This window comes from Anoplopoma fimbria, chromosome 24, assembly GCF_027596085.1.
Source record: "Anoplopoma fimbria isolate UVic2021 breed Golden Eagle Sablefish chromosome 24, Afim_UVic_2022, whole genome shotgun sequence".
Lineage (NCBI taxonomy): Eukaryota > Metazoa > Chordata > Actinopteri > Perciformes > Anoplopomatidae > Anoplopoma > Anoplopoma fimbria.
The window spans coordinates 24,286,559-24,356,474 of NC_072472.1; the positions used below are offsets into that span (position 1 = coordinate 24,286,559).

Consider the following 69,916-nt stretch of genomic DNA (forward strand, 5'->3'; position numbering starts at 1 on the left):
TTGAAATGATCTAGCTAACCTAATGTAAGAAAATTTAAGTTGCCTTCTCATGCATACCTGGATCTGTTGCGGAGGCTTTAAAAAAATGTAATTGGCAGATTTCAATGACAAATACATGTCCCTTGATGTAGACATACACTTATAATAGAATGTAGTGTAGAATAATAGAAAGTCTGAAGTGTCATTTAACTCTTCTGTACCCAAAGCAGTGGTGCTACCATAGAGTGTACGCAACGTCTCGGACATCACTTGTAACACAGAGGCAGCTATTATAAATCTATAACTGTTAGACTATGATTTTGACGATTAATCAATTAGTTGATTTAATCGACAGATCTGATCAATTTTCTCCATAAAGAATCACACAAAAGCAGCACTTTGAATCGTATTTTTACGAGAGATGTTCTTGGAAAAAATGACTAAATTTACAAAAACAATCTTAGTGGACTAAGAGGGGGCAGCCCTGTGGTAGATCAACACTTCATGTACATGCTGCCTTGACGGCTGAAAACATGAACATTTTTAGGTCAGTTCTATTGGAGGTCCCAGAGAACACCTGTCAAAATCATTGTAGCTCATCAATGCAAGACAACTGGGATCCTCATGGAAGTATGTTTCACAGACACTTTTTTGAGACACTTTCTGATCCAATGAAGTGGGCAGTGAAAGTGGAATTATGAGTTGGATTTCCAGCAACTGTTACAGTAAATATGGGGAGTAGAGAATGAAATCCTCCATCTTTAGCTCCATTATGTGCATATGTTGTGGTCCAGCCAGAGGCCCCTCTGGTCCTCATTAGGAGGCAGCAGCTGGATGCTGACTGGGACATTCAGAGATGGAGAGGTTAATCTGATGATCCTCAATATGGATACTTAGGCAAAATCATATTTTATGACCAAGCTTTGACGCCAACTAACAGAGGCGTCATCTCTAAGATGCCTCAAGAGATATTAGGGTTGTGGAAGGACCAGCCCTCTCTGGGTTGCTCATATGCAAACAAGCAAACGTGTTCATCTTGTCTAATCAGAAATACAGCAACAATGTTAAATAACATTATGTGATTGTTAAAACTTTGATCAGTGGTTGCAGTTCTTGTCTGTCAGTCATGTTGGGGGACGGACTATTAAAAGGTGGTGCTGCCCATCCCCCAAAATAACTACATCTACTTTTAATACGCTTTTTGACACCGCACTGTAAGTTGTGTTATATTTTATATTACATGACTATTATTAATTATTGTTAATATTACATTACCAAAGTGATATATAGGACAATTTAAAAGCATCGCTTCAAATTTTTTACAGCACATTACAAAATAAATGCTTTTCTCAAAGCCACTGCTAGTGTTCAGGCAGAGGCACATCCACCACCAGTTGAATGTTCTTGCTGCTCCACAAGAATTAAAACTGAACAATTATTGTATATTAAATGACAAAATGCATTTGTATGATATCTTATTTATTTTATTTTCTAAAATGTATTGTTTCCATTAGTTTTGTGATGATTTAATCCCAAAATTGGTAATATTAGAATCGGAAGTTGTAGAAGTAGTACTGTCATGGTAAGTACAACAACAAGTATATTTTGCTATTCTCAAGAGCATTTTGTTATAATTTTGTTGGGGGCTGTAAGGATCACGTCAGTGTTTGCTATCTAGTGTCTACTTTGAGCATTACAGTCAACACAAACATCCAAATACGAACCGGTTAGATGAAACAAAAAAAATTCTAAGAGAGAATTGCTGTTCACGTATGACTATAGCCCTTCAGAGTGAGTTTCATCATGTGAGCTGTGTGATCTATTTGGAAAATGATAGGTGAAGGCCTGCGAATAAAGCAAGCAAATACTCGACTTACACTTTATGTATCCTTTGTCCAGAGAGGGCAATGCTCTCATGATATTCCACAAAAATCAGATGAAAACAGATGTACAAATCTGATTCATACATCTGAAGCTATTCAACCCAAAATCCAGACTACACAAGTCTCACCAGATTTCAACTCAACAAAGCCAATGACAAAATATCATCAACCATCTTTATTTTGGTTATTTTCATGTTCTGCAGAGAAAGGATGCAAGGGATTCATATTTTCCATCTCAAAGATGTCCAATGTCCAACTGATAGTTTTAACAACAGAGGCCAAAGATGTGTAAACTGAGAAGACCCCTGGACCTCACTCATTTCTTGTTTTAAAACATAAAGAGACTTGTCATAATTTGCCACTAGAAATGCATCATTCCTACATTAATTATTTGACATTGGTATATCTATTTGCCTGTTTGGTGATAGTCCAGATGGAGGCTAATCAGAGAGCAATGCTACCTAAAAAAGTAAAAGATTTGCAAACATATATCTTCAGTTAAAAATAGAGTAAATATTAGACATGGGGGAATTGAAAATAGTAGATTATTATTATTATTATTAGATAATTTCAAGAGAACATTGTAAGATACATTCAATACGATTTTATTGATTTTTTGATGATTGGTGCTATAAATCTGAATAAATATTAAAATTGATATATCAATATATCCAGAAGATGGCAGTCATGCATCATCCCGGATGCCGGTTGCTGTAAAATACCAAAGAAGAAGAAGAAATAGAAGCAGCAGCAAAAGAAGACGACGAAGAAGAAGAATGACGAGAATACTAAACGGAAAATAGAGGGGACGAAGTACAGTTTGGTGAACGTTAAATCAACGCTGTTACCTCCAAATATTACCATAGATCATTGCTGCATTATATTTGCTAAGCTATGACAGAGCCGCAGTCAGCGTTGTTACTCAGGAGACAGCTTGCAGGTAATTAAACCCAAGTGTTCACTGATGCGATGGCACTTGAGCTACACTGCCGCTAGCTGTGATTCAGTGAGTCTTCTTCAATCTTCCCCAACAACCCTTCTGGCCCATGACAAATAAACCAGGTTGAGGTTATAGCAGTGGCACACTCCTCTGTTGACAATAAACAGTGTGTCGGGACACTGTGTTCACTTGGAAGCCGCTGTCAGAAGCTACGAGCAGTTAGCCTAATGCTAGCCGTTAGCTGGCTCCACCGACTCGATGTGTTTACATACATTTTATGCGACATAACAAGTGGTGTTTAGCATTTTTAGACATTATGTGATCAACTTGACGTACATTTATTTATTTATGCATACATCTAAGTAATGTTTTATTAGTTGACCCAATTTCCCTTGCTAACCATATTGAATTATTTACATATTGAGCCCCGCTACGTCTGTATGCTAGAGTTAGCCGCTGTCACTGTTGTTAGCTTCAACACGCCAAGCTAACACGCTAACGGGAATCTCGCGTTATCTCGCGTTATTCGAATATTAGCATCTTTACAAAGGCAGTGTTGAACACACGTTGAATGTTTTTGCTTCGTAGCATGTTAATGTTACGTGTAAGGTTTTTATTGAGATTGTGTTTTCCATAAGCAACCTTTTAGGGACATAATGTGCTATTATAGTAATGTAGTTGTTCCAGGTACAGAGAGCACCTGAAGCAATAGTGATTGGTAATTGACCCGGACTTGAATATTTCGAGTGGGAATTGTTTGATGTGAGCTAACCTAGCTAGCCTAATGTAAGGCATTTAAAGTTTCCTTCTTATACATACCTAGTTTTGTTGTAGAGTTTGTTATTGCCCTTTGTTTCAGACATACACTCATAATAGAATCTGAGGTCTGAAGTGTCATTGAAACTCACTTCAGTCTGTACCCAACGCTATGGTGCTATGCAAAGTACCAGGCCTGTTGTAAATGAACAAGCAGAAATGTCGAATACTGGTAGTTATTGTGCCATCATCCATGAGCAATCATAGAGCACATACTGTACCTGTTCCAAGACTTGCCAATGAACAAGTATTAAAACATATCTATAAGTGATTAATCTTCTTCTCAATCTGGATGTGCATCAAAAAACTGAGATAGACGGTTCTACAGTTTTTGGAGAATTCCTAAATCCCGATAATGTATCATTTTCCAAAGTTTCAAATGAAATCAGACTCTTGACCGCTGAGCTATGGCTGTTATTGCTGCTGCAGTGCCAACTATTCTTTCAATCCCCCCAAAGCAGGATCATTTTGAGTTGGTAATGCATGTGGTCTACATTTGATCACAGTTGCTCACGATGTTCAAGGATCATGAGAAATAGGGATTTTTCTCAAAATTACTAGCTTTTATGGGGTCATCGAAAAATGCCAAATTTGATGAAGATTGGGTGAAATGTGAGGAGCGGTGGTGCCTTAAGTGGCAGGAAATCTGTGTTGGGGAATATGGTGAGGGCATTTATTGCATGTGTGTTGGTAAAATTCCTCTATTCCCTAGCTTTCTTGACATCTTTTTATGCAGCACTGATTCATTTTTGTGTTTGGTTACAAAGAATGTTTTTCGCTTATCATTTCTGAGCATTTCCCCCTGACCTATTGTGTGATATTCAACTAAATTTAGTAGAAGTATTTACATGGTAACTATCGGAGGAAAATCATGACATCTTTGGTAGAGGTGCCCAACCCTCAGGTTGTCAAACTCAAAATCAATATAAGTGGTTATAGTTTTTGAGTATGTTATTATTCTATAATTAATAATGCAAGTTGAAAGGATGTGTAAAGTTAGGAGTTGCAAAGTGCTGTATATATCTGGAGAAATGCGTGTGAACCTGTGAGTGAGTATGAGTTGGCTGTGGACCGTTAGGGTTGTGTGTGCTTTCAGCAACATGCTGCTTCTTATTGTACCCCCAGGCAGGCCTCCTAAGACAAGGGGTATGTTGTTTCCTCAGCAGTCTTCAGAAAAGCACAACATCGGTCAACCAACATACTGTAGGTACTATGATACAAGCAAATGGTCGTCTGACTGGGGCATTTGTTTGTATATCTAGAGCTGAACAAAAACCCAGTGGAGGGATTCTCAGCAGGCCTGATCGAGGATAGTGATCTCTACAGATGGGAAGTCCTCATCATCGGTCCTCCAGATACACTGTAGTAAGTCCACCATTTCCTTAATGTGGGATGTAGTTGAAGAGATGTGTTATTACGTTGTGCTAATGTTGTGTAACAACTCTTATTGCTTCTTTTGCTTTGGATGCTTTGAAACGTGAGCAAAATTCACCCATTATGTTGTTTTTTTCTCTTCAATCTTTTTTTGTTCACAGTGAAGGTGGTGTGTTTAAAGCTCATCTGACATTTCCCAAAGACTACCCTCTCAGGCCACCTAAAATGAAATTTATCACAGATATTTGGCACCCTAATGGTAGGTACAGATGTCGTACACTGAATGATATTTGCTTTTGTTCGTAGCAAGACCCGTACGCAGTTCCATTTTAGAGGTGTTTAAGATTATCCCTTTTGTGATATGCCTTAATACCAAGGAATCTACACTCAATTCATTAAATAGAATATAGAATATCAATTTAAAGCTAATCCCATGTTCATTAATTCAATTTCCCTTTTTTAAATGAAAGAAACATTCAGAGCAATACATTCCCCAGAAAGTTCAGTAAGAGTCTAGCGGAGTTAACTTCAAACAGTTATAACAGACTATTGAATAAGGTTTGAATTTTTTAATTTAAGTACTGCTGACAAATGCAGTTTTGTGTAACAATAATAAACTGTAATGCACCATGGTCAGTCATGTTGAATAAAACTTAGTAGTGTTAGGTTTTATATAAATGATATGTCAGTCACTTTTCTTTATAACATGTTAATGTGTTATAGATTATGTGTTATAGAATGTTAACAATCAAATAATTTGTTCCATTTTTAATGTAGTATAAAATCAAAATGGTATGCAGTTTTTTTTAAGTAGTAGGGATTTGTTTTTTAGCTATATAAAGTTGGTCAATTTTTTCAGCGCTTTCTGTGAATAAAAGCATCAAGCAACAACATTGTGCGGAACGTACATATTCAAAACGTAGCCTCTAGTGTACAACATCGAGGCTCCATAGTCCGAAACAAGACAAAAAACTTTATTACTCCTTTCAACCTTGACAAAGGCAGCGCAGAATAGATCCACTTCTTCTGTTTTTATAGACATATACACTGCGTGATGTTTACAAGGGGAAAATTCACTGAGTATTTCGCTAAAAGGATACTCAATAAGATAGCATTCACAAGTATAGGCTTTACAACAGTTTAACTCATTAAGACTGCCAGACGCTGCTCTGGGTCAATAATATCCCAGTAATGGCCCTCTGCTATCTATTTTAATCATTTATTGAAACAGTGATGCAACTGTCACAAATTTGCTTCGCTCCCAGTATGAATTGCTTTGCTCTGAAATATATTTGCTAGCGACTACTTTGCATTTTGGTGTCTTTTATTCGTCACGCCCCCGGTGTGTAAAGGCCTGCAGACTGGGGAGGAATTAGTGCTGATGTGCATTGCTGCTAGACGTAAACACACTGTAGACTCAAGGCTGAAACTGCTGCCACAGATGCCTCTGTTAATATTGATTCAAAAGGGAGGCAGATATTTGTCATAGGCACCGTATATAAACAATATCATTAATCGGGTTGTTAGCTGATGGGCTAAATATTGTATGTTAATGAGTATTAAAAAAATAAACATAATTATACCATGGGAGCAGAAATAGCATTTCCTCCTTCATAAATTGTATTCTGCATGTTTTCTATTTCCAGTTGACAAGAATGGAGATGTCTGTATTTCTATTTTGCACGAGCCTGGGGAGGACAAGTATGGCTATGAGAAACCAGAGGAGCGCTGGCTGCCTATCCACACAGTGGAAACCATCATGATTAGTGTTATCTCTATGCTGGCAGACCCAAATGGTGACTCACCAGCCAATGTGGATGCTGCAGTAAGTTTACTCATTGGATATGATATCTGAAAAAAATTAATGTGCTTTTCTATTCAAAATAAAATAAACAAAATACACATAATTAATTAATAAATTATGATTTTGTATAATTATAGCAAATATAAAAAAATAATGGAGATATGCAGTAAAGACATATCAAAGTGAAGCTACTGAATTGCCCTTTACCTTTTTATCCCCTCTGCAGAAAGAGTGGAGGGAGGACAGACACGGCGCATTCAAAAGGAAAGTTGCCCGTTGTGTACGAAAAAGCCAAGAGACTGCGTTTGAGTGATATTTAGCAAGGATCTAGCTTCATGTTTTCAGGGTAGGTATTCTCAACCTTTTCTAAAACCTTTTGTTCACAAATTACAACTGACTGGCTGTTCTCAAGTGGCTTCCTGTTGCATGATGCATCAGGTAAATTAAAGTAAAACTTTCAAGTAGTTCAAACATAAACACCACTTACTTGCCATGCCAGGTTTCTTAGATACACCAAGCTAAAACTTATACAGTTTAATAGAAACTGTCCTAAATGAACTCCCACCTTTGCGGTGGCTCTAATGTTCAGTTTTAGTTTCAACTGTTTTAGGGAGGTGTTGAGTGAACTTGATCGTCATGTTGGAGGCCGTAGTTTGTGGTGCTGTTGAATTATAAAGCATTATACAGAGAGGATGGCTCTGCTGTTCAGCCTACCCTCAAATAATAGAAAACATTTCTGTATAACTCAGTATAGTTAAACAACACCAGAAACTGCAGGCTCCAAAGAAATGCTACATTTGGATCAATCCCTCTCTGAAAAACTGAACATTGTAACCTTCATAAAGGTAGGATTTATTGCAGGACTGTTGTATTACAATGCGTTAGCTTTAGCAAGGTGTGCCTAATAATTAACAAGAAATTAATTGTTCTAGTATCATGAATTGTTTCACTTAAAGATTTATTTCCAGTGCTTTAAGCATTCTGGCTCTCCAGTGCCATAAACTAACATTGACATTAACTATTACATAACATCGTTTTAATGTTTTTACATAATCAGCTTCACAGTTACAAGCCACAGCTTGTTACCACCCTTTTGCCGCTCCCGTCTCCTAGCAACCAGCTGCGGTTGTCTTAAAAGAGTGTAAAAGAGGTAAAGCTAAGTTAAAAGATTAAAATGGACGAGCTGCTATAAATAGCGCAGCGGCTCTCGGTAGCGTCAGCTGGTTAGTTAATAGCGTTTCGTAAATTAACCGATCATTTTAACATGTGTGATCTGAGTGTGATCTGATCAGGTCCCTTGTTTTTAGTTTTAACACTTGTATCTGTAGATATTCACGTGAGTTAAAACCCAATAATTACATTTTAAATGTGAATTCTCCCGTTGCTGGTCCACTAGTCGCCATGTCATTAAAAAAATAAAAAAACATCACCGGCACGCAATGAATCTTGGGATATGTTGGGCCGTTAAGGATCCATCAGTTGTATCCTCCGAATCTGGGAAAAGTAGGCTGCATTTGTCGGCCGCATTAGAAGGAGTCTTTGAAATGGGACAGCCTCGTCACGGCCGCTGTGACGCAATCGGTCTACAAATACACCCTCCGAAGGATGCAGCTGCTGGATTGGGACACAGCTTATGTCTTCTATCAGAAGTAATAGTCTCCCACTGTCATCTGACCACATGGTGCAATTCAACAGGTGTCAAACTACCTAGATTTAAAGTTACAATATATACAGACTTTAATTTTACCTTTGAATAACACACACACCTCCAGCTGGTGGAACATGCTACAGATCTTTTGCTGCCATTTTGATCATCTAATCATTCATTTAATATTTGTCTCTGTTGTTGGTGTTATGACTTGTGTGATTGGTCGAGACGCTTCCTCACAACTCTTTTCTGTTATTCATCGTGTGCTTCCCCACAGGTCTCCAATTGAAAATCAACATGGCACTGTTTCCAGCACTCTTCCACCCTGTCGCCAGGCTTGCCCTCCTTTTTTTTTTTTTGGCAGGAACAGACTGGCTACTGTAGGCTGCAATACAACATAACAGTGACTACCAAGGCTGACAGAAAAAACGCCAAGCAAGTGCCAATTCAAAAAAGCAAAACAAAAACAAAAAACCAGAGGATGATAAAACATTTTTCAAGTCTATGAACTGCTTCAACATTCAGGAAGATATTGTAAAGACATGTATATAGCACAGACTAAACCGGATAATATATAAGCTCCCTTTCCATCCATCAAGACACTTAGACCAAATGAATAGCGCTGGTTCAGATAGATTTATTTTTCCATTTTCCCTCTCTCAACTCCAGCATGCATTAGTTCTCTTTAGATCGTTTGAACAGGATGTCTTAAATAGAAAGAGGATTGTGGCGCTGTCGGAGGAATATCACCTGTGAAGAGCTGGATTGATTCAAGCGATGAATGACGTGACCGATGAAGGGAATACCGCCATATTAGAAATATGCCGCTGTTCTTGCGGGGTCTTTCACACTCTCAGAACTCATCATATGTGTATGTGACTGACTTTGTTTTTCTTTATCCATTCAAACATCCTGCTCAGTTGAGCCAAGAAAGGCGACAAACCCCTTCATTTTTGTGCATGATAAATTTTGTTTATCTTTTTTTCAAAAGTGCCTCCTAATAAAACGCTTGGCCACTTCACCCTGCATTGAACAAGTGTTAAGACAAAATGTTTAAAAAAGATGGAGAAATTGTGTGCCACCTATGTATGAATTTATTTAATAGCCAGTACACAGGGAATCTGTATAATCCGGGTATTGGTAACAATTTGGTGTAGCAATAACTCCCCTAGTATGAGGTTTACACATATTCATTTTTGATATCCTGATACAATTTGAAGTCGTCCTCTTTTCCGTTATTTTAGCAGCCGCTCTTTTACTTGTCTGTTTTCTCCTCGGTAGGAATTGTTATGCATGCTTTATTGTACTTTTGTTTTCGGTTTGTTGTTTTGCTGAATGTTTCTGGGATTTTGTTTTTGCGAACGAGTGTTTGTGTATACAATATGTGTGCCCATTTTTGTTTGGTTGCTCTTTCCCCTGATCCACAATCTCACGATTATTCTGCTCACTGAACTATTGCAATTTTGCCTAATGTACAGAGACAAAATACTGATGTATATTTTTCATGTTAAGAAAACCCGTCACCTGTAGTGAGTTCTTCTAAAATATGACCTTTTTTTCAATATTTACTGGTGTGTTTAATTCAGGTGTGTTACATATTGGTCATGACAAAGATAACAGAAACCTTTTATGTACACAAATTGGTAATATTGAAAAAACAGCACGTTTATTTTCCCATTACTGAAAATCTAATTTTCACTAAAAAGTGTAGATATTTAGACAACTAATACAACATTTCTTCAGTTTAAACTTTACCACCATCATCTGTTTTCTCAACAAGATCACTCTTCAGATAATTTATTTTGGTATAATGTTCTTTACATGCAGAGTTTACCATTGATTTAGGTGTTTGTGCTCAGATCGAGAGCATTTAGTCTACTTTGCTAGTCAACTGTTTTCATTGACAGATTTCTTGGGTTAGAAAGAAGCCATCCAGTGTTGCTGGGGGCAAGCCTGACAGTCAAATATTTGAATTATCAGAGCTACTGTAACATTATTGTGGGTTATAGGTGCATAGACAGTTCTGCTTGTCCAGTCTTGCTGCTCCACAAGCGCATCACTGTTAACTAGGAAAGTTAGAGAATCTTAAGTGTCTCGCAGACCAAATCACATATTTTGTTGTTCTTTTATTCACTTTTTGATCATTTGAATTGTATTGAGTGCTCCAGATTGGGAAAGAGAGCTTCAACCATGATAATGGTAAAAAAAAAAACACTGAACATGAGTCAGTGAAAATGTGATCAGCATAGATAAATAATTTCCATAGATATATTAATGTTATTTTTTTTAAAACTCAGTGAGCAGATTATTAACTTGATCACCTGTTATCCTGGTCGCTGTTGAGCTTCTGGCATAACACAAATGTACAGTACCTTGTAGTCATGTTCAGCAGGAACACCTGAAGGCAACATGAGCTTGACAACGCCTTTCAGCTCTTATTATTCTTATGTTACAATAAAATCATAGGAGACAAGAGATGACACCTGTGACAGAAGTCAATACATGTCACCCTGTAGTGTAGAAAAGCATCACCGTCATATTGTCAATAAAAGAAAGCTAGCAACGTAATACTAAGAGTGACGGTCATGTGATAAACTGACGTTCTCTGAGGGCCCCTGAACGCAGCACCGTCATATCGCGATAGAGCGCATCATCACGGAGCTAACGCTGAGCAACATGGCGGAAGGTATGAGATTGTTTTTTCTGACTCTCTGGTACACTCCCTGTTTTCACCGTACGCTTGCTGAACTGTTGGACCGAATCAACTAGTGTCTCTGCAGTTTAATGAACCGTGTGTTGACTGTGGGTGAAGTCTGAAGCATCTGGTGTCTCTTAGCTCTGCTAGCTCTCCTTCATGCTGCTAGCTGCTTTATAGCTACGAGCTAGCAGAACCGGACAAGATGTTGGTGGGTTGGACTGCGGAGAAGAATCCTTGTTTAGGCATAATGCTGGTCTGCTTGGTGACAAAAAAGCATTATGTTAACTTACATAATGTGCAGGTAATGTCGGCTTCACGGGTCATCGTTAGCTCAATGCCAGCGTCATGGATGTCATCAAACCCAAACGTTGACGTAAAGCGAGCCTAACTAACGTAAAGGTGATGCTAATGCCTCTTTACCTGATGCTTTATGTTCGAGGAGACATGTTTAGAAACACTATAACGTTCATTTGACTTCTTCTGTGGAGTGGAGGGTAAATAAGGGGACAGGTGACAGGACAGGTGACAGGACAGGTGACTTGTTATCTGCACCACCTGTCAGGAGTGCTGTAGCCAAATGCATCACCTTTATTTGGCCGAGACAAGAGGGAATGTCTGCTGTGTGCTCCTCCTTATCGGAGATCTACTTCACAGAACAAACACTCCCTTCTGTGGGGTTAGGGTTGCTACTAAACACAAGGCATGTCTGTTTGAACATGTTCAATTATTGTTTGCGCATTTGCTTGAAATGCAATAGACAAGGCCCATTTTTATTTTTCCCCCCTGCAATGACTATGTTCTGTTGTGAGTGGCATAGGTAAATTGTTTTCTCATTGTTGTTAAACAGCCAGTGGCTTAGTTTATTGCTTTAAAATGTTTGAAAAAGTATAAGATCATGTGCATAAGTCTTGACAAAATAAAAGAGTACATACAAGTTTTGGTTTGGGTGCATTGTTTTTAAATGTGTATATACAGTTGTCTTAGGGCAAACTGTCCAGCGCTGCAAGTAAAAATGCTCTACCGATGCATAAATGATGCCTGCTAGATCCTGCAGAATAAAGGTGGATTTTAATATATATAGTATAAAAATGTGTCCAGTGGCTGGTCAGTTGGCCCTAAGCTGCTGCTCCTCCATACCACCCTTCCTGTGTTGGGCTAGTCAGGTGGTTTTCACAAAAACACCCCCCTTCTGTTCCTCATGACCAGTAGCTGTGCCAGTAACGATTAACGAGGGAGGACAAAGTAACGTGCCGTCTCAGCATTCTTTCCTCCCTTAAACTTGATTTTAAAGGAAGGAAATGGGCCTCAGTGAAACTCCATGGACTCGTGGCTGAGGCATAAAACTGTGTTGTAACACGAAGCTGTGTAGAAAGTGTTCTTTATCCTAAGGAAAAGGGAGCGGTTTATCCAAACAAAAATATGCTCTTAGAGTGTGTCATAATCTGTTTTCAAGATCTGGAAATGTTCATCTTGTATGTTTTATAACATAGGAAAGTGAAACAAGAAATAGGCCACTAGTATGAAAATGAATAATGTTTCAGGTTCTCAAACCCTTAGTACCGTAGGTGCAAATCCAGAACCATTGTGCTTTGAACCACCCCTTTTACTTTAAGGGGAAACGTGCCTAAAATAGTCCAGGTTAACCTATGTTTTAAGAGGCATCTTTCTAACCTACTTTTTGCATCCCTGCCTCTTCTCTCGTCCTCTGTCTGTCTCCTTTACTTTTATGTCTGACAGAGGAGGTGGCCAAGCTGCAGAAGCACCTGGCCCTGCTCAGGCAGGAGTATGTGAAGATGCAGCAGAAGCTGGCCGACACAGAGAGGCGCTGTGCTGTGCTCGCTGCTCAGGCCTCTGGCCAGGGCTCCTCCAGCCCGGTGGCTGTAGAAACCTTCATCAGCCGTCTGCTGGCCATTGTGGCTGACCTCTATCAGCAGGAACAGTACAGGTGAGGATCGTGGTTGGAGGGAAGGGGTGTTAGTTTTACTTAAGATGTCACGTTTCCAGTGGTCCTACAAATGTCACTATGCAGTTGTGTGTCTGCTGTGGTGTGAGTTGTGTGATTCAACCCGCTGATGCAGTTGATAGGCTTCTCGCATAACATCCAGAAAACACGTTACTGTAGAATATGTTTTGAGTGCTGTTGAGTGTGTTTTATTAGTTTCATTATTACTGAAGACGTAGATTATTTGTGACTTTGTTTCTCAGTAATGAATGATTGTTTTTGCAGTGATCTGAAAGTGAAAGTCGCAGGGGAGAATCTGTGTGCCCATAAGTTTGTGTTGGCTGCTCGCAGTGATGTCTGGAGTCTGGCCAACCTGGCCTCCACCTCTGAGCTGGACCTATCTGGTGAGATACCCTGGTGGGACGTCACTGTGTTAAATGAGTAGCTTAAAGCACAATGAAAATCCAGTAGAGAGGAGATGCATCGATTGATCGGCCACCGATCAAAACTAGCTGGTTGTCAGATGATCATTCATATTCAGTAATCGGCAAATCAGTCTCATATATCTGACTTTTTGCCAAAATTATACACATGTGCCGCATGATGATTAAACGTACGGCACACAGAATAAAGAAGACATAATTCGGGTTGGCAGGTCAGAAAACTGAAATTGGTGCATCTCTAAAATCCAGTTGTTACCCTGTAAGTAAACATACCTGCGGGTAAATAGATGATGATCGAATATTTATTTAGGAATGGATCAGGCAGACTGTCAAAGTCCAGTATTGGACAGAGTTTTGCTCTGAGCAGATATTGACCCTCAGGCCTATTTCCTAGTAAGATAATCAGTTAAGGGTAAATTCATATAAATGTGAGCAAACTGCCTGACAAATGTGAAAAGAAACCTCTAAACAAACGTTGTTTTGTAAAGGCCTTTTTTTAATGTTTATTTGTCCAGAATGATTGCGTATCTAGAGTTACTGAAAATGTAATTTTTTTCCCTGTTCAAATTACATCAGGTTTGCGATAGATCACTGTGTACATTTCTGATGTGGTGACATGTGGTTTTCCAGATTGCAAATCTGAGGTTGCCATGGCAATGTTGCGCTGGGCATACACGGATGAGTTGGAACTCACTGAAGATGATGCCTTTCTTATTGACTTGATGAAGCTGGCCAACCGATTCCAGCTTCAGCTGCTCAGAGAGAGGTCGGCACAAGTCATATATACTGACTTTTAATTTGCTGGCTACAATTAAATCTCAATTGTTTCTAGTGGCAGCAATACTGTTGCACAACCAAAAACGTTTTTGTTTCTGCACTGAGACAGGTGTGAAAAAGGCGTGATGTCCTCGGTGAACGTCAGGAATTGCATTCGTTTCTACCAGACAGCTGAGGAGCTAAATGCCACCACCCTGATGAACTACTGTGGGGAGATCATAGCCAGTCACTGGGTGAGTGTTTGTACGTGGCTGTGTCTGATTCAGGGGGTGTTTGCGTGCATGCGTTGCCATACATGGGTGGGATGGATGATTATTATTATATATTTTTCTCAGCCATGTAATGAAAAGAGCTGATGGCACTGAAAATGATGCGTTACCAGACCATCTTAGTTTGTCTGGATGAAGTGATCATCTACTAACTCAATAGTTTCATCAGTCCCAGCGAATCAAAATATGACTTTTCATTAATCAGTATGCCCCGTCTGAATCACGTTTAACCTACCGTGTTTCTCTGTGGTTAAATCTCGTCATGTTAACTCCTTTCTGACAGTTATGTTTTCCTCACCATGGTGAGCCATCTCATCTTTTACAATACAATAAATCCAGAGAGGCCCGACTCGGCAGTTGTCAAGGTTATCTTTACGACTTCGGCTTAGAAAATGGCTGTTAACTGTCACCAGCCTCTGACACCTCAGTCTTGAGCTCTGATAACTGCACTTCACAGAAGCAAGGAATGAGCTTAACGTTATTTTGGGGGTTTGATTTTAAGAAAACAATGACACTTGTTTGCTTTTCTAATCACAGGCCCATTCTGATGTGTGACACTGACACTTTGTTGCGTTTAATTGCTTGTGTTCTATTAGGATGACCTTAGGAAAGAAGATTTCAGCACCATGAGCGCCCAACTACTGTACAAGATGATCAAGTCTAAAACCGAGTATCCTCTCCACAAAGCCATCAAAGTGGAGCGGGAAGATGTGGTCTTTCTCTATCTCATCGAGATGGACTCAGAGGTCAGCACCCTGCTGATACCTTTTATCGGCTGCACACTAACTAGTGTTTTTTGTCTATGTAATGGTGTAACCATCACGCTGTTAACGGGTTTATTGTTTTGGTTGTGGTCTTGTTTTCAGCTACCTGGCAAGCTGAATGAACTGGACAACAACGGTGACCTGGCACTCGACCTGGCGCTCGCTCGTAAATTGGAAAGTATTGCCACAACTCTGGTTAATAACAAAGCAGATGTGGACATGGTGGACCAGAGTGGCTGGAGCCTCCTGCATAAGGCCATCCAAAGAGGTGTGTGGGAGTCATTACTATTACTACACTCTTTTGGCACCTTTGTGTCTTTCTCGTAGAAATGGTGTCCAAAAAAAACTTTTGGCTTAGCTGCCAAGGTGTTCACTTCAAAATATCTACCATTATTATTCAATAAAGACTTCTTGTACAGACCTGGTAACAGTGTGAACCTTAGATTTTGAAATTGATACTTGAAAGCAGAAATACATCCTTCCTGACTGTTAATCTTTCTTTTTCTTCCTCCAGGGGATGAATTTGCGTCCATCTTTCTGATTCGCCACTCGGCTCAGGTGAATGCAGCCACAGTGGGGGCGGTGGAAACCCCGCTCCACCTGGTCTGTTCTTTCAGCCCCAAGAAACACTCTGTGGAGGTGATGAGCGGCATGGCGCGCATCGCGGAGGCCCTGCTCAAGACTGGAGCCAACCCCAACATGCAGAACAGCAAGGGCAGGTAGGTTTTCTGAACATTATTAGAATGCAAAGGTGGCCGATTACTGTGCAAAGTATGATGGTGCTTCATCTCTATCTTCTGTCGATTTTAGAACTCCGCTGCATGAAGCTGTGGCATCGGGGAATGAGCCGGTGTTCAACCAGCTATTGCAGTGCAAACAGTGAGTAACATACTGCCTTCAAATGGAATAAGAGTTTGTGTCCGCCATGGAGAGTCAACACAAAGCATGCTCTGTGTTCAATTAGTTGAAATCTCAAGACCACCATAGCTTATATAATACCTGATTAGACCTGATTCCTTTTTATTTCCTCTTAGAAAACAAGTTTTCTAGAAAATGAATGTAACATTAAAAAAACACCAGCAAACATGACAACGTGTTCATTTCGAAGATTTTAATTGAAGAATATACAACCACGTTTGAAGGCACAAATATTTAGGATCATGTGACCCCTCATTTAAACCCTGCGTGCAACATGGTGTAATCTGCCCCTCTTTTTAGGCTTGACCTGGAACTGAAGGACCACGAGGGCAGCACAGCTCTGTGGCTGGCCCTGCAGTACATCACCGTGACTTCAGACCCCTCAGTGAACCCGTTTGAGGACGATGCACCAGTAGTGAACGGCACCTCGTTTGACGAGAATAGCTTTGCGGCCCAGCTTATCCAGAGAGGAAGCAATCCTGATGCACCTGACACTACCACAGGTGTTGTTTAGTAACCTCACTTTACAGCAATGTCTAAGAATAAAATCATGCCTGTTAATGTCTTTAAACACATTTTCAACTTCATCTCCCTTCGTTTTATCCCTTGTAGAAAACTGTCTCATGCAGAGAGCGTCTCGGGCAGGCAATGAGGCAGCTGCACTTTTCCTTGCCACTCATGGAGCGAAAGTCAACCATGTCAACAAATGGGTGTGTATGAACATTAGGCCACATAACAGCCAAACAGTTACATAGGTTTGATGAATCACAACTAGTGGGCAGTTAGTTTTAACATTTCTTACCTTTTTAATACAGTGTCCCTAGGCCAATCAGTGTAATTTATCAAATGTCAGAACATGGTGCCAAATTTAATCCTTTACAACTTTAAGAATTCAAAGATTTATTATTGTCATTATACAAAACCCAGATGTAACATTTTCTAGATAGCTGGAGAAAATGACAAATGCAGAATTGATCTTGTCCCTCATTGTTTTCATGGGTAAAAAGAAAAAGTATATAAGGTATTATATCTCTTAGTTCATGTAATACATCAGAGCTGTGGCAAGTTGAATAATGTCTAGCTTGCATGTAACTGCAGTTATTAATAACTACCTAAATCTTTCTTAATCTTGCATCTGCAGACCAGAAAAAGTAATTTATTTTTAAATCACACACACGCAAAGATGAAATTCTTGCCTGTCATGAATAAGGACATTATTTATACTTTTGCCTTCTATTAGGGTGAGAGCCCGCTTCATACCGCGTGCCGGAGTGGCCTGGCCAGCCTGACAGCAGAGCTCCTCCAGCAAGGGGCCAACCCCAACCTGCAGACCCAGAAGGCTCTGCCTGAAGACACCGTTGGGGTGGCTATGCAGAGCCCCCTCCACATGGCCATCGCTCAGAACCACCCAGATGTGGTCTCTGTCATCCTCGAGCAAAAAGGTCAGCACAATGTTAGGGGATTTAACTCACTGCACGTGGCATCACTAATGTTCCTCAACCTCTGAATATGACCCACTTACATTTCCCTTGATGTCTCTATTGCAGCCAATGCACTTCATGCCACCAACAACTTCCAGATCATTCCAGACTTCAATCTTAAAGACTCAATGGACCAGACAGTGCTGGGCTTGGCCCTCTGGACAGGTACGCAGCACTACACCTCCACGGAGAAGTTGTAATGCAGTATGCTTTACCTGGTTACAGGACTGCATGGTGATCTGTTTGTGTGTGTGATTAATTTCATGTCCAATCTATCCCTGTCAGGTATGCACAATATAGCGGCTCAGCTGCTGGGCTCAGGGGCTTCTATCAATGACACTATGTCCAATGGACAAACCCTGCTACACATGGCCATCCAAAGACAGGACAGCAAGAGTTCCCTCTTCCTTCTGGAGCATCAGGCCGACATCAGTGTTAGGTAATGCCTGCGTTATAGTGCAGTTGAAAAGCATTTATGCAGTGTTTTTATCATTCTAATTTTGAGCATTTTATGCTTTTATTTTCCTTTTTTTTTCAGTGACAGAAGTGTGATTACAGGAAATGAATAGGGAGAAATATGGAGAATGACATGTGATTTAAAGGCATAGTTCAGATTACTTTAAGTGTGGTTGTAAGACATTTTTCCATAGTAAGTGCATTACATCCAGTAAATGGAGGTCGCTGCACCCCCCCAGTTTTTTTTGGTGGCTAAAATACGTTTTGCTGCTGCCCCCGTTCACAGCAGTACATTGCCGGTTTGTTTCTATAAACTTGGGATGTGCTGACCAGACTATGGAAGTGACTTGTACGACCCCACGGCAAAAAATCCAAGTTATTCATTCGATTTCCCCTGGTAAGATGCTAACTAGAATGCCCCTATCTTCTTCCATTTCTTCTGTTATTCAAACCAGATTCAGTTACACTTCATAAGTAATGTGCAGGGGTAACATAAAACAAACTAAGATGGGATCCGAAATACATGAGATATGGAGAGAAACATTTATTTAAGATAAAGTGACAGGAAAGGCCCCTTAATTGCACTGCCAGCAAAGACTAATTAATTTCAGGCATTATTAAAACAATGTCACAGTATCCAAATATGCAGTTTAAGGGGGAGAGTTTTAAATTGTTACACTCTTCTTTTCTCTTACATCAATTTTTTTCTCCACTACCAGGACCCAGGACGGACAAACAGCACTACAGTTGGCCATCAGTAACCAGCTGCCACTGGTGGTGGATGCCATTTGCACAAGAGGAGCTGATATGTCTGTGGTGGATGACAAAGGGGACCCTCCATTGTGGCTGGCTCTGGAGAATGGCCTGGAAGATATTGCATCCACGCTGGTGAGACAAATGCATATTCAACCAATTTGAGATGATTGTACCCTCCTAGTTCCTCATTGCTACACTGGTAGGGTTTTAGCTTTTATTCAAGATCAAATGAAACTGAAAAAACATGAAATGAAACCTAAATGAGCCTCAGGCATAGATGCATGTGGTTGTTTACCATGGCAGCAAACATCCTCAGTCTTGTTTCTCAGGTTTACTTGGAATCACAAGTGTTTGATATTGATTGAGTACAATTCCCGTGTGTTAGTAATTTAAGAAAGAACAAAAAAAAAAAGATCCCTTTAGCTTTGTCACAGGCTGCACATATGTTTTATAGATTTCCGGTTGGGAAATTCTAATATTTTCTTGCATTTTTGACTGTTTGGGTCTCGTTTGTTCCACCTAGGTCCGCCATGGCTGTGATGCCACGTCCTGGAGCACAGGGCCCTCTGGCTGCCAGCAGACCCTCCTGCACAGAGCTGTGGATGAGAATAATGAGGTCACTGCGTGCTTCCTCATCCGCAGGTCTGCCAATTTCTTTACCATAAGTGTTTGGGGAAACCTAATCCTAGCTGTGAAGGCACATATTTGCTTAAACTGTGAATCTATTTACAATATTTACCATTATAAGAAAACGTCAGTTTTTAAACTTTGTGTTATTGAGATGGATGTAGCTAACCGTCTTAACTAACTAACTAACTAACTGCCTTGTGTCTGTGCGTGTGTAGTGGTTGTGACGTAAACAGCACCAGAAAGCCAGGCCCTAACGGGGAAGGAGATGAAGAAGCCCGGGACGGACAAACGCCCCTCCACCTGGCAAGCAGCTGGGGACTGGAGGAGGTGGTGCAGTGCCTTCTAGAGTTTGGAGCTAATGTTAATGCACAGGTCAGTCCTGTCACAGCAATGGGTCCATTTTTGTCTGACATCACTTTATATAGTTTTTAATGAGAGGTTACTAAGTGAGTCGTACAAATGCTCTTCTTCTAAGCTTTTAATCCGGCCTCTGTCCTTCTCTGTCAGGATTCAGAGGGCAGGGCTCCCATCCACGCTGCCATTGGCAGCCAGCACAACGTCATCATACAGCTCCTCATATCCCATCCAGATATTCGTCTCAACATACGCGACCGTCAAGGAATGACCCCCTTCGCCTGTGCTATGACGCACAAGAACAATAAGGCAGCAGAGGCCATCCTCAAGAGGGAGCCTGGTGCTGCTGAGCAGGTGACGTTCACACAAATGCACCTGTTCGTCTCACTGTATCACTTTTAAAGATTTTGTACAGTTTAAGTATCAATCTCAAACTCTTGTTTCTGTCCAGGTTGACAACAAAGGACGTAATTTTCTCCATGTGGCTGTGCAAAATTCAGACATCGAAAGTGTCCTGTTCCTTATTAGTGTCCAAGCTAATGTCAACTCCAGGGTTCAGGATGCAGCCAAACTCACCCCTCTCCACCTGGCTGTCCAGGCTGGATCTGAGATCATTGTCCGCAACCTGGTAGGAACCTAAGAATATTTTTGGTCCTCTGAATTTACTATTTTAGCCAAATTTATTTTTATTGAACAATTGGTGCAGATGATAATTGTTTTTATGTTTCTGCTTCCTTCCAGCTGCTTGCCGGAGCCAAAGTAAATGAGGTGACCAAACACAGACAGACAGCACTACATTTGGCTGCCCAGCAGGACCTGGCCACTATTTGTTCTGTGTTGCTGGAGAACGGAGTCGACTTTGCTGCAGAGGATGAGAATGGAAATAATGGTACCTTACATTTTTTTTATTATCATGGTCCATTGATTTCAGCTTTAAAAATACCAGGTGGAGTTCCTGTAGCCTTTGTTGTGTAATTGATTCTTCATTATTATCCCACCCTCCCAGTATTCCAATAATGTTGACAATAGCGTTTTAATCCTTTGTCTGTCCTTCTTGTTGTCTCCTCAGCTTTGCATCTGGCTGTGATGCAGGGCCGCCTTAACAATGTCAGAACCCTTCTCACAGAGTCCAACATTGATGCAGAGGCCTTCAATCTCAGGTACACTCAGTTACTTTCTGGATTGGATGTTTTCTTGGGATCAATGAGATTCAACTTTAAGGTCAATACAGCAGCAGCGTAAAGGCTGCGGCATTCACACCAAATCAGGCGATGAACTGATTATTGCAGGGTTTGAGCAGTGCTGTGGGAGTGTCACTAAAATAGCAATTTGGTGGTCATACGAGAAAATGTCTCTCCGCATCGACTGTTTTGCAGACACATTTGCTTTCAATAGCTAACCAGGGTACGAGGTCTATCAAAAAAGTGGATTTTAAAGTGGTGCCCAATGAAGTTTATTCCAAAAGTTGACCCTGTTTCAACTTTTCGCCACAAGTCGCTGCGTTATTTTTTAGTATCCCCTGCGGTCCCCAACACTGCAGCCTAAACGCACTACCCACATTCAAATGAATGGGAGTACTGGTGTTTTCCCTGCAACACCTGATTTGGTGTAAATGCAGCGTAACACCATGGCATTCAGAAAATTAGCTAGAAACAGAATATTAACAATGTAGAAAGCTTTTATAAACATGACAGATTAAGCTTTTGTAGACTATAAAGCCAACTCACCTGTCTCCTCTTCACTTTATCATGGCTGCTTAGGGGTCAGTCACCAATGCACGTACTTGGCCATTATGGGAAAGAGAATGCTGCTGCCATTTTTGAGCTCTTCTTAGAGTGTATGCCTGAATACCCTCTGGACAAACCCGATAATGAAGGGAACACAGGTACGGAATTTTGCTTAATTAATACTGTTATTAACAGTAGACAAATATCCTACTAATACCTGGGTAATACTTGTGATAGAATGACTGAGACCCGTGTTTCATTTCAGTTCTGCTCCTGGCCTACATGAGAGGAAATGCAAACCTGTGCCGTGCCATAGTGAGGTCTGGGGCTCGACTGGGCATCAATAACAACCAGGGCATCAACATTTTCAACTACCAAGTTGCAACCAAACAGTTGCTCTTCCGCCTTCTAGGTAAATTTAATCATGTCTTCATCTATCAGGCTTTCACCATATTTAAAAAGTGATACAATGTATTTGACCCCCATGATGATTTGTTTAGATATGCTGTCCAAAGAGCCTCCTTGGTGTGATGGGTCCAACTGCTATGAATGTCTTGCCAAGTTTGGTGTTACAACACGGAAACATCACTGGTTAGTAGTATGGCTTCTTTAATAGATGTGAAATAAAGAATACTTTTATATTTCACTTCTGTTTTTAATCTGTGTTAAATTTATAATTAATCCTGTGTCTCCTCCTTGACCCTCAGCCGTCACTGTGGGCGCCTGTTGTGCCACAAGTGCTCTATAAAGGAGATACCCATCATCAAGTTTGACTTGAACAAGCCGGTGAGGGTGTGCGACATCTGCTATGATGTACTAACTCTGGGTGGGGTGTCGTAATGCAGTGGCCTGGATATCCTCCACCCTCTGACACTGGCCATGCCAGGCCCAACTTCGCACAGTTTTTCAGGCACACCAGGCCAAAGGACATCAGTAGCAGGACATACGAGCAAGAGACTCCCGGACAGTCACGGACCATCTCCTTCATACTATTCCAGTCTATGAAAAACTATTAATGTTCTAGGGAGGAATGTTTTAAAGTGAAAGTGAAACATCTTTTTGTTTCTGTTTTGATCAAAGTATCTTAAAGTGGATATAACCAGCTGATGAAGGATGGAGTCAGTTTGTAAATCAGTTTCCTAATACCAATGATGTTTGTAATGATTAGCTCTTATTATGAAAACCAGGACGTTTCAAATCAATGATGTTTAAATCAAGCCCCCCTTTGAAGGGATTTTTTTTTTCTGTTCTCTGTTTGGGATATTTCACCATCTGCAGCCTTTTATGCTATGTGACCTGCCCAAAGACAAAGATTCAATGCTTCAAAATTAAAATCTAGATTTACATGAGAGCTAAACCTGCTGTCAGCCAAGAGCACAGTAAAGGTATAAAATACCCCTAAATCACTAAATCCCCAAGGACTTAACTATCAACATGTTTCACTCTTCTGCCATCCCAATTCTGTGTTGACAGACGAGAAGGATTTAAAGGGAAAGCATCTCAGCTCCTTATTTAAATGGGCATAATTTCCAAATGAGATCTAATCTAGTAAGATCCTGAGTTGTAAAATTGATATTGTCTTACTTGAGTGTTAGAGCTGAAAGATTGCACAACTCGACAAGGATGACATTCCTCATGAAATGTGTTGTTTTTCTCCGTGACTGGTATATAGTCTATCTATAATGTGTAGGCATCAGCCAAATTAAATGGAATGCTTACTTTTTAACATGGCAAGTTGGGAAAATGTGACCTGAGAAAGCAGATTTATTAATAGTAGACTATAAATGTGGTCCACAGGACTAAATTCTCTCAACAATCCTCCTCCTGAGTTACAGAAATGCCTATGCATGCCATTTAATTTGTAGCCTTTACTTCATAACCATACCCCTTTTCAAAATCCGTCACCAAATGATTACATTCCATTTTTTTATCTGCCGCGGGGTCCTCGAAGGAAGTCGTGATCGTTGTCCCCACAATGTTGCCTGAAGTCAAGTTGTTGTCTTGACCCATCACATTTAACGCTTCTTGATTTCTAAGCCTAACAGGTGCACTTTATCAAGATCACATGACATTTCTGATCATTGGGGAGAATGTGGAGTAGAGGGGGATGGCCGAGTAGTGGGGCCTCTTTAAGTATTGTTAAATTGTACAGATAAATGTGTGATATTTTTGACCACTACAACTGTTTTGTACTTAAATGCAGTTTGTGCTTGTCATTGTGACAAACCTAAATCTTGCCTCTGTTAATCTTTTATGCACATTGTTTAATCTTTTATGCACATTATATTGTATCTGTATGCTCAGATATCTAGCCTGTCTCTTCCTGGTGTATCCTTTTAGAGAAAGGGAGGACAACTTTACATAAAGGTCATCAAAAATCAATGCTTTGACTTTTCTTCTTCCTTTCCTCTTTATTGTGAATAAGTTAAAAAAAAAAAAAAAAAAAGTCCCTGAGTATTGTGCTGCTGTAAAGCAGGCAGTGAAAAAAAACTCAATTTCCCAGGTTGGCCCAGAGACTAGAACTCCTCGACGGAGCATGACTCAGCATGTGGAGGGCAGCCGTCATATTTCTGCAGGTTGGGGTCTTCCTCTGCTGCAGACGGGTCTTCAACACAGACACAACGAACACCACTGGAGCCCGGAGAGAAGAGCTTCCGTGGGACACCCGTCCAGCCTCTTTCCACTCCACCACTGGAGAAGGAAAAACCAATCAGTACTGTCGATCCAGACACCAATAACGCCATGCGTAAAAGACACACTATTACAGTAAATCACAACATTGTATCATATGCCCTGCAGGCTTGTTAATATTTAATTAGGCCTGAACTATTTCCATACCTCCTAGTGGAGCACCAGACTCTTCCTCCTCTGGCAGCACTCCACTCTGAGTTGCATGCTGGGAAGTGCACCCTCTCAGCCTCAGACTGGGTCTTGATTCGCTGGCCTTCTGCTAGCGATGCTTGTGCCTGCAACAGGGCCTCCGTGGGCTGCCCATTCTCGCTATAGAACCGGCCTATTAACAGACCTGAAATTCAACATAGGTCAACGCTGGTGGGTGGTACTTTACAGTAGATGAAGAAGGATGTCCGTTGATCAGGAGAAATGAGGTGAACCACTTAAGTCAGCTGTTGCTAAATCATCGCATATCAGTCATGAGCTTATGTAGTTGCAAAATACTACACAAGCTCTAGCTCGCCAGGATTTGTCCATGTGCTGACTCAGCTTATGACCGATCTGTAGAAACAAGGAGCCTCATTATCTCATGTTGCTTACTCTGGATTTGTCCAATCCAATGGTAATACTGGATTAATTGTTTCATTTATCTGACATTTTAAAATAACCACGTGTAGTACTGCTGAGGAATCAAAAAGAAAAGATCTACTGTAAGTACCTGATGAAGAATTTGAATACAACAGCTCCAATTAGAATAAAATATAATAAACAGAGTAATGGTAGACACTACATGTCAAATAATTTAAATAAAGCTCAATCTGATCATGCAAGATGCTGGCATTTTTTTTTATTGACTGTACCTTATCAATAAACATCACATACCTACACTTTGGTAGTCCCTCTCATAGAAGGCCAGCCAGTCGTAAAGGGCCATCACCTGCAGTGGGGACAGACTGGACACATCATCTGTCACACCACTTTCTGTGAAGTCCCCAGTAATGAAGGCCAGTGATGCATCTTTGCCTGAAAATATATAGGACATGACAGTATGTGGGATACTAACCTACTAGCCTGTCGCTGTGCATCAGACCGTTTCTGACCACTTTCCTACCCCTAAACATTAAAAGATATACATGTGGTTGTGAGCTGAGGTATTTTTGCACAACCAGCTCTGCTCCCAGCAGACCACATGACCACATGACAATAATAACATGACAATAAAAACCTGTGCAATACATTACACATTACACTGTGCAATAATAGTTAAAAAAGTTAAAAATAGTTAAAATAGTTGTTTTTTTCTCTGTCTGTAAATATAATATTTCAGTTATTGTTGTTTTTTCTACTGTTTTTTTTTTTTATTGCTTATTTATAATACTTAAAGTTTGACATTTTGGGAGCTAATAAAATAAAACAATGAATTTAAAAAAATCACCCACCTGCACCTCTATACCTCACTAATTAACAGTTATATATTGTTTATAAATTATTTTTAGGGCAGTGATTCTAAATAAGCACTGCTTATTTATACTTGTTTTTTTATTTTTTTATTTTTAGCTTGTCTTCTTCTACTATGTCTCTTGTGTGCACTTTACTCTATGCTGTTGTAAGTCTACTAATAAAGGATTATCTTATCTTATCTTATCTTATCTTATCTTACCTTACCTGCCATGCAGTGATAAGCACCACCAGGTCCGTAGTGTTTGTGTCCTTTGAGTACATCAAAGACTTGCCCCAGTATTGCCAGCTGGAGGCCCTTGCTGCCTTCCTCCCCGTCGTGCAGCGATAGTTCAGTCCTGCTCAGGAGCCGCAAAGGGGGCCCCTCGTCTGGTCCTGTCCCAAACGGGATGAACACAACTGCCAGTGCTAAAAAAGCCACGAAAACATAGCCGAGCATGCTATTCATCAAAGCGTTTCTATCCTGAGCTCCATTTACATCCCATAACATCACATCCCTTCTGTTTGCACTGCGCAGGTGCTTCCGTCAACTTGAAATCCCACTGCGCATGCGCGTTGACGTAAAGCACGTTGACGTAAAGCACGTCGACGTAAAGCACGTTGACGTAAAGCACGTCAATGCGGTAGTAGCGTACGGCAGAGGCAGAGCTCCGGCCGTAGGTTAGAGGTGGGCTGTGTACAGACCGGCGTACCTGTTCCGAAAGTGACACCCAGTGGGCCGCACAGATTTTCGGGGAACCCTAGGTTCGGAGAAACCAACATGGGGAACGCAGAGAGCGGCTGCGGGGGAGGCAGCGGCGACGAGGAAGACGTAGCGACGGAGAGCCCCGGCTTCGCGGAAGACAGTCCGGCCTCTGCGGCCGCTGCCGGCGGTGGAGGAGGCGGCGGCGGCGGCGGCGGTGGTGGTGGTGGTGGTTCTGGTTCTGGGAGAAGCGGACGGGGAGCCAGTAACCCGCCCGTACCCGCCGGAGGGCCGCCGAGCCCCGGCGTGCTGCTGGAGCAAGTGAAGCTGAGAGAAGCGGCGGCTCGCATTAGCGACTCCGGGGTCGCCATTCAGGAGTCCGTCCTGGCCGGGAACGAGGGAGTCCTGGTGCGGTGGCTCGAAGACCGGTTGAACCGAGGAGAAGAGTCCGTCAATGTGGAGCAGTTCTGTGAGATGCTGGAGACCAGAGATGCCCCGAGAGATGAGTGTGAAGAGGTGACTTAAGTTATAGCTGACTGTGTCATGTGAAATGTTGTTGTTCTTGTCTCAGATCAGGATTGGATGATTACTAGCTGTTGCCATGCTTATTATGATGATGTGTGATAAGTTGATATGATGGTTCATGAGAGAACATGGTGGGTGTCAGACAGACAGCTCTCCTGATGCCACCACTGCTTGTCATGTTTATTCTCACTGTTGTTGTGTTTGGCCTCAGGTAGCATAGCACGCTGCTTTGTTGGCTGACATTTTTGTTGTTCAACCAAAGGTTGCAGATGGGTTGACTAATGAATGTATACCTTTTGTGTGGGTTGACATGGAATGCCACAGTACCCCTGTGAGCATTCAGCTGCTACCTGCCCTTTCCTTTAGAAACCTGACATCAACAACCATTATTTATATATATATATATATATATATATATATATATATATATATATATATATATATATATATATATATGTTTATATATGTTATATATATATATATATATATATTTATATATATATATATATATATATATATGTTTATATATATATATATATATATATATATGTTTATATATATATATATATATATAAACATTATATATATATATATTTGTTTATATATATATATATATATATTTATTTATATATATATATATATATATATTTGTTTATATATATATATATACATTTTTTTATTTTTTTTACAACTTAATAACAAGCAATGGGTGCAGAGCATATCATTTGCCCTATGAATGAAGGATACTTTAAGTCATATCCATATACTTTTGCGATAGTGTGGGTGTGGTAGTATATAAAGTGTCACACTGTGTACTGTGTTTGTCCCGTTCTCAGGCCTTTGGACAGTTCGATGCAGAGGGGGATGGGGTGGTGGACGTGGAGAGCATGCTGGTTGCACTGAAGAACTCCAATGGAGCTAATCTAAAGGGAGAGCTGAGTCATGTGATAAGACAGCTACAGGCGTGCTCCCTAACTCCAGGTATGAGATGTGATTTGTTAACCAGGATTGTTCGCCCTGCCTTCAACCTTATCTCAATAGATATTGTCACCGATTCAATTAATTCCCACCCTTTTTTCTCCCCCACAGGTTTTGTTGACATATTCTCCAAGACCAAAGACCGGTTAGGAGCACATGCCTCTAAGATCCTTAAATTCTTACACAGGAATCGTATTCCCAGCAGTGCCATCCCCTTCCCTATTTTAGAGGGCTACAACAGTATCTGCACCATGAGGTCCAGTGTGGTGCAGGACTTCTTGGAAGTCCTCTTGCAGAAGGAGAAAGGTGAACACCAGAGATTCGGATGAACAACATGTCTGGCTAATGCTGAATGAAGGCTTTTAACTAAATGTTCTCCCGTGTGTTTTAAAAACGTTGTCAAGCTTAAGACATTTGTGTCTGTCTTCCACTGCTGCACATCTTTCAGAGAGTCGTACTAATCTGTATTTATGTCTCTCAGATTTAGATATCCAGTACAGAGCAGAGCTGGACCGTGATCCGGAGGTGGATAAAGTCAAGGTGGTCACACAGTGCTACAGCACAATAGAAGCGTCATCCAACGTCACAGACATCTACAAGATGACAAATGGGGAAACCTCATCTTTCTGGCAGTCGGACGGCAGCGCACGCTCGCACTGGATAAGGCAAGTGGCGTGTGCTCTGTGACTGGAGGCCTTGCAGCTGATTGTTGAGTGTGCCTGAGTTTTTGGTGCCTATGTATTTTAAGGTGGAAACTCTTCTCTTTTCTGCTCCCAGGTTGAAAATGAAACCAGATGTGGTTTTGCGACGTCTGGCCATTGCCGTGGCATCTAATGACCACAGCTACATGCCTCAGCTGGTCTCAGTTGCGGTCGGGAAAAACCGGCGTTCCTTGCAGGAGATCAGAGATATCCGGATCCCCAGCAATGTCACGGGCTACGTAGCCCTCTTGGAGAACGTCAACATCACAAACCCCTGTGAGTCACTGCCTGTCAATCCATCTGCTTAGTGTGTTAGTAGTGGTTATTTATCTGGGGCTTGTGTGTTTCTTCGGTGATGACTTGTAGAGGAACTGTCTCTCTCATTTGCAACCTGGCTGTGATGACAGAGCTTCTGTCAGCTACAGAAGAGCAGCTGCTGCTGGGTTCATAGATAGTTGGGTGGTTAAATGCCTCACGTAAAAACCTCATGCAAGCCTCCATAAAATCTTGCTTTCCAGCTCTTCCCTTAGGTCTCAAAAGACCATATGTGTAGCCGAAAGGCCGCTCATCCACCTTTTATTAGACGTGTAGCCACATGGAAGCAACGCTAAAACTCACAAGCTCTGTTTTTGCGAACAGATTTATAGAAGTATGAAAGAGGATAACAGAAACTGAGGATCGATTTGATCAAGGCAGCTGTGAGCAGGAAAATAGCTAGCAGAGGTTCAGATGATGGTGACGAATTCATCAATGTATGTTGAATATGGGGCTGAATGTTTGTGTGTTTGCTAAATCCCAATGAGCCAAATATAATTCCTTGGCTGGCTTTGCATGCATTTAGTTTCTCATATTTGCAATTGATTTAATTTGCGTCTCCCTCAATCAACATCTATTTTATGGCGCTCTCAGTGTGCAGCAACCCATCGTGGCATTTTTTTGCATGATGTATTCCATCAGTCTGCTAACTGCATTACCTCTTCCTGCACCAAACCACAGACATCCAGATTAACATTAGGCGGTGCCTGAGCGACGGATGTGACACGCGGATTCATGGCTTGAAGACTCTGGGCTATCAGATTACCAAGAGTAAAGAGGTGTCTGTTTCGGATGCTTCAGCCATCTGGTACCTGTCTCTCCTCACCTCCTTGGTCACCGCATCCATGGAGACCAACCCTGCTCTGGCTCAGACTGTCCTTCAGAGCACACAGTAAGACACACCCCTTAATGTTTTGCATATGTAGTAAAAAATAAATAAAAGGAATGCAGGAATGTGTAGCGTTTTGTCCAATGCTTGGGTTCTGAGGGCTTTTCTTGTGTGTGTTGCTTTTTCTCCTAGAAAAGCCTTACGACACATGCCACCGTTGTCCCTAACACCGTCGTCCACAGAGTTCCCCAAGTTCTTCTCTTTGAACATCCTGGAGGAGGTGGATGGATTTCTCCTCAGGATAGCAGAGTAATGACCTGCTGGGATTACATCAGCACACTCACCCATCACTGCCACGTAACGCTGACATCATCGCTATAAAAACAGGCTAAAATCAAAGTATTGGTTTACCAGGGCGATAAAACACTATTTCCGTTCCATTTGATAGAGTGTAAATCATTAACAGCAGCAGCAACGACATGACTGGAAAAAATCTCACCGGTTAATTATCAACAATAGTTCTGTAGGCTATGTCTATTCACACATACAGTCACCATTGTTCAAGATACATTATGGCCAGTGTTAGTCTTAACTGGAGTTTTTGTAAGCACATTTTGTAGTCATTTCGTAGATATACTTTATTTATAAGAGACCCAAGAGGTGGCTGGTGGTCCGTTTGACCCAGACTCTTTAAGAGTAAATAGTATAGAAATATTTTTGGTCATTAATCAGTATTGACCCAATGTTGATTTGTAATGTTCCTGCTACTAGATGTTTTAAAATAATGATAAAGTAAAAAAACAAACAAAGGTGGTTCATAGAAAGAGATATATTCTTAAAGCAATTTCAACGTAAGTGATAGGCGACAAAATCCAGTGCAAACATTCTTTCATTTAAGCTGAAGCTAATATCCGGCAGCCAGCATGGACACTAGGAACTATTACATCAACCAAAAATTATTTCGATGTACATATAGACATATGAGTATTGTTGTAAGATTGACTTAAAAATATGTAAACCAATCTTTCTAAGATTTTAGGGAACATTTGGAATTCATAACCACGCATGAAAATATACTTATTTGGCTGAAATACGTCGGACACTTTGAAATAGAGCCACAAAAGATCATTTGATAGGACAAAAGTTTCACATCCAAACTAACTTGTGTTTGTTTCCTTGCTCCTGTGTAGCTGCTGTGTGAGTCCCGATGCAGAATTGACCCTCCTGGCCTTTGCCCTGGCCAGAGGCAGCGTGGCAAAAGTGCTCCAGGCCCTGTCCTGCATCAGCGATCATTTAGAGACGGAGTACAAGGCCTCCACCCTCATCATGTCTTTGGCTTCTGTCAGGCTGCGGCTACTTAATCGTAATGGTAACGCCCGCCTTTACTCTCATTCACATGAAGCCAATGGAAACCTTAGACCAGGGAGAGAAAGTGCTTAGCCTACAGGGGGGGATGCATTAGTGGACTACTCAGTGGAAAATTGCTTATTCTGATACAAAGCTGCAGTTTAGTGTGATGATCCTTTCTTCCCTGTATAGGAATGAAATGATAACCTCTATGGAAAATAATCAATGAGAGAGTCTTAATGTGGTGTGTCTTGTTACAGGGAAGCCCCTCCAGTTGCACCTTCAGGCCTGTGATGTGAAGAGTAAAGAGGAGAAGTCAGGACCAGAGAACATGCTCACAGAATCCGCCACTGGTGACGGTAGAACTGACCCCATCCTAATTCAACGAAAAGATAACTGTAACGTTAAGTTAATACAACTCCGGTATGAACAAGCCTTCAAGCATAACGGAATACTTTTGTCGCCCCATAGGTTTTCTCACAGAAAGCGGCAGAAAGAGAGCCAGTGTGATCCTGTCGACAGAGGACCAGAGTAACTTCCAGATCACTCAGATGAAGATCAAAGTGAGGCTCCATTTGATTTCACCCTTTCATTTAGAATTCTGATAAAAATGTACAGTGATGTAGTATACCTGGGCATAACGCCTGCTCTCTCCTGTTTGTGTGATCAGGTGCGAAAAGGAGCCATTGGTGCAAAATGCGGCCTGGTGTTTGCGTACAAGGAGGAAGACGCTTTTGATGCAGAGAAACATTTCAAGAGGTTCAAAAAGTATGACGCTTGGGACTACAAGGACTACAAAGAGTTTTTACAAGACAAGTAAGGATCTCTTTATAGCTGTCTGAATCATGTTTTTATATTTTATTTAGAGGACAGCTGTGATTAGCAAAAAGGGGTTGTAGCATTGAGGAGGGCATGCTGCATAATTAACTACATGCAGGACAATCTAATAAGACGATACTGGTAAAGTATGGTGAGTGTGTGTGAGTTGTGGCCCCCCTGAGGGGGTCAGCCTTAGTGGTTTATGTGAATGGCTGACACATGCTGTCACTTGACCTGCAGTGTGAAGATTCCAACACAGTCAGAGGACGAGCCGATTGGCTGGTTTGAGCTTGAGGATGACTGGAACGATGTGGAGATCAAGCTGCAGCAGTGTCGCGTTGCAAAGGTACACACTGCATGGGGGACACATTTTGTCCTTCTTATTCTTCACAGTTCACATTTCCGTAACAATGTTGTGTGTTACTTAGAGATTTTTTATTATTTAGTATTAAGGGCTTCCAAAATGCAATAAAAAGAGGACCGGTACTGCTAAATACTAAAGTACGCAAAATGAAGGCCATCATTTTTACTTTGCTGTCATTATCAAGTGACCACACCTTTCATTTCTCTGTTTTCCTTGTCTCCCCAGTTCCTGATGGTAAAATTCCTCCGCACCAGGCAGGACTCTGCTGAGCGCCTTGGAGTGCAGTCCCTCACCTTCAGTGGCTATCTGTGTCCCGGACCAGAGAGGCTCGGAGACCTGGACAACCTCAGTCCAGAGACAGAGAGCTTCGACTGTGACTCTGTCACTGGCCTTTGTCTACTTAACAAGACACTATTCTTCATACAGCAGCTTACACGTGACATGGTGACTACTAATCACTGCTGCAGTAATCATTTAAATATCAATAATATGAATAGATTATTGTGTTATTACCTTGAAATACCACTCTTTAGCTGAAAAAATGGTATGTTTCTTAATCTTCAGCATTACATATTGTGTGCCAGCATATTTTATTTGTAAGATATCTGCTAAAGTGTTTCATGGAACCACACTGCAATGGTGACTTGGGTGGGCTTGTGTTAAAAAAAAAAAAAAAAAAAAAAAAAAAAAAAAAGGAAAGAAATGGCCTCCAACATTTTTCCCCTTATTACTAAAAAAATTGTCTCAGACTAGAGAGACAGAGAACAAGCATGAACATCTCCTTGTGTCAGGAAACAATATGAGAATTATTAGCATTTAACATAGTACCGACCTGAAATAGAGAGTTGACCCTGATCTGGTATTTAGACTTAAAAACTTACTTCTATATTTGTTGTCTATTTCTTCACTACATTCTTTAATTTACTTATGATGGATCAGTCTGCCCTCTTAGAGCCGCATGTTCTTTTACTGTACTGCTGAACTGTTTTGGGTAAAGGGGTTCTTTATATTTATGATGATTTATCTACTGTGTTATTTTGTTGTTGTTATTGTTGAAGACTTTCACCCTCTCACACCTGCAGGATGCCTCTCCCTTCAAGCAGAAGTGTCTTCTGGACTTCAGTAGTCTGGGCCTGAACCTCTTTTGGAACTTCTACAGTAAACTCAGGGAGATGTGAGTAGTAGTACTCTCACTGCTGGGTTTTTTGTACTGCAGCTAAATTACCATTTGACCTGATCAGGCTCATTTACTGGAACACATGCAGGCATATCAGGGTCTCTCCTGTAATAGAGCATTTGTGTTTTTCACAGTGAGGGAGAGGAGGTGTTGAAGAGCAGAGTCCTGCTGCTCCAGCTGATGCAGAACTGTTTCCCCATGCTGCCCAACCCGCTGGAGCCCCGGGGCCGAGAGGAGAGCAGAGGGCCGGATGAAGGGGCCACAGCAGGGACTTGTCCATCCACGTCCAGCAGTGCAGAGCCTCCGTCTGAATCTGTTAGGGCGGTCTGTGAACTCTACAATCACCTCTGCCTCAGTAAGAACCTCCCAGCTTTCATACAAATTCGAGCTGTTATGGAAAATGAATGAATGTATGTTTGCAGGATGCATAGGAATGATAGCAAAGCATAACAATTTAATTTCTCATCTTATCTTATGAGGTAATGTATCTGTATTTGTGGCTATGTAAGAAAATAACCTAAATACGAGGATGTTAATACAAGGTAAACTTTTTTTTTTTGCCACCAACGTAAATTCATATGTTGATGTGAAACCACGTCCCACAGAGTGTTTCATAAATGAAATAGACATATGAAGAGGGACAATTCAGGATTGGTTTTGAGTTCTTTCAAATAACTCAATTATTTCCATCTGTTGATTAACTGACCAAGGTTGACTCTTGTTTTACCGCTTTTTTGCCAATTTTGTCATATAGAGGCATCCATGTTAAATTTGGACTGTTTCATAACCAGTTAAAAACTTCTTGTAGTGACTTTAAATGATTAAATTTCTTAGTAGAGATTCCATGGACAGTGGTGGCTTGTCGTGATTTATGTCTAAGAATTTTGTGGAGAATCTATGCATCAATAAAACGTGAGATGTTTGTGTTTCAGTTGTGGATGGTCCAGAGGGTGAGACCTTAGTGGAAAAAGCTTTGCACAAGGAAGCACACAAGGCCATTCTTAATGGAGCAGCTGTTTTCTTCCCCGATAAACACGTCAGGCGGGACAAACTCTTCCACATGATGGTGAGTTTATGAAAATAATAATTATCTGATAATAATTATATGATAATGATGATGTAATATGCCTTTTGCAGAAAAATATCACAGAGCAGGATCAGCCAGAGTCTGTGAAGTTGACGTTTGAATCACTTTGTAATTACTTCAGGTAAGGACACCGTACATGTACAAACCCAAATATCATATTCTTGTACAAGTCCAGATCACAGTGGATCAGCAGCAGCTGTGTTTTTTTCCTGTGCAGTGACCAAGATCCAAGTGGCCTTCTGCTGCTCCCACCTAAGGGGGCTCCCTCCGACTTTGACATCAGTCCAATATTGTCAGTTATGGAGACGTTGCTACTGGTGGCAACAAGAGAGGTGAGGCCTCTGTCGCACGCACAATGTCTCAATTGTTTCATTACGTTGTTACCATTTATCAACAACCCTCTCTGTCTCTCCCTGTACCTCTCTCATTCTCCTCTCTGTTCAACTGTGTCCCTTCTCTCAGTGTGAGGTAAAGATGGTGGATGAGAACAGTGGAGCCAGCAGGGCAGTGTTGCTGTCCTTGTTCTGGGCTCTGCAGGGTAGCCTGATCTCCTGGTGCTACCTACAGCTCAAAGTGGGAGCCTCCACCCCCATCGCTATGGAGCTGGCCAGAGGCATCCTACTAAAATGTGAGATACTGCCATATGTGCAGTTACAGCTTCATATTTTCAGGGTTAGATTCTGTGTTTGTACAAGCACACAGCCTGGTGCTGATCCGTCAAATGCGAAGGCCCAACAGAGGAGAGAAGTTGTATAATGGTTCATTAAGAACACTGAGTAAAGTTCATCGTCGAGTGGACAAGAGGAAATGCTGACTAAATGCTATTTCATAGATGTGGATCAGTTCCTGGGAAGTATCAAAGGTGTTCTTGGTTCCCTGCTGGGGAGGTACACTGGTGCTGAAATCACTGACAAACTCGGCAGCTCCATCCTTGCCACGGTCTTCAGACAGCTGGTAATACACTTATCTCATGATTTAGAATTGCCTTCCTGCATAGTTATAAAGTTGATTGTGCTGACTGGATGTGATATTTGTTGTGGTCCTGGCAGATGATTCTACTCCTGGAGCTGTGCTCTCTGGACATCCCTCACAGTGTGCTGCTGAAGAGCTTCTCCTCTCTGGTGGAGCTACTCAAAAGCCTGTCCAGTGATACTGGAGACATCTTTTCTAAGGTCAGTCCAGTCTGACATTAGACCTTAGTGCACCAGAATGTATACAGCCTCTCATCTCACTGTATCAGTATGAATGGAGCGGTGAAAATGCACACCAGTATTTTGTTTGTGGAGGGTGGTACTTGGATCCAATACTTAAGTTACAGTAGCATACTGTAATATAAATATACTTGATGACAAGTAAAGGTCCTGCTTTGAAATTGTCACCAATGTAGAATAATGTAAGGGTTACTGGCAAAATGTACTTTAAGTATAAAAAGTACAAGTATAGTGTTATCCTACTAAAAATAATATTTGATTATTACTGAATGTGTAAGTCATATTTAACTGTTGTAGTTGGTAGAAGTGGAGCTAATTGGAACAAAGTCATATGCTGTTTAGTAGTAAAATCTATTACAGTGCATCATATTTTATAGACCCATCATATGTTTTGCATATACATTCTTAATCTGTAAAGTAACCAGTAACGGCTAAATGTAGTGCAGTAATAACTTTGAATATTTACTTCTTAAATGTCGTTGACTTGATAAATTGAAATGCAGAAGTTAAGAATAAATACCTCAAATTTGTACCTGAGGAAATGTACTAAGTTACATTCCACCATTGACTGTAAAATGAATTGCATACCATGTAACTGTCAGGTGGATCAGGAGAGCTGGCACCAGCCCCAGCAGCCAGTGGTGCTGCGGACTTGGAACATGGAGTCCCCTCACAACTACGAGAATAGCCGCCATGAGACCAACATCTTCGCCTGCCCCGGTGCTACGTCCTTTGAGGTGGAGTTTGACGAGCACTGCGAGACAGAGAAGAGGTGAATGATGTGAAAAATGACATGTTCAGATTTATTTATTTTTTTAATTCTTTTTTTTAATCCCTAGTTTTATTTTGAACCCTTCCTCTCTGCTCTTGATCTTCACAGATACGACTACCTAGAATTCACAGATTCTAGAGGTGGAAAGTTCCGTTACGACATGAAGGTTGGAAGTGAGAAGTGGCCAAAGGTAAGATAAGGCAAAAAACCATTCAGTTGTCTCCAGGTGAAACACAGTTGTTGCTTTAAACGTGTCTACTGCATCTCTTTGCTCCTCCAGAAGGTGACGTTTGACGCCGGCCCTCAACTCCAGTTCCTCTTCCACTCTGATAGTAGTAATAACGAGTGGGGTTACAAGTTCACCGTGACTGCCATGGGCTTGCCAGATATCACTATTTCTTGGATGTCAGACCTGCAGCTGCTGGTGGCTCGCCTGATGGGTCGCCTCGCTTCCAGAACTCTCGCCCTGAAGTCCCCCCATGGTGAGAATTAATCCTTTAACAAAGATAAGTTTGGGAGCTACTTTGTTGGATCAGAGTTAAGATCTTTCTAATCTTTTGGTTCTACATGAACAGATCTTGGAAAATTAGGGATTTGTGAAACATGCTTTGGATTTTAGAAGCAGTCATTTCAGACCATTTCAGAATGATATCATACTCGATTGTTTCTCCGACCCGCTGTGAAAGATTGAAATGCTGATGTTTTTGAGTTGCTCTCTATTCCAGAGATACGCACCGTTAAGGACCTTCCACCGAGCAAAATGTCCCATGTTCAGTCTTCTCCTTTATGGAAACCCATTCTGCGACACGGGTTGTGTGAAACAAGGGAGACGAATCAGACTAAAACACCCACAGACCAGGTACTGTCAAATCTGCTGTATCCAGTCATGTAGAGGTTCCATTCTCAGGTTTCTTTATTCTGTTGCTTATTGACCTCAGCAGCTAGGTGGCGCTCTAATACTGTGTTGCTTTTCTGTGTGGTAGACAAATACATGGACCCTTGATGAGCTGATGAGCTTCCTGGAGGACTTTGCCCGTTGGAACCCTTCCCTGGAACCGACAGACAGTAGGACAAAGCTGATGAAGACCCTCATGCAGTCCTTCAAAAAGCAGCCAATGAGAAACGAGATTGCCGTCGGGCCAAAGGCCGACCAAGCCGTTAATGCCATTTGGGCAGTCATGGTGTACCACACACCAGCCCTGAACCATGCCCTGAAGACCTATGGTAATGCTTGGCTATAATCGGTCATCACAGAGCAAAAGCTGTTCTATTTATTTCTTATTTCTTGCTGTGTTGTATCCTGGTAGTTCTGGGTTGTTGCTGAATAACTTGTCTGAGTTGATTTCTCCCTTCTGTTTTGTCTTGGCATGAGTAGTTAATCAGGACTGTAAATCCTGTTTAAGTGAAGAGTTTGTGCAGGTGTATTTGTTGTCGGACAGCATCAGAACATGGATGGTGAGTGCTATTGACATGATTCATATCTTTGTTTATTATCTGCTGCTGAGATTTATTTATCATTATGTTATTGAACTGTTATGTTGATGATGTCTTTTTTTCCTGTCAGTTGGAGATGAAACAGAGATACCTCGTTAGCAAAATGAATGTACCTGACGAGAAGGAAGGAGGTCACGATGAGGTTTCCATGGAGACACTAGGTGATTACTCCTGCTAATAGTCAAATCCCATCGTTTCTTTTCACCAACTTTGTTATCTGTTAATCATCATTTTGCTGATGTCTGTTATGTTTTTTTCTGTGTAGCTGACGTGTGCATTGAGAAGAGCCTCTTGCTCTTCAGATTCACCCCTTGTGGAGTACCGTGCCAGGACAGCGACTCTTCCAAAGCTGCAGAGGGCAGCAGTGCTCCACTCATCCGCTCAAGCTCCATCTCGGAAGGAGACTTCCAGGCCTGCTCCACTCTGGGACAACAGACTTCAGGGTCTGAGGAGGGTGGGGATGCCAGGGCGGGACAGAGCCAGCCCTCCGGTGCTCAAGTGCAAAACTCATCTACTTGTGGGCACAGTAAACAAGGCCACATAGGCTCCACAGAGAGCCTCTCCTCCCAGTCAGGGGATCCAGCCTCACCCTCCGCCTTCCCCCGTAAAGCCCCATTCAGTCGGGCCCGCCTACGCCTCCTGTCCTGTCGATCTATAGAAGAGCCCCGCATGACCCCCGCTGTCAAGGATCGCTACCCGATACTCAAACATATCCTGAACTTTATAAAGGACCAGGCTCTCACAACAGCAAGGTGACTGTCCTCAAGTCTTCTATTTTTTATATGTGTTGTTGTACCATACAGGGTTAAAATCATCCAAAATCTTCCTCCTGTAGCATCCTGCAGACCCTGTCCATGAGCAAAGCCCAGGCTCTGAGCGTGTGCAAAGTCCTGGAGATGGTTCAGCAGTGTTTACATACCCTGGGAAAGCCGCATCTCTTCCAAGCCCCCTGCATCCTGTTCCTGCAGGAGCTGCTGGCATGCCAGAAAGACTTCACAAGGTGCTGCTGTTGGAAAAAATGATTTCAGTTTACGTGGAACAACAAGAAATAGTTTTTTTTTAACACTAGAGTCAAGCACAGTTCCGTAAATATTTGTGATCTTGAACAACGTTGTCCCAAACAGTATAGATTTGTTTCTTACCTTCTAAACAAAGAGAGATAGTAGATATGCTAAGATATATTGCTCTGATCTCTGGTCTTGATGACAGTATGGAAAGTATTTGATAAGGAACTAAGTTTTATGAAAAAAAGTATGCTGACATACAACTGTATGTGGTATTTCACTCAAAATGTATTTTTGCTTTTTCTTTTTCAGTTATTTCTCTCAGTTGTCAGACAGCGGGCAGAAGCTAGGAGAGGAAGTGAGGCGCTCCTACCATCAGTTGGTGCTCATGCTGGTGGAGGCAGTACAAGGCTTCAGCAGCCTCAATGAAAAGTAGGCTTATATTCTGCAACGTACCACGTTCACACATGATTCACTAAAATAAAAAATGTGTGTGCAGTGGTGTAACCTGACCCTCCTCCCTGCTCTCCAGAGCCCTGCTACCAGCCCTGTCATGTGTGCAGACCTGCCTGTTGCACCTTCTAGACATGAGCTGGGAGGTACATGACCTTGACCTCTTCCTGAATATCAAGCTTCCTGACCTCCTGCTCAGCATGTCCCAGGAGAACATCAGTGTTCATGACATTGCCATCAGGTAATATCCAACCTTTTTCAGAAAACAAGGCACCGCACAGTGAAAATGCTTTTCCTATTGATAACAAATGCTAAGGCTAGGAAAAGATACAGCTTTCAATATTTACTTTTAGCAAATCAATAGTCCAATAGTTTGGATTTTTTACATTAAATGGTGGTCTCCACTAGTTGCAACTAGTTTGGAGAAGCAGACAGTTGTACCACCATGAGTGAAAAACAATGTACTACAAAATGTATTTTAAGACAATTAGAAAAGGCCCACCTAAGAAAATCTAGGGCAGTTTAAGTTTACTCTATATGTAGAACATTTTTAAAGCTTTACCCTGCTGACGGCTCTTTCTGACGAAGAACTGAAGCTGTTAACAAACGCTGCCTTGATCGGTTGGTTTGATCTACTGTAGGTTATACACTGACTATGGACAAGTACCTCATACAACCCCACTTGAAAAAAATCTGAGCTAACCCTTTTAAGCAGTGTTCCAGCCAATTGAATTGCAGAGGTCATGGATCATTTCTGTGGTTTAAATTAATTTTCAGTCAATGGACAGAGGAGGATGAAATCGCTGACTACAAGAAGAACCAGGAGTGGATGGATGAGTGTATGGACGGGATGTTTGAGAAGTGGTATGACAAAATCGAAGAAGAGGAGTCCATGGAGGAAAGGAGAAAGGTACATCACAGTGCATACAAATACAGTCCAATCAATAGCAAACAAGGAAAATGACCTTGTGTCTGAGCTTTCTGGGTAACAAATGACAGTGCTTAACCTGACTGCCCCAAATGCATCTCTGCTCTGTTTTCTTTCCTACAACCATGCTAACGGCTCTGAGAAGCTGTACTTACTTAGGCATGGCAGTCCTTTGAGCTACATGCTAACATAAGCATGCTAATATGCTGATTAGCAGTTGTAATGCTTACAAGATTCACCATCTTTTAGGAGTTTGTTAGCGTCACTTCACACAAAAGCGCTTAAAACACATAAACATTTTGTGTATGTCCATTTAGCAAGAGAAACCCACACAAACAAATACACACATTAATGCTTGAGACTGAGGTAGCTACTTTAATATAAATTTACTATCATAATACAACCCAATCCCAAAAAAATGTCTGTCTATAACACTGTGCGAGTTTAAGTTTAACAAGCCGTAGGCAAGTCAATATTTTCCAAGTATCTTTGCAAAGGTTTGCTAAGCACAGGTAGGGAAGTATGATAACAGTAATACTGTGTACTTGTACTGTGTAAACCATTTACCCGTGTTATCCACAGATGCACATGTTCATTGCACGCTACTGTGACCTTCTCAATGTCGTGATCTCCTGTGACGGCTGCGAGAGGATGGCACCTTGGCACCGCTACCGATGTCTGCAGTGCATGGATATGGACCTCTGCAAGACCTGCTTCCTCAGTGAGCTCATACACAGTCACTTATTGTAGGCTGGACAAGAGCATATGGGCAAACCTGAATGTGTCAATGTGTTTTTAAACAGGTGGTGCCAAGCCTGAGGGCCACGAGGATGACCACGAGATGGTGAACATGGAATACGCCTGTGACCATTGCCAGGGGCTCATTGTAGGCAGCAGGATCAACTGCAATGTGTGCGAAGACTTCGATCTGTGCTTTGGTTGTTACAATGCAAAGAAGTACCCAGACAGGTGACGCATCTTGTCCTGTTAAAACACACCAAGCGGTTCACTTTTGAGTAGTGGACTTGATAACCTTTTACATTTCCATCTCCAGCCACCTGCCCACCCATCGGATCACAGTGTACCCAATGGTGACCATACGGATCAGTGACCGTCACCGCTTGATCCAGCCCTACATCCACAACTACTCCTGGCTACTGTTCGCAGCTTTGGCCCTCTACACGTCAGAGCTCAGCAGTCAGAAGCAGATGGAGGGAGAGTCTTTGGACAGTCACGACTTGAGCCAGGCCTCAGCCCTGCAGACACACTGCTCCCAACTCATCACTGATTGTTTGCTCAAGGGACAGACTGGAAAAGGCAAGTCCAAACCAGAAATTACTCTTTTTTTTTTTTTTTTTTTTTTTTTCTTTATTTTTTTTTTTTTTTTTAAGGAATCGTTCGACAATTTCGGAAATTACACTTATTTGTATATTGCTGGGACTTGGATGAAAAGTCTGTGTGCTAAATATGAAGCCAGAGCCAGCAGCTGGTTAGCTTAGTTTGGCATAAAAACTAGAAGCAGGTGGAAATGGCAAGCCTGGCTCTGAAAACAAAAATACATATAAAGCGCCAAAAATACATTTGAAAAACTCAACAGCACTGTCTCTTTCCAAAAATCATGACCTCGGTTACTCAAGATATACCACAAACCTTGTTGAAACTGCTCACTACAGGTAAGAGATAAAGTATGTATTTTTAAAGGTTGGACTGTCCCTTTGACCTTTTGGATGGAGCTACTTTAAGTCTTTATTCTAAGCTAAGGTTAACAGCTGCTAGCTATAGCTTTATGTTTAGTGTACCAACGCAAGAGTGGTATTGATCGTCTCATGTAACTTGGCAAGAAAATGAAAATGCATATTTCATAAATAGTAGAACTATTCCTTTAAACAAACGCTGGCCTCGATAGTTACTTTTCCTCTATCTCTTCATTTTTCACACATTTTTTCAACAATTAATTTTATCACCATGCAGTATTTTCAAAATGACTGAGTTGTAAAAGAGGGTTTGCTTCATTGTTTATCCATGTTCCACATAGTATCTCAGATTCTTCTTACCTGTATTTTTTATGTTTTGTCCTTTTTATTTACGCGTAGGACTACGTTCCTCAGCCTTGCTTGCTCTGCTTTCATCCAATGAATCAGCTTCCGACAGTGAACTGTGTCCAGTCTCTCCAGAGTCCTCTCAGGAGCTCAGTTCGGCCACTGACACCTCCTCTCTCCCTGGCAGCACTGCAGCAGTCTGTTCACCGTCTTCTCCCAGAGACAAGGTGAAACACATTATAAGATTGTATGAAGATTGAATAATCTCTGTCGGGGTAGTAGATCATTACAGCGGCAGGAAGTCAAAAAGTAGAAAAGAGCAGAAATTTGTACCGTACACATCTATAAACATTGTAAGAATAGATATATAAGGATCAGTAAACCTACTCATGTTTGTTATCCTCTCACCACTAGAGTCAACTATTAGGTAAGGAGAAAAAGGCAAAGGAGGAGGGCTCTCCTCCCCCTGCTCCTTCAGAAGTTTTATCACCCCCAAGCTCTGCAGAGGTGGAGAAAAGGAAGCTGGTTGCCCAAGACACCCTGGACTCGTCCAGCCTCAGCCAGACGCCTTCTGTGTCCAGCGAGGACCCCCTCTCTCCTGTAGTCCGACGTAAGGACCGAGACTACCTTCAACAGAATGATTACAGCTCTTTTTGAGTTTATCATTGGTTATAACTATCCCTTAGCAGTTTGGATCAATCTTTTATGTTTTTTTTTTTTTTTTACCAATCTCAGCTTCAGAGTCTGGTCCAGGAACAGTCAACTCTGCAGCATCAGATGTTGTCAAGGAGACAGATGAGAGGCTGCCTCAGGTTCCCCTTCAGGAGCATGTGTTTTCAGAGTGCTCAAGAGAGAGGATCCTGGGACTACTAGCAGCCATGCTGCCACCAGCCAAACCAGTATGTAAAACCAAAGACCAGTTTTCAGGGTTGAGACTTTTTGTAACGCTAAAGAAATATGCCAATTCACTTTCTTGTCGAGAGCTGGATGACCAGGTTCAATCTTCTATCATATCTGTGTGTTAAATATGAAGCTGAAGTAAGTTCATGTTAGTGTAGTAAGTATGGGAAACCGCTTATTTGTCTCTCCAAGGGTAACAAAATCAGCACACCAGCAACTCTGAAGCCCATGAATTAACACATTTTTTCTCATTTGTTTAATCCTTAGATATATATAAATATAATATTTTACATGGAGTTAAATGCTTAATTACTTCTTGTGCAAGTTCAGTAACTTCCTAGGGTTTTGCTTCAACCTTAGGGTTGCCAAGCAACCAGCAAGACTCAGGGAAAACACTGCTCCAAGCCAAGAAAAAGTACCACACATAACACCCTATAAAACCAGGTGTCATTTTTACACTTTGACTTTTGTACCAATTTTATACAGAAACAAACAGGATACAATGCTTTTGTTACCTTTGGACAGAACCAGGCAAGCTGATTACAGTCTTTATGCTAAACTGAGCTATCAGTCTGTAGCCAGGATAGATGGACAGATATGTCAAATTAAACAAATTCACCAAAATCAATCAACACTTTCAAGTTAAATCATTCCATTATTTTGTAATAATGGAATGATTTAAAATGAAATGTTCACTACTCAAAATATTGCTTCAGCATGTTTCCCATTTATCAACAGATAACATTTCCATGGTCTTTCTTGTGTCCTCAGGGCAGCACCCTGTCTCTGCCCAGTCTCAACTCCATCCTGCCCAAGCTTTTCAGGGCGGTCATTTCCAACGCAGGCTCTCTCAACGAGACCTACCACCTCACTCTTGGTCTACTGGGTCAGCTGCTGCTCCGAATCCCTCCGCTGGAGGCCGACACTGCCGTCACAGAGGCCCTGGCTGACAAATATGATTTGCTAACACAAGGAGAGGCAGCCAGTTCAGACACCCACGGCTGGAAGACCACACAGCTGCTTTTAAGCCTAGGGGCCGTCTGTTTAGACAGGTAAAAAAAAAGGAAACCTGATGATACTACAAAATGTAGTGTAGTTTATTAAAAGTTCTGGATGATACACCTGCAGATAATACCAACAACAAGTCTCCACATGTTAGTACCCACATGGATTTTAGCCAATCCAGAGCCATGGAGATATTTTCCGACCCTGATAAATGCTCATGTAAAAATGAAATATAATGGTCTTACCTGTTCATTTTTATTTATTTATTTATTATTATTTGGACCCACTTAATGAAAGTTTTCATTTTTATCCTTACCAAAAATTGCTGAAACAACTGTGTGGTTTTTTACTTTGTAAAGTCACACATTATAGTTAGCAATCTGATCATTGTGTAGTCATCACATTGGATTTACATCTTCAGTAATATTTATAATATTTAATGATATATAAATGTTATGTATAGGGCCCCTTTGATCGTGTTATACCTGTGTAAATTGAAAACCTGCTTTTCCTTTTTCTAATGGTTTTCACCATTCCATTTTTACTCAACCATAGTGTCATAAGTAATCTAGAACACATCTAGAACTTAGATACTGTTGGTATTCCTAAATCACATAGATCTTATGCCAGAAAGCTAATAGATTTGTTTGCGCCACTGTTTGTCTGCTATTGATAACGGTTGAAGAAATATTTGCTACCCACCAGCTGTTATTGTCATCTTACGAATAGTCTTTTCTCTCCTTTTCCTCTGTTTCCCAGTCGTATTGGTTTGGATTGGGCGTGCACAGTGGCAGATATTTTACACAGTCTGAATGCTTGTCCTGAGTGGAGCACGGTGATCGCTGCCTTCACTGACCACTGTATACAGCAGCTGCCACAGACATTGAAACGCACCAACCTGTTCACCCTGCTGGTCCTGGTGGGCTTCCCTGAGGTAGGTAGAACAAGTACCACTGTATATGTTGGTACACTTGTGTATCCTGACTTTCTAAGCTCAGCTGTGACTCCTCTGTGTGTCTGCTAGGTGCTGTGTGTGGGAACCCAGACGGTGTTTATCGACAACGCCAATGAACAGCACAACATGATCTTGCTCAAACACTTCACAGAAAAGAACCATGCTGCAGTGGTGGATGTTAAAACACGCAAGAGGAAAACAGGTTGGTGCAGTTCACTTGAAAAGCTTTTCCCAATGCCTAGAATGGAGTTAACCCTCTGTGTGCTTTCTCCTCTGTCTAGTGAAGGACTACCAACTCATCCAGTCTCAGGATTCCACTGCAACCGGTCTCCCAGGGCAGTCGGAGGGCAATGGCTCCCCTAAGACCCCGCTCAGCCGCTACCTGATCAACTTCACCTCCATCATCAGCCATCTACTGCAGACCAGCCAGGACAATGGCTCTCCTGACGCTGTGGAGGCATCCTGGGTTCTCTCCTTGGCCCTTAAAGGCCTCTATAATACCCTGAAGGTACCTGCTATGACTGCTAGGAACAACTATCTTAGATCATATAAGGTTCTTCCAGAGGCTTGTTTTCTCATTGTCTTGTGTCCTCCTTGGTAGAAACACGGAGTAGAGCAAGCTCAGGAGGACATCCAGCAGTCAGGACTGACCCAGCTGCTGGTGAGGAAGTGCAGCAAAGGGACGGGCTTCAGCAAGCTGTGGTTGCTGCGAGATCTAGAGATCCTCTCCATCATGCTGTACTCCTCCAAGAGGGAGATCCACTCCATGGCCCAAGACCCAGAGCGAGACCAAAGAGAGCAGGAGAAGGAGCAAGACTCTGACCACTCCAGCAGCTGTGCCGATGAAACCGATGTCAGCAAGCCCGACCCCTTAGAGGGTCTCGATGAGGAGACAAAGATTTGCTTCCAGGTGACGAGGGATTCTGTCCATGACATGTGAAGCGAAATTGAATGTGTGATGTATTAATCAAATGATGTATTTTTTAATGCAGATCACCCACGATGCCTTAAACGCCCCTCTGCCCATCCTGCGAGCCATGTACGAGTTGCAGATGAAGAGGACCGACTCCTTCTTCCTGGAGGTGCAGAAAAGGTCAGCAGAGACTTTCTTTTTGATTTACTTTCTTTGATACCGTCCACCTTTTGTAAAGGTCATACTGTTCAATCTCGTACTACCTCTCAATCATCGGTTGTGCCTTTTGTGTTATTTTTTTAGATTCGATGGAGAGGAGATAAAAACAGATGAGACGATCCGGTCGCTTGCTCAGAAGTGGCAACCTAACAGGCGGCCTCGCTCTGAGGAGAGGAACACCAAGGCCGTGGACACTGATATGATTGTGGTGTCATGCGTGGTGAGTTGTTTAACAAAAATGTGCCTTGAATTAGCATTTTTTATTTTAAACGTATGTTTATGGTTATCTTGATTAACAAACAATCAGTAAAAACTGCGTCCACATTATATGAAATATGACACAAACGGAATCTCTTAAAGTGAATCTGAAGAGTTTGGCTGTTTAAGGTGTTTCAAAACATCTTTGATCAACAGAGTGGTAGGTTTTGTCTGTTTCCAGTTCAATAGAATTAACCTGACTGGTTAAAGGGTTATAAACCTTGTCACAGTGGAAGTGAGTCCTCTAAAAGGACTCTCCTCTCCCAGTACCCCAAATACAGCCTATACTGGGTCAGGTTCCACCACGTTTCACATTATATCAGAACAGTGTCTAATTGTTGGGTTTTGAATAATTGGATCATTTTAATAGCCAGAACGTGTATCCCACGAGGCAGGAAATAATCCCTGACTGTCACACAAAGGATCTATATTATGAAACATTTTAGAAAACTTAATTTAAAAAGATGAAGATTATATAACTCCTAAACTGTATAAGACCCCACCTGGTACATATCGATGCTGAGAGCACATCCTTCTGTGCCCCTATCCATGTCGTGTGTGTGTGTGCGTGCGTGCGTGCGTGCGTGCGTGCGTGCCGTGCGTGCGTGCGTGCCGTGCGTACTGTATTGCCCCGCTAGATGAAGGATCAACAGAAAACAAAGCTTCCATCTGGGTGCTATTAGGTGCACTAGGAAGGGTAGTTATATTTAATCTAATGTAGTAACTAATTTGTAGATTTATCGAAATAAAAAGGGTTCAGGTTAGATTGAATTCATTGCACAGTACTTCAAAAGAATAAAATGTGCCATTACTATAAAGATCTTTCATTTTTATAATGCCATACAAGTCCATAATTGAAAGGAGCAATCTATTAGAGATGAATGAAATGATGGTTTGCACATAAAGGATCAAGGAGAGTATTCCCATATCATCCAAAATGCTGTCTTATTTTAGTCCAGAGTTTAGCAATTTTATTATGAACTGCCAACACAGAGGTCCAAAGCACTACTAACAAATGGCAGTTTGGCACATTACCAATATTAACATTACTTACTGTGATAAAAGGAGATTAGATACTCTGAAAAAAAGTTTTCAGATGTTTTTCTTTTTTTTGTGTATGTCAATCATTCTGATATATGTCCCATCATCGGTCTCCTCCCACAGTCTAAACCCAGTCACTGTGAAAAGGCCACCGAGGAGATCAACGTAGTGGCCCAGAAGCTCATCACAAATTCAGAGAGCGACTTGCAGCTCAGCTACGCCAAGCAGAGGCGCACAAAAAGTTCAGCTCTCTTGCACAAGGAGCTGGATGTGCGAAGCAATCGGGCGGTTCGTCAATACCTGGTGAAGGTCAATCAGGCCATCGCCACGCTGTACGCCCGCCACGTGCTGGCCTCGCTGCTGGCCGACTGGCCCGTGGAGGCGGCGTTGAGCGAGGAGGCCCTGGAACTGAGCGGCGCCTCGCACATGGCTTACATCCTGGACATGTTGATGCAGCTGGAGGAGAGGCCGCTCTGGGAGAAGGTGGGCGGGATAAAGGAGAATGTGGAGTTTATGTGATTTCCACATATGATACATTATTTGGTGTTTTTGTGGATTAACATAATTGTAATAATCCGTTCATAATCAGATTCTCCAGCGGGTGCTGAAGGGTTGCAGCCAGAGTATGCTGGCCAGTTTGTCCCTCACTGCTTGCCAGTTCATGGAGGAGCCAGGGATGGCCGTGCAGATCAGAGAGTCCAAACACCCATATGACAACAACACCAACTTTGAGGTGGGTCAACTGCCCGTCTTCTTTCTTTTTATCATCAATTACACCCATAATTGTTTAGAAGAAGTTCAGTATATGTTCTCGAATTCTCAGGTTGAACCTGTAAACAAAATGTAAATTTAACTAAAAGAGGACTTTTGCAATAGAGCTGGCTATCAGTACACATTCTTATTTCGTCAGAGGTCTTTTTTTCCAAACTTAGTTTGAAGACTATTTTGTCCATCTTTTCTCTCTTTAGGACAAGGTGCACATCCCCGGAGCTATCTACCTTTCGGTAAAATTTGACTCCCGCTGCTACACAGAGGAAGGCTGTGATGAGCTCATCATGTCCAGCAGCAGTGATTTCCTGCAGGACGTCCACAACTTTAGCGGCTCCCCTCAGAAGTGGTCCGATTTTGAGATTCCTGGTGAGGAATATTTTTTTAAATAGTCGTTAATTCCTTTTTCTGCTCTATATGTTTGCGTTTCAGATATCTTTACATGTATCGACATGTTTGTGTGTGTGGGTTTCCCTCAGGTGACACCCTGTACTACAGGTTTATGTCCGACATGAGCAACACAGAGTGGGGCTACAAGTTCACAGTTACAGGAGGCCACAGAGGACGTTTCCAGACAGGTACTTCACATTAAAACAGATACCGTGTCATTTTATGTTTGAGCTAGCCTGCTTCCTTTGAGAGCAACTTTGCAAACTACCAATTTGATTCCTCACGTCGTCACCCTTTCTGCACTTTTGCTTCTTTCCAATCAGGTTTTGAGATACTGAAGCAAATGTTAGCAGATGACCAAGTGCTCAGTCACCTGCCACTGGCTGACATCTGGGAGTGGCAGGTGGGCGTTGCCTGTCGCCAGACTGGGAACCAGCGCCTCAAAGCCATTCACTTGTTGCTCCGCCTCCTGCAGTGTCAGTCCCAAACGTAAGCGTCCAGCCTTGCCTGTACATTTCTGTTTCTGTCCTTCCAAAACACTTCTCACACTTTGTCTGTATCAGGGAAATCTTATGAAAACTGTGGGCTTATGTTAGTATGCATAATCACCCAAAGTATCATGCACAAACATTCTCACTTGGGTCTACCCACCTGGACCTAAGTAGTGCTAATTTGGCTAAGAGGACCGAGTGCACATTCTTACCTCAGCAGTATACTTTCCCTAGGGCTGCAGGACTCCACACAGGGTTTGCATAAAACATAAAAGCCTTTGTAAAACCCTCATGTCCTGGTAGTCACCACGGAAATGAGGTAAAGGATGAGTTTATGAATTTGCATGTGTGCAGACTGACTCACCAACCACCTGTTTACAATGACCTCACCCAATTTATGGGAGTTGTAAACCCATTTCAAATTTTCCTTCCAACAATATTCTTAATGTTCCTTAACAGAGAAACACAGGACTCTCCCTAAACTCCATCATCTTTAGCTTTCACTCATCATTAACTGTTCACGTCACTGAATTTTCAGCTCAGCGATTAAATGTGTCATGCCAAAATGCACCTTGGGAGTTCTAGTTTTTTGTTTTTTTTACAGTACCAGTCAAGAGTTTGGACACACCTTCTCATTCAATGATTTTTCTTTATTTTTCTTTAAAAAAAATTCTACATTGTAGATTAATATTGAAGACATCCAAACTATGAAGGAACACATATGGAATTATGTGGTAAACAAACAAATGCTCAACAAATCAGAATATGTTTTATATTTTAGATTCTTCAAAGTAGTTGAATGAGAAGGTGTGTCCAAGCTTTTGACTGGTACTGTATATGCACACAAGCTTGTACCTTTTGACTTTTATGTCAAAGAATAGATATTTTGTATTCTTTGTTTGTTCTGTAACTTGAGGCGTTCAGATCAGTAATGTAGTAGGCATGTTGTGTCTAGTGGTTACATTTTTGAAAATACAAATCTTTGTGTATTCAGAGAGTTTAGATTTCTCAATGAGTGAAGGGTAATTAAACATTTTTGTGAAAATAAACAATAACAGACACAAATTATTATTCCAAGCAGCTTAAAACATGTCCAGAGGTGGAGCATTGTAATAATTGACATTGTCCAGTAGGACACACCAATAGGTCACAGCACTAACAGTACAAAGAACATCTCTGAGCTATGTAAATGTGTTTTATCATCTATTTATCAATTTTATTTATTAAGAAAAAGAATAAAAGATGTATCAACATTTATAACATCCCACACACACACACGCACTTTTCTTTTTTAAATGTTTCTTTCTTTTGGGACTATCTAGAAACATTGACAAGTCAATCAACACATCAGTTTGAGTTATCAAGTTTTGTTTGTGGCTGTTTGAGGTTACAAGATATGCTTTTAAGTCATGATGGACATAAAGTTGAGAATGTGACTCTTCATTTGTCCCGCTCTGCCGTGTACGTGTGTTTGTTCATCTAACTATCGGTTTGTTTGCCCTTCAGAGCCTGTGAGCTGACGCTGCTGCGGCCTTTGTGGCAGCTCTTTATGTCCATGGAAAACAGCCTGAGCCAGGATCCCACCAGTATCACCGTGCTGCTGCCTCTTCACAGAGCCCTCACTGAACTCTTCTTCATTGCAGAGGCCCGCGCCATTGTGAGTGACGCATGCTCACACGCACACGCACACGCACACGCACACACACACACACACACAAAATGTGCAGGCCACATCTAGTGTTGTATAGGTGTTGTTGTATTTAAAGCCGGAGGTGTGTCTAAGTGACATTTTAGGTATTTGTTTAGTTGTGTTGACTGTTTATGCTGTGATGACAGCATTATTGGCTTTGCGGCTGAATATAGAAACATTTTTTTTAAGTCTGTTGTTCTTTTAGCCTGATAACATATTCAGTATGAGGATTTAAATGAAATGATGGGAGTCGAATTTAGGATATTCTTTACCTCTGTCTTCCCCTCTTCTCTCCGTCTATATCCGTCTCTCTGTGAGATGAGCATGTTTTTCCTCCACCCACCTGTTCTGTGCTGGGCTCGGGGCCAACTCCCGGCCCTGCCATCTGCCAGACAGCACAGTCCACACTGGCTCCATGCAGACTGCTTGAGAGAGGAAGAGATGCTATCCATTTTGTGATACGAGTGAGCACTCTCCCTCTCTCTCCCTCTCTCTCTCTCTCTCTCAATTGTCTTGAATTATTGATTAAGAGAATTCTCATGGATTATGAGCACGCTGTCAGCCAGGAGTTTCCAGACAGTCCCAGAAAAGCATTATCTGTCCGGCTCCCATCTGGTCTTTTTGTTGAGGCCCCAGGCTGCTGACCGGCTGATAAAATGACATCAGTTGACCTGTCATCAAGGATGGATTCTGTGCTCCCATCTGCACCAACCCAATGTCGTTTTTAGCGAAGGGAGAGCATTTGCTTAGGTGGAGCAGTACGTGACGACGGCCACCAGGGGGCAGTAGCAGCACACAGCAGCTTTGCCTGGGATGCCCTTCATGGACACCCCAGTTTTAACAATGATAGACACATGTTGGTGTGCAGAACATCATCACAAAGCATGACCTGTCTTTCATCAACGCAACACAAGTGTGTCTACCTCCGGGTCACAGAGATGCATGGATGTCGAATTTGTTGAAAAAAACCAAACACCTGCTACCTCTTGTGGCAGTGGTCGCAGTGAGTGGTGGCCGGTGTTGCACTTGGTTCAGGATGTGTTCAGGATTGTAAATTTCCCTGCTGCGGGACTAATAAAGGATTATCTTATTTTATCTAATCTTATGTGGTTCAAAGTATTACAAGAGATTTTTATTGTCAGTTGAACCTGAATAGAGCCAGTGAGTGTGATTCTAAATGGGGTTACACAGACGACCCGGCTATGTACCATCTAGACTGGATTCAGGAATTCTGCTTTGGTTCACAGTGGATTTTCTAACCAGACAGGACTGTTCTGAAGCTAAAATAGAGGGGATAGGTCATCTTTAAAATCCATCCTGAAATGGACATAAATATTGAAAAAACCTTCATCAGCTGGATGCATCAGTGCTCTACCTACAACACAGCGCACCATCTGTCATCATACTCCTGAAAAGTAAGGATTCGCGTGGAGCAAACTGGGTTGGCGGCCCTCATGTCATGGTGACATATGAGCTCAACTGCAGTGATGACATACAGCTGAGTCCAACATATCCGTAATGACTCTACTGTAAAATCATGGGAAGCTAATGAGTGGACACATCACAGAGTCCTCTGTGTCCATATTAGGTCTGAGCCCAGAACCAGCTGATTTTAAAGATGTAGTGCCGCTCACATTCCAGCTTGAGTCTTTCTCTCTTTGTACGCACACAAAGTTCACGGCCAGGTCCACTGAGATTCAGTGAACTCTCTACCCCAGGAAGTGAGCGTTATATTTAGGAAATCAAAACGGCATGTCATGCACTACTGACTGTACAAATGGTCCTAGGATGTTCCCCAGCATAAACAGTCAGGGTGCTGGGAGACGGATGGTGGACCGGGCCTCTGGACTGTGTCTCCAGCTCTGTAAAAGCTCTGTTTGGCCAGTCTCAGCCCATTTAGCCGATGTGTATTCTTATCTCTCTTCCTTTACTCCCTGTGCTTATGAAACCCAGTGGTATGCCTCTCCCTTTGGACTTTAGTGTGAAGCGCTCTTTCGTTTGTTTATAATTGTGACTGACTGTTCCAACATTCCACAGTTTCAATTTGATGCAGAGATGGAGAGTGGTCAGGGAACCAGGCCTCATTTATGACTGAATTCATCCCTTATGTCACCTCTTAGGGCAGTCTGTCCAGGGACGCTCTGTTTATTCATGACAGTTATCTGGCCTGTGAGGTTTTCTGAGTTTCTGTGCGAGCTGCATTTTGGAAACATGGCAGGAGTCACCCTTCTTACGAGCCTTTTGATGTGTTTTTTCCAGGCACAGGGTATCCTCCAGGAGTACTTATTAGCCATGACCACTGACGAGCAGCTCCTCAATCACACTGCAATGGTAAGACTTAAACCTTTTTCATTTTTTTTTATTAGGGATGCACGGATACCAATCTCAGATATTATCGGATATTATTTTAATAATAAATAATCTAATTTCCCTTAGTTAGGGAAGCCTGATGGTGCCTTACAAATAAAAGAATGATCCCAGTCTCTTCCACACAGCGAGGCATACAGCCTACTAATGAAACACTGGTATCAGATCAGTATCGGAACTGAAAAAGTCGGATCATCGGTGCATCCCTATTTTTCATAATAACCACTAATTACTTTTTCAATCTCTGCCTTTCGAAATTCAAAGTCGTGCCTTTAGCCAGCCGCTCTCAGGTAATCTTTGATGTTTTCAGTGTTGAACTGCTGCCTGACGTGGACGACAGTAGCCAAGTTGTCCGCTCACCCTGAAGTGCTGTAATATTACGCAACCCTTTCTTAAACACGCAGTCCCGTTGGTTGAGGGGTCTTCAGTCGGCGTGAGTCAGCTCACGGCTGGATTCTCTTCTGCTGGTGAATCACCGAGCTGTTGACACCCAGCAGATCCCTCTGCACCCTCCCCCTTTTGTTTTGAATACGTGTGGGCCGCACTCAGGACTAATGTATTTGGTAATTACAGGCCATTAGAATTTGCGGCACAGCGAGCCACAGCGTTCTCCGTGCTGTGGACGCTGTGATACAGCCGAGGAGCCTGGAGGCAGTTAAGAGGAGCAGAGGATGGAGGGGGATGAGAAAAAAAACAACATTGTGGGCGGTTCAGTTCAGCAGTTACCTAATACCTGTCAGGTAGAAAACAAAACTATAGATGATTTGGCTCTAGTCAGGACTATTATAACAATGGTGCAAAGTCTAAATGTAAATTGGCCGAGGGTTGGAAAAATGTTCTAAAGCCATCCGCAACAAAACAAGTTCACTCACTGGGGACTACATTTTCTCTCTTTAAGTTAGTGGACTGTCATCTTTGGTGAGTTTATTATACCACAACACAAGTTGCACAGTGTTCAGAGCATCATGTTCACTCCACCAGTTCTCCGTGGCTTATTTATCCTGTTATTCACTCAATTAAACACGGATAGCAGTGCAAGATAGCTGTGTTTTTGATATGACTAAATCATCTGATCACGCAGACAGCCGGATCAGCACGCACTGCTGTGTGTCAGGTCATTTACCTGGAGCAGTGCTGGACTTCTCGGCTCCTAGGAAGTCACTGGATGAAGGATATTTATAGGAGAAAATGACAAATAGCCACAAGAGTCATGTGCAGAAGGGAGCGTAATCATTTACCCTCAGAGCTAAAGAATACCTTCGGTATCTTCTATAGGAAATAACAAAATATTTGAGTTGCCACTGAGACTGTGAGACAGCTGCTGCAACTGAGTAAGCAGGTATATCATGTAATGTTTAATAAGTTAAAGCTGCATTAATCAATACTTTTATATTAACAATTGATCAAATGACTGTGTTTATTGTGAAAGATGTCACTAGTAGTTACAAAAGGGAATTCTCACTCTGCAGTTCCCCTCGGCTCTTCTGGGCTCTATTCTTTTTTTTTTTTTCATATCGTTCAGCTCATTGTTTTTGTTTTATAGTGCACAACTTTACAGTTTTGGTTAAATCTCAACAACCTCACTTCCAGCCACAGCAGCAAACCAGCTCTGATCTAACCACTGTACGCTACCTGCCCACAACCAAACCCCAGACAAAGTTAGTAACAGGCTAACAACTAGCTAGCAAGAAGAGAGCTCATTGGACTCGTTCATCAGGTTGCCAAAAGCGTGACTTCAGACGAATGCTGATGTTGCACAAGTGTCTGCTGAATGTGTGAAAAGGCAACTGCTTGCTTTAAAAGGTGATCACATATCAGTGGAGTTGTTTACAGCTTGTTCTACTGCCCTCAAGTAGCCCTGATACAATTAAGAAATATTGCTTTAGCATCGTGTCCCAACGTTACAAAAACTCTTTCTAGGTTTGTAGATCTAAATAGTTTAACTTAACCAGTATATTGTATTGGTGCAGCAGCTGTTTTTAATACATTGCACATCATAAGGGTCATAATGCAACTGGTGCAGCAGCAAAGTCTATCCCTTAATTCTATCCTACAATATTGTAGGCATTATTTCCAATTCAGTTTTTTCTGCTCTGGGGACTCCAAAGTGAAATTAATTTAAATCTGGCTGGACGTTTTTTCTGATAAATAAATGGTCTTGATCGAAGTGAGATTTTGACCTGATGGTAGCACTCGCCAAATGTGACAAAAAAAGAGACACCAGAACCATAAGTAATTTTTCCAGATTCATGACACTCAGGGCAGAAAACCTGCAGGCAGCAGTGAACAAATGTCAGTGGAGAGAACACAAAGCACTGAAGGCAGTTCAATCTGCTCAGCACATTTGTTTGTTAAATAAGGTGACGTAAACGGCACAGAAGTCCTTGATTCATCAGTTTAGTCACCCTCCATTTGTCAATTTATCATCACTCAACATGCAGTGGGCAGCCCAGGTGTAAACAAACAAGGTGTTCTCTCCCCACACTGTATTTCATTCACATACTTTTTTTGTTTTTTTTTTTTTATTGTGTAGGCTCTGAAGAACATCGCTGCCATCAGCCTGGCTATCAATTACCCCAATAAATCTACCAAGCTACTCAACATGAGTCCTTGAGAGATGCAACGTGAACACAGGAGGAGAACAACGGGAAGGGGACACATCCTGACTCAGCTGGTTTCACTTTGAACAAGGGAGGAAGAGGTGACCATCCAGTGCTTTCCTTCTTGAAGGACCCACCTCCACTCTGGTAACTCTCTGCAGTAACTCTGGACAGGAGCTGTGGAAGGGTCCTCAAAGAGCACTTTCCACACTTACTCACAATCCTTTTTGCCTTAGGTTAAACCGGTATATCAGCATGTGCATTCACTGGAACAGGAACAATAGCAGGGTCTCTCTTTTTATTATTATTTTTTTTAATTTTTAATTTAAAGATGCCGTGCTAAAGGACATGAGGTGTGCCAAATTCGTGACCTTCAAGGGAAAGTATACTACTCCTCCTCCTCTCCCCCCCCCTGCGTTTGTTCCTGCTAAACAGCACCCACCACTGGGTTACATAGTTGATCATGGTGAAAACAGGTCACCATGGCGACGTACATGTCCCAGTGGACATGTTGAGCATCCTAAAAATACTGTCCAGGACAGTAGAGTCTCATTATTCACCATGAGGGAGAAAGCACTGACCTACTAGCTCATTCCACTCCTTCCTTTTCATTTTATCTCCACTTCCTTTCTATTTCTTTCCACCTTCTCTCCTTTTTCCTTCCCTGTTTACTTCTGTCCTTTTCAGACAACAGAAGTAAATCATATTTTTTTTCAGGGCTTCTGTTGAAGGGAAGGATCAGTGCATCGTCACAGATATCCGATAACATATATGTGATCTGCAAACTTTCTGTCACGACGACACGTGTAATGTGCACTAAAACCCACTTTGGCGGAACAGGACAAAGATGATACTGAAATAGCCATAGTCTTTGCATAGGAAGAGAATTAACATTACACCTGAGGGAAAACTGTGATAATATAGTATGCATTCCTCTGTGTTATTCTATCAATATGTTGAAGTATTTCCACTCCATCACTAGTGAATGATGAAAGACCATTATGATGTCAAATGATGTTCATGAAAATGAATAACAGCAAAAAAAAATCTTTGTAAAATCCAGAATCTCTTAAAGGCCTTCAGTTTTATCCGCTGATTTATTTATTAATTATTATTATTTTATCTAATGTATAATTAAGTTCAATACTTTACTAAAAGTCCTGATTTACTTTTCAAGGCAGTGAAAGAAAAGCTGAATTATAAATCACAGATGGATCGTCTTTCCCTCACATCATTTATAAAGACTTGATTGACCGTCATTGTTAAGAATTGACATACTGAGTTGACATACTGATAAAGAAACATAAAGGTGACTGTAAAATAGACACTTTATCCCACTTATTCACTAGTACCACATCTCATGTTTTGTAAGCTGGGAGAGTTGAATTCTCTTATGCTGAATTACCTCATATTTTGTAATTACACAGGTAATTGGTGTGACTCTTCCTTAAATGTTGAATGTGACTCTTCAGTCACGTGACACTAACCCTACGTTTTATTAAGATCCACCGGTAGCCACATCCACAGAGATCAGTCATGTACTTTCAAATCTAAAGTTTTAAAGGGAGCGAGTTGTTTGGGGGGTTGTTTTCCAATCATTACTGTATTCATTTCAAATTAAGAGATTATTTTAGTTGTTGGAGGTCATGGTGGTTTATACCAAAGAAACCAATCATTGTGAGCCATGAGACGTCTCAGAGAGAGCTCCTGGTGGAGTTCCTTCTCTGTTTGTCACATATCGGATAGCTACCCGACGAGAAGCTGGAACAGAGGAAACACCTTTAGACTTTGTTCTGTTTTTTATTTTTATTTTTTACTTTTATTTTCGAAATGGTCCCTTTCAAGGACCGTAGAATAGCTCGGTGGTTTTGTTTACACAAACATCAGCTGCGGCGAGGAGAGAGGAAGAGTCACATGGCCTCCATTTGGCTTCTACGACGCCTCACCTATCTACAACGTGCCTATGGTTAAAAATGAAGCAATCATAATTTAACTCATGTTAGCCGAATAGTTATTAATTCTATTTTAAAAGAGAAATATATTGTTTCATTTGAAGTTTTTTGTAACTTTTTACTTTTAATGTTGGTTTCTTTTTTCGCAAGAATGCTTGATAATTTGAGGCTGACTAATTTGAATGTACATATCTGTGAATAATAATTGCACAGGGAAAAAAAAAAAGACTTTGATATCAATCCCTTACAAATATAATACCTTTATTGGGCACTAACAGATGGACACTTGATTCTGATTTTGTATGCATGGCACATTGAAGGTAAGAAAAGAAACAAACTCGTACTGCTTGGGTTGAAACGTGATCCATTTCTAATAAAAAAGAGAAATGACTTAAATACAACCTCTGCTGTCATCTCCATCTTCTCATGTGTAGGCTCAACCGAGAATTTCTGTGCACGGACAAATAATGTATCGATCACTCAGTCGGCGTTGATTAAAGCCCACACATACACTCACTGCCAGCAGATACTGTACTCAGTGATCCAACACCAACGTCAATAGTTCTTGTTCACGCTGCTCCGAGCCCTTTAACTCTTTAAGAAAACAAGTACATCTCTGACACTTTATAACAGACATCCCCACATATTCAGACAAATGTGTTTTCTTCCCAAGCTGAACATTGGTAAGCCCTCTGTGTATTCAGTCTTACTGGGTTTTTACCTCAAATGCCCCTCAGCTCCTGGTCTGCCTCCTCTATCTCTCCCCTGCCTGGAGCCTGGAGTCTCCTGGACGGTGCTGATGATGGGACTGATGATCACTGGGGCGGTAATGACATCAGATAGAGGAAATATTCAATAAGGCTTCCGATGATTCACTGCTCTCCGCACCACACAAGCCCCCACACCAGAGTGAGTCAGCTCTCCTTCTCCCCCCTTTCCTGCTTGCCTTCCCCCTGCTTCTTTTTCACCCGAGATCCCAGTGCTCTCATTCACCCGAGGCGAAAAGAAGAGGCAGTGAAGGTAGAGAGGTAAACAAAAAAGACGCACAGTAATGTCACAAAATGGGGATTCCTCATAGAGCTGGGTGATGCTTTGTTGAGATTTGACATTAGTATATATATATATTCCATTACAAAGTCACACATTCTTAATGTGCAGTATTGAGCTGTACTGGAGTGAAAGCCCCAAAAAACAAAAGTATCCACACAAATGTCGTGTGTTTAAAATGTCTTTAAACTCTAGCATTATTACATACAATAAAGCCAAAAAGTGTTCAATGTAAATTAAAATTATGAAGTATCAATAATGCCAGCCTGCCTGTGTATATAAATATATATGTGTGTGTATATATAACCATATATATATATTAATTTTAAATATTTAATTTGTGTTTTTCAAAAGTCTGTATTGGCCTTTTGATTTTTCTCCATCATTCAAATTTGGTTTTGAACCAAAACAAAAACGTGTTTTCCTGCTGAGGACAGACACAGACTAGTCTCACAGGTCACTCGTGATATTCCATCAATAATAATCACGTGTGTTGGTATCCAGCTGTCGCCAGTTTGTTTATTAAGCTAAACTCTTTAAATGGAGGAGACTCAGGAGGACAGTGAGACGGACATCAGGGAATGCTGCAGCAGCAGGAAGAAATGCTGGAACTACGTGATCAACAACATATTCCTGGTTTCCAGTCTGCTGGCTGTGGCCGCAGGTGAGTCTGTCTTTATCAGAGAACATGTAACAGCCTCAGGTGTGTTACAGTCCAGGTAATGAATGAGACCTGACGGGATTATTATACTACGACCACTTAAAGAAATGCATTTATTGATTCATTGATACTTTGATACAAGATACTGAAATCAATATCTTAACAATATTTGATCGATTTGAACATCATTGTATTGCTTGCGGTCCATAGCAACACTGGACGCTGCAATGATTGACCAATCAGAATAGAGTATTCAACAGCTTTAATAGAATTAAATAAATTACCAATATAACAATCATTAAAACAAACAAATGACACTAAAAATGAACAGCCAGTGAAAAACACATGTTGTGCTTCAGCCCCATCAACATGTGCTGAACACTAAACAAGGAGAACATGGAGATGCTGGTCTGAGGCCATGTTGTGTGGAAATTCAAATTTAAAAGGCCACAATATGTTGCCAGGGAAACAAGTGTATTTTCATATGGCTGAATCAGGAAGCCAGGCCCAAGTCTGTCTCCCATCTGAATCCTGTGTTTCCCTCTATGAGTCAACGTCACCTTAATGTTAGGTTACTGTGTGAGTAGGGATAAGGGTTCAAAAGAAACACAGCTAGGTCACACACAACTGTAACTGTCTGCATTAACGTTCACTAGATCTGATCTGATCCCAGTTATTAAACGCCTCTATCTAGTGAACAGTTTGTATCCTCACATTAGGACTCGGTATCCATGAGATAATGCACACATGACGGATGCATGGGAATATTGGCTACATCCCAAATATTTTAAAATGTATTTATTTTATATTTTTGTTGAGCGAAGCCCAGCTGTAAAGCTAATGGAGGATATATATATATATATATTCCAACACAACTTAAATAAAGACAGCTAGCTGTCATGGCAACAAAGATATCAAATTATGTATTGGGGTTTATTATTGTGTGACTTCTGTTTGATGTAAGATGTTTAAGGCCTTGAACCATAAAGTGATATTTTTAAATATTGCAACACTTTCATCAGTGGGCCATAGGCTCAATCACCACTGTGATAGAGACACAAGGCATGTTTAGTGGGTATCTACAGACAAATTGACACCAGTTCAATGATCTCAGAGTCTATGAAGGTCCTTCACATGGAAGCAACAACATAACAACATAGAGTACAACTCCCCATCCAATATCGTCAATCTTTTGACGCTATTTTTTCTTTTCCCATTCTTATTCTCACAAATTTTCAACCATTTACTTGTTCTAATTATATTATCTTTTTTTTATTTTCACACAGGTATTTTATTCGGCATGATTATCAAGTCCTACGTCACCCTTTCAGAAACTGACCAACTCTACATCGGCTTTCCAGGAGAAATACTCATGCGGATGCTTGAGTTGATCACGGTTCCTCTCATTGTGACGAGTGTGGTAACAGGTAAACCAGAGGAGCACTTCAGCCCGCTGTCTGTGAATAGTGTTCAGTATATCATTTACATTACAGACAACCTATATACAAACATATCATTATTTTATTATCTTTCATTTTTTGAATGTAGGAGTATCTGGCCTGAGTGTTGACACTTCCAGGAAAATAGCTATGCGTGCGGCAGTGTACTTTGTCTCCACGACTCTTGTATCTGTGACTATAGGTAAGAAAAAAAGTTACTACATTAGGGTCTATTTTGGTTATACTTTCATTTATTTTGTGTGCACATTTCTGCATACAATCACATAATTATTGAAGCAACTTTTAATTGCTTGAAGTCCCTTTCCTGTTTCATTTAAGTGTTTAAATGTCATCAACTGTCACAGTCATTATTTTAACATTCATATTGGATGTGTATGAAGTAGCATTAAAAAGTAATACTTAGATTAGTTTTGGTAGGAATGCCAAAACTAAAAAAACAAAACTGGATCAGCTCTGAAATCTAAAGACAAATAAAACTTGCTCATTATAATATGTATTTGTGGTTGTGTATTTAGAAATCTCTTTTTCAAATTGAGACTTCTCTTTAGACTAATGAAAGACTGTGTTGATCAAAATATGTGTCCAAAAACATTGGATGTAATGTTTATTTTCACACTTTTATTATTCTTATTCTCTCTTATTTTCATATTTCTAGTAGAACATTTTTAGCCATAAAAATGAAGTCTTTGTGACCTAATTTTGAGAATCATTATTGAAACTATTGTTTTCATTAAGTCACAATCCATATTAAACAGTTACAGCATGCAGGCCACTTTTGCTACTGACGTCCAACTTTGAATTTGTGTTGTAGGATTGGTATTGGTGCTGCTGATCAAGCCTGGGGCTGCTTACACTGTTGACCGAGATGAGACAGCAGAAGATGAAGAATTCTCCACCATCGATGCCTTGTTTGATCTAGTGAGGTAAGAAGAAGGTGACATTACATCTGAGTTTAAGATGAATTCAGCGTTGGATTTGTCGACATTTGCAAGCTGACTAATATGTTTGACTCTATTCTTTATAGAAACATGATGCCAGAGAATCTGATCCAGGCTTGCTTCCAACAGGTGTGTGTTTCATACCTATACAAATTTTGCTTTCCATTAAGAAGACAATGTCATATTTACTTGAGCACACAATCTTTTCTTTTCATAGTACAAGACTACGAAGCTGGAGTTTGAAAGTCACTCATTCGAGCCAAATTCGACCATTCAAACGGTACATCTTTTCCTCTCGTCACTATGAAGATTATTTTCTGAAGTGCAGTGATAGTTGATAATACATGAAATTGCCCTCAGACCACTGTAACTCACTGACTACCCCATCTTGTTTTAGAATGCCACCGAAATTCAACTGGTGGGTCACTATGTCAACGGAGCCAACACGCTGGGCCTGATCGTGTGCTCCTTTGTTTTTGGACTGACCCTGAAGAGGATGGGAGAACGAGGCAAAATCCTCGTGGAAATCGTTGCCATCCTCAACGGGGCCACGAAATATGTGGTCAACTTGATCCTGTGGTGAAGTGAAACAGCATATCAATACCATGTGGCAATATTCCATTTATTTACAGAACTAGAGTAAAGTTCCTGCAGTGCAGTGTGGGTGTTTATGCACTTCTATAACTTTAACAAACAGGATATTTTCTACTGACAGTGTTTTGTATTAGAACAGAAGGCATATTAGCAGAATATTAAAAAGAAATAGTTTTTCCAACAATATTTATTCCCAAACATATTGGATTTTCCCCCTTTACCAAAGTGAGAGAAATCCAACACTTTTCTTTTGGAGTAATATTGTCATAGTAATCAGACTACTTCCTTTTTTTTTGTCTTTTCTCCAGCTACTTGCCATTTGGAGTGCTGTTCATGATTGCAAGCCATGTTGTTGAGGTGCACGACTGGGAGACTACCTACAAACTGGGAAAGTTCATGGCTGTGGTTATTATTGGGTACGTTCTCCTTTCCCCCATGGCACCAAAATAGCATCATTTCACAGCATTCACGACCCCCGTGCCTGGTGTGTTGACTCTCAAGGCACATGGGGACGGATGAGTGTAAGAGTGGATGAGGGCAGGATGTGTGGCTGACATCAGTTATTTATAGACACAATACCTGATGCGGGTGTGAACAAAAAGGGTAGGCCTGCCATCTAAACACAGGACAGGTCTTTTAATGCAATGACTGGCCAATATGTTGTCAACATGTTGCCAACACACACAAAATCACTTTTTTTCATCCATAAGTCAGACAAAAAAATACAAAATGGGCCTTTAAGCCTTCTACTAATTTCATGTCATCAGTATCAGTATGAATTGTGTATTAAATTGTCTATTTCAGGCTTATAATCCATGCAACAATGGTTCTTCCAACGCTGTATCTTCTGTTGACGAGACATAACCCTTGGCAAGTCATTAAAGGGGTTTTTCCTGCCTTACTGACTGCGTTGCTCATCTCCTCCAGGTAAGAGGATATTTAAAGGGTATGGTTCTTGCTTGCTGAAGCTTGCTCTCTGTGTTCATTCACCAGCGCTTCTTTTTTTTTAAGTTTATCAACAAAGCTGCCTTATTGGAAAGCAATTTACTTAATTTTCAAAAGGTATTTTAAGTTTGTGATTCCTCTTATATGCATTGTGTCGCAAAGCTCCGCCACTCTGCCGCTCACTATGCGATGCTGCGAGGAGAAGAACATGATCGACCGCAGAATCACCCGCTTCATGCTGCCCATCGGGACCAACGTCAACATGGACGGGACGGCCCTCTATGAGGTTATCGCCGCAGTTTTCATCGCCCAACTCAACAGCATCAATCTGGACTTGAGCCAGATAATCACCATCGGGTAAGTTGAAGTAATCATCACTGTTCTCTGTCCTACAATCAAAAAATCCTAGATATTAACGTTGGTTAAGATGACATAATATGGCATATTTAAGACTTGAAAAGTACTGTCTTAAGAAATCGACTGAACAGCCGGTGTGTTTATTCTGCAGAGTGACATCAGCAGTCTCCAGCATAGGAGCAGCAGGGATCCCGGCGACAGGAGCCGTGACCACCCTCTTTGTTTTGACAGCAGTCGGCTTACCTGCGAAGGAAGCCTCCATCCTGGTGGTTGTAGAATGGCTGCTGTAAGTTTTAAGGACCCAAATGCTTACGCAAAATTGAGTTAATGTATCAAACAGCGTCATGTAGCTGTATGTTTCTGCTTTCAAAGCTTACTGTGATTTACGTCTTCCAGAGACCGCTGCAACACTGTTGTCAATGTGTTGGGAGACTGCATCGGCGTGGCAATGGTCCAACAACTGTCCCATGAGGAACTGGATGAAATTGAGGAAGGAGAGCAGGGCAGTCCAAGGTGACATTTCTATATCATTCATATTTTTTCACCAAGTACGTTTTTTAGAGATTGTGGGGTTTTTACAGCATTTTTACAGACTTCAGAAAATAAACAAGTAAATAAGAGAGAGGTTTCAAGATGTCTTACGGCAAGAGTAAACCCAAACCGTTGGAGATCAGACCTAGATGTTACGGCAGCAGGTGGAGACTGTCAACATATGTTCTGCAGTTTTTTTTAACACTTTATGTCACACCATTGATGGCTGTGTTGTGTTTTATCCAACTAGGACGGCTACTAACGATGCTCAGGGACACGTCCAGGATAAGCAGGTCCATTCCAGCACCCTGAGCTCTGATGAGTCCCTTTACAGCCCACCAGAAATGTAATCATGTAATGTAATGAAATGGAAACAGGGTTGCCTCTTAAAATGTTTCTCCAGAGCCCAAAAACGTATTTTGTATTTTTCAGTAGTGCGGTAGTACAGTCGTGGTTTTTTTGTTAAGTAATGTAATTGCCTTTAGATGTACAATATAGTAATAAATGTCATTTTTGAATTGATGTAGTCATATGTAGTTGATCTGAGTTGATTTGATTCACATTGCTGTTATGGATGGATAATAGAGGTGGTTGTTGAATTACATTTATTTAACATTAATAGAAATCACATCTATTAATTTGAAAAGTATTTTTTAATAGTAAGTAATCCCACCTGTAAAGTTTAAGGTAAAATACCAGGAATGCACAGGTGTTGTATTTGTACACTGTATTGATCCTCAATCTCTCGAACCCTATGCCTCTGACTCAGGCTCCTAAGTGACATGCCCAATATGAATAGTGTGTTTATCTGGAAATACAAAGTCTATGTGAATGATCTTAGTATCAACATAAATATAAACTTGTCAGATTTCTGCAGAGATGTAAGCATCAGTATACATGTAACTGGGTCAGACTAAATGAAGATGGAACACAACATAAATGAAAGATTTAATTTCCATCTACCAAAACTGTACACTTTTAGTGTGTATATCTCTTTGGAAGGATGCAATTGCAGCCCAAAACCTTTATCAAACCATATCACAACATCTGGACATAACGTGTCAACATACTCATGCTAATAAAGTGAAACAGAGCATGTTAAAGGTCCCAGATTGTAAAAAAGGAGATTTTCAAGTTTTTGTATCATAAAGCGGGTCTAAGTGCTATACAAATAATGAGTAAGTATCAAAAAGCTCAATCCATAAATATAAACAGCCCGTATTCAGAAGCTGTTGCCTAGCAACGCAGGTCCGTTGAAATGACACAGACAGACGAGCAAAATAAAAGTTTTTGGGAGATTAAAGCATGTAAAACATACAAACCTAAAGAATATCAAAATAATCTTTTGAATGGTTGGGTTCCATCTTCCATCAACATCAAATGTCAAACTCGTTTAGTTCCATTTACATGTCACTCTAGGTATTAATTCCATCTAAATGCAACAAAACAAATCAAAGTGTTTTTCAAAACAAATCAAAGAGAACTATACATGTTCCACTCAAAGAAAAGAAAAAAGAGCCTATTGCTCATGACTGTATTGAAGGCCAATACTTTCAGAATGATTGCACTACCATGCAAGGCTTCTGATTGGCTGTCTGATGCTGTAGGAAGGCATGTATAAACACTTTGATTTGTTTGGAATCCACCTATCAGCGTCTTTAGATGTTTGAGTACAACTTTAGATATTTAAAACAGCAAAGGTAAGACTTCCTTTATGGTTATGGCTGTATTTAGACATATGATAAGACATATTGTTGTAATTGGTGGAGTCTCAACATTTCATATTGACATTTTTTGTGTAACTATTTAGCATGAAGTAGCAAAGTGGCTAGCACCCTTACAGCCTAGCTAGCATTGCATCGTTTAGCAGTTTAGCTTATTTAGTCACAATTGTTCTTATAGAGGCTTTGACAGAGAATTTCACTTTTTTCTATTTCTAACTTAGCTTACTCTTTTTACCATTGCTGAAAGATGAATGTTTCTTCAATCTGTAGGCATTGGATGTGTTTTTATTTGTGTTAGCCATTTAGTTTGTTAATATTCAGAAATGAATGAATGAGTGAAGAGTCCTTTTTTAAAGGGTATGGTTCTCGCTGTGTTCTTTGACACAGGATTCATGTTTAAATTTCCTATAAAAGAAACCCACCTCATGAGTCTGAGCTGAAATACATTTAGATTTTGACACATTTATCAGTTGAACTGTAAACCAACTAGTTGTTCCATCTTCTCTTAATGATGCCAGTGACACCTGAATGCTACCTACAATAGTTTATCGTTGACCACTTAGGATTGCACTTGATAGTGTGATAGTGCCTTTATGTGAAAATATTTAATCTTCAATAGAATGTACTTTAATGTGATTAAAATAAAAACAGATGTACAGTAACATGATCCAGGGGAACACAATGGTGTTCTGCAGAGGCAGAGATGTCTTTGGACTAAGAATGAAAACTGCTGCTAGTCACCCTTTCCTCGCTTTGTTCTCTAAAGGCTTATCTTATCTTATGATTGAACTAGACAAATGTTTGAATCTTGGTTGGAAATCGTGAAAGTAAGAGACAGTCACAAAGCTTGTCGAGGTTGTGTACATAGATGATGCCTTATTCCCAGCTCAGCACTTGAAGGATGAGAGAGGATGTTGGTAATTATGTCTGAATACTCAGGTGTGAGAGCACCTAATTTAATTAATTTAATACAAATAACAGGACATTGTCATTGTACCACAGAGACATGTTTTGCCTTAGGAGACTCAGTAATTTAGATGGATAGATAAATAAATAGATATGATGGATGGATGGAAAAAGTCCCTGTTGGGTATCTTAATTTCTACCATATTCTATCTGTTTGTAGTAAGTGGATTTTAAAATTGATTATTTTAAGAAGCGGTTTGGAGATACATGACTTTCTCTGTTCTTAGTTCTTGTGCCAAAGTTACACAAATAGACATACATACAAGTGTTAAATAAAACTCCCATAACTGAAGTGAACACAGATTGAATTCAGAGCTTGTTTCATGAGCAGGACATCATTCCATGATCACCTCTTTCAGCTGTTTGCACTTATGAATCACACACAATCATGAGCATCGGATGAATCACATTGTTAATGTTTTCCAAAATGTTGAATTTAGCAGCAACACAGCTCCCTCTTACCGTATCTCCAAATTTGAATGCCCCCCACCCCACCCCTTTATCTCACATGGTTAGATCACCCAGATACATTAAGCATCGACAGCATGACTCCAGTCATTAAGGTCGGCTGAGGGACGAGTTGCCCGTGTGAACCGTGTGCTGCCTCCCTTCTCTCCCCTGCTGTGGATCTCCCTTCCTTCCTCCCTTCGAGAGATCTTTGCTGTCACCAGACATGACAAATGTGACATCTGCGTCGTATTGTGGGGCGCACAATCAAATGCCTCCTCATGTGTGGTCACTTGTTTTCATCACCAGTTGGTGTGTGAGTCCTGTTGTGGCAGCCCTCTGTTCTCTGGGAGTTTATAATCTCTTTTTAATTATGATCCTTTTGTGTGTCAAAATAGATTGTTTGTGCCTACTCTCACTTTAACTTTTCTTTTTTTAAACAATGGAAACATTTCAAAAGTTCAGCCAATATAATACAGAGTCCCTTCAAAAAGACAAATATACCTCCCCCTTGGAGGTTTTTATTTTTTATTGTTCTACAACTTTGAGTTAAAGTAGATTTAACATGGCTTTTTTTAAGACTAGGTAAATAAAGGTGAATGGTGATGAATACAACATCATCCATAATATAAATAACATAATATTAATTTAGTACATCATTGCTGAAGGCATGAATCTATTATTAAAGAGACTAACCCCTTTCATATTTCTGTTGATAAAGAGTAAACACACTCACACTCTCCTACTCCGTGATTTCAGTGCTTGGATTCATTGGTCGTGCTGTCGGTCTGTACCTTGTGTCTCCTCTGGTCATTTCTCCCCCTTTTCTTGCCTCCTTTCGTGACCCCACCCGACTCCGCAACCCTGTCAATGGAACCTGCAGCCACGCCGGAGGAAACTCCACCTCCACCTTGTCATAATGAGACCTACTTCCTCTCGCCCTCCCGGGACAAAGGGGGCCAGTGTGGGTCACCTCTCGCGAGGCTCAGGGATAATTGGGTAGTTTAAACTATCCAGTGAGAATACCACACACCGAAAGGCCTACACCCATATTTAGCAGCTCCACACACACTGGTGTGTGATTGCACTGGGAGAGAGAAGCTGGCTGTTTTTGAGCTCATTCCTCGCCCATCTCCTATCTGGGTTAGAGGAGGGCTGTTATTGGAAGAAGGTGGACTATAATGGACAGCTGGGGGTTCCAAAATGACAGCCGCGATGCCAAGCCTGTTAGGTAATCTGGATCATTATGTATGACTAAAAGGATAAAAGGCTCTAATGTGATGGAGATGAGAGGAGATGAGAGGAGATGGACCGCCCTGCTGTGCCTGAGCCCATGTCAAAGTAGAAGCCTGTGTGTTTACTCGTGACCCGGGCGAGATACCGGTCACTAACGGCCAAATTAGCTTGAGGTCAGACTGACTCTGGGTCAGGGGCCAGTGTGGAAGAAACAGAACAGTTGAGATTTTGGGTGAAAAACCCAACTTTGACCTAAAATTGCTTCATCTTTACCCGTTCATTCTTAAAAGCCAGCTGTCAGACGCCACAGTTCAGTCAGAGACACTTTAGTCATGAAAATTGACCATTTATAGCAAATGGTTCTACAATTAGATTTAGCACAAAAAAATGTCTCTAATCTTTGAGCTTGAATCCACAGTTTATAAACATTCATGAACTTTTTTTATATTAGTTAAAGCAACAAGAGAGCGACTTCAGTGCTCTGTCTGTCTGACTGGATGATTTGAATAGTTTCATTAAGTTAAATTTTAAGATTCAATTTGTTAATGTTTATTATTTTCTGTGCGATTGCATCAGTGAAATGAGTTATCACTTCACTGGAGTTTATATGGGTTTCATGGTCTTTTAATAAGCTTTTGTTGGCCACTGTGGCTCAGAGGTCGAGCTCGGCTCCTCCGGTCCACGTGTCCAAGTGTCCTTAGGCAAGGACACTTCTGCTCTTGAGTTCATTTCCTAAAATGTGTGCTGCTGCTGCTCGTTTGTTATCTGTTTATGTCCCACGGACATAAAAAAAAAGCAATTGAAACTAAATTTGGACTTGCATTTTCACTTCTCACAAATGAAGAGAGGGATAAGCTTGGTCTTAAAGTTTGACATTTTGGGAGCTAATAAAATAAAACAATGAATTTAAAAAAATCACCCACCTGCACCTCTATACCTCACTAAT

The 69,916-nt window shown here is 41.2% G+C and overlaps 5 protein-coding genes across 5 annotated transcripts; 4 read left to right on the forward strand and 1 right to left on the reverse strand.

The window, feature by feature from the left end:
- Nucleotides 1-2,596: 2,596 nt before the first annotated feature.
- ube2g1a (ubiquitin-conjugating enzyme E2G 1a (UBC7 homolog, yeast)) lies at nt 2,597-10,143 on the forward strand. The gene is made up of 6 exons (XM_054625682.1): nt 2,597-2,802; nt 4,881-4,983; nt 5,154-5,251; nt 6,639-6,817; nt 7,023-7,142; nt 8,722-10,143. Exons 1-5 carry the CDS (start codon nt 2,757-2,759, stop codon nt 7,107-7,109), a joined length of 513 nt encoding a protein of 170 aa, XP_054481657.1. The 5' UTR covers nt 2,597-2,756; the 3' UTR covers nt 7,110-7,142; nt 8,722-10,143.
- Nucleotides 10,144-10,827: 684 nt separating this feature from the next.
- On the forward strand, nt 10,828-24,041 carry ankfy1 (ankyrin repeat and FYVE domain containing 1). The gene is made up of 25 exons (XM_054626088.1): nt 10,828-11,130; nt 12,880-13,087; nt 13,370-13,488; nt 14,158-14,293; nt 14,414-14,537; nt 15,170-15,319; nt 15,440-15,605; nt 15,852-16,056; nt 16,148-16,216; nt 16,556-16,758; nt 16,868-16,965; nt 17,496-17,697; nt 17,803-17,901; nt 18,022-18,175; nt 18,912-19,080; nt 19,472-19,590; nt 19,794-19,950; nt 20,086-20,286; nt 20,384-20,560; nt 20,674-20,821; nt 21,002-21,092; nt 21,693-21,817; nt 21,925-22,071; nt 22,160-22,250; nt 22,367-24,041. The coding sequence occupies exons 1-25, from the start codon at nt 11,121-11,123 to the stop codon at nt 22,497-22,499; spliced, it is 3,501 nt and encodes a 1,166-aa protein (XP_054482063.1). The 5' UTR covers nt 10,828-11,120; the 3' UTR covers nt 22,500-24,041.
- A 68-nt stretch (nt 24,042-24,109) lies between these two features.
- LOC129113856 (neuferricin) lies at nt 24,110-26,312 on the reverse strand. The gene is made up of 4 exons (XM_054626339.1): nt 25,998-26,312; nt 25,215-25,355; nt 24,498-24,684; nt 24,110-24,350 (listed from the first exon to the last, which is right to left on the reverse strand). Exons 1-4 carry the CDS (start codon nt 26,278-26,280, stop codon nt 24,176-24,178), a joined length of 786 nt encoding a protein of 261 aa, XP_054482314.1. The 5' UTR covers nt 26,281-26,312; the 3' UTR covers nt 24,110-24,175.
- Nucleotides 26,313-26,401: 89 nt separating this feature from the next.
- Nucleotides 26,402-58,465, forward strand: zzef1 (zinc finger, ZZ-type with EF hand domain 1). Its single transcript, XM_054625365.1, has 54 exons — nt 26,402-26,988; nt 27,834-27,978; nt 28,087-28,281; nt 28,457-28,640; nt 28,753-28,952; nt 29,673-29,883; nt 30,013-30,129; nt 31,011-31,189; nt 31,428-31,526; nt 31,639-31,730; nt 31,838-31,983; nt 32,227-32,332; nt 32,576-32,794; nt 33,433-33,524; nt 33,662-33,882; nt 34,460-34,593; nt 34,665-34,735; nt 34,832-34,946; nt 35,077-35,242; nt 35,447-35,568; nt 35,664-35,786; nt 36,428-36,597; nt 36,706-36,787; nt 36,878-37,079; nt 37,323-37,456; nt 37,581-37,821; nt 37,973-38,052; nt 38,162-38,252; nt 38,357-38,843; nt 38,927-39,091; nt 39,408-39,527; nt 39,628-39,789; nt 40,326-40,458; nt 41,059-41,197; nt 41,280-41,445; nt 41,531-41,793; nt 42,570-42,742; nt 42,930-43,125; nt 43,251-43,414; nt 44,187-44,467; nt 45,180-45,354; nt 45,445-45,577; nt 45,657-45,883; nt 45,977-46,285; nt 46,368-46,468; nt 46,592-46,727; nt 47,930-48,289; nt 48,396-48,539; nt 48,775-48,943; nt 49,054-49,152; nt 49,288-49,453; nt 50,962-51,112; nt 53,405-53,476; nt 56,046-58,465. The coding sequence occupies exons 1-54, from the start codon at nt 26,551-26,553 to the stop codon at nt 56,124-56,126; spliced, it is 9,147 nt and encodes a 3,048-aa protein (XP_054481340.1). The 5' UTR covers nt 26,402-26,550; the 3' UTR covers nt 56,127-58,465.
- A 1,186-nt stretch (nt 58,466-59,651) lies between these two features.
- LOC129113642 (excitatory amino acid transporter 3-like) lies at nt 59,652-65,031 on the forward strand. The gene is made up of 13 exons (XM_054626051.1): nt 59,652-59,775; nt 61,059-61,199; nt 61,321-61,413; nt 62,044-62,155; nt 62,257-62,299; nt 62,388-62,450; nt 62,568-62,749; nt 63,073-63,180; nt 63,569-63,691; nt 63,872-64,066; nt 64,218-64,352; nt 64,463-64,579; nt 64,848-65,031. The coding sequence occupies exons 1-13, from the start codon at nt 59,652-59,654 to the stop codon at nt 64,945-64,947; spliced, it is 1,536 nt and encodes a 511-aa protein (XP_054482026.1). The 3' UTR covers nt 64,948-65,031.
- Nucleotides 65,032-69,916: the final 4,885 nt, after the last annotated feature.

What these genes read in the sequence shown, in the direction of transcription:
- ube2g1a (XM_054625682.1), top strand. Translation starts at nt 2,757, where the DNA reads ATGACAGAGCCGCAGTCAGCGTTGTTACTCAGGAGACAGCTTGCAG. An exon ending in ACTCAGGAGACAGCTTGCAG is followed by an intron (nt 2,803 to 4,880) that starts GTAATTAAACCC and finishes TTGTATATCTAG; the next exon opens with AGCTGAACAAAAACCCAGTG. An exon ending in CAGCCAATGTGGATGCTGCA is followed by an intron (nt 6,818 to 7,022) that starts GTAAGTTTACTC and finishes TCCCCTCTGCAG; the next exon opens with AAAGAGTGGAGGGAGGACAG.
- ankfy1 (XM_054626088.1), top strand. An exon ending in TCAACCATGTCAACAAATGG is followed by an intron (nt 16,966 to 17,495) that starts GTGTGTATGAAC and finishes GCCTTCTATTAG; the next exon opens with GGTGAGAGCCCGCTTCATAC. An exon ending in AGCCTGGTGCTGCTGAGCAG is followed by an intron (nt 20,287 to 20,383) that starts GTGACGTTCACA and finishes GTTTCTGTCCAG; the next exon opens with GTTGACAACAAAGGACGTAA.
- LOC129113856 (XM_054626339.1), bottom strand. Translation starts at nt 26,280, where the DNA reads ATGTTATGGGATGTAAATGGAGCTCAGGATAGAAACGCTTTGATGAAT. An exon ending in TGCTTATCACTGCATGGCAG is followed by an intron (nt 25,356 to 25,997) that starts GTAAGGTAAGAT and finishes ATATATTTTCAG; the next exon opens with GCAAAGATGCATCACTGGCC. An exon ending in GAGGGACTACCAAAGTGTAG is followed by an intron (nt 24,685 to 25,214) that starts GTATGTGATGTT and finishes GTTGAATTTCAG; the next exon opens with GTCTGTTAATAGGCCGGTTC.
- zzef1 (XM_054625365.1), top strand. Translation starts at nt 26,551, where the DNA reads ATGGGGAACGCAGAGAGCGGCTGCGGGGGAGGCAGCGGCGACGAGGAA. An exon ending in CCACGGTCTTCAGACAGCTG is followed by an intron (nt 35,569 to 35,663) that starts GTAATACACTTA and finishes TGGTCCTGGCAG; the next exon opens with ATGATTCTACTCCTGGAGCT. An exon ending in TCCTGGTGGGCTTCCCTGAG is followed by an intron (nt 45,355 to 45,444) that starts GTAGGTAGAACA and finishes TGTGTCTGCTAG; the next exon opens with GTGCTGTGTGTGGGAACCCA.
- LOC129113642 (XM_054626051.1), top strand. Translation starts at nt 59,652, where the DNA reads ATGGAGGAGACTCAGGAGGACAGTGAGACGGACATCAGGGAATGCTGC. An exon ending in TGTGACGAGTGTGGTAACAG is followed by an intron (nt 61,200 to 61,320) that starts GTAAACCAGAGG and finishes TTTTGAATGTAG; the next exon opens with GAGTATCTGGCCTGAGTGTT. An exon ending in TCCAGGCTTGCTTCCAACAG is followed by an intron (nt 62,300 to 62,387) that starts GTGTGTGTTTCA and finishes TTCTTTTCATAG; the next exon opens with TACAAGACTACGAAGCTGGA.